This window comes from Hippopotamus amphibius, chromosome 1 (genome assembly GCF_030028045.1).
Source record: "Hippopotamus amphibius kiboko isolate mHipAmp2 chromosome 1, mHipAmp2.hap2, whole genome shotgun sequence".
In the NCBI taxonomy this organism is placed as follows: Eukaryota; Metazoa; Chordata; class Mammalia; order Artiodactyla; family Hippopotamidae; genus Hippopotamus; species Hippopotamus amphibius.
The window spans coordinates 120700260-120761207 of NC_080186.1; the positions used below are offsets into that span (position 1 = coordinate 120700260).

General features: G+C 38.4%; 2 protein-coding genes and 2 pseudogenes across 2 annotated transcripts; 3 read left to right on the plus strand and 1 right to left on the minus strand.

Moving 5' to 3' along the window:
• Window positions 1-6293: 6293 nt before the first annotated feature.
• On the minus strand, window positions 6294-8132 carry LOC130837756 (deoxycytidylate deaminase-like; annotated as a pseudogene).
• Window positions 8133-32196: 24064 nt separating this feature from the next.
• On the plus strand, window positions 32197-37220 carry CD1A (CD1a molecule). The gene is made up of 6 exons (XM_057746671.1): window positions 32197-32797; window positions 33105-33371; window positions 34530-34808; window positions 35014-35292; window positions 35624-35714; window positions 35889-37220. The coding sequence occupies exons 1-6, from the start codon at window positions 32737-32739 to the stop codon at window positions 35929-35931; spliced, it is 1020 nt and encodes a 339-aa protein (XP_057602654.1). The 5' UTR covers window positions 32197-32736; the 3' UTR covers window positions 35932-37220.
• Window positions 37221-45636: 8416 nt separating this feature from the next.
• On the plus strand, window positions 45637-46337 carry LOC130848872 (60S ribosomal protein L9-like). Its single transcript, XM_057727250.1, has one exon. The coding sequence runs from the start codon at window positions 45656-45658 to the stop codon at window positions 46232-46234; it is 579 nt and encodes a 192-aa protein (XP_057583233.1). The 5' UTR covers window positions 45637-45655; the 3' UTR covers window positions 46235-46337.
• A 1676-nt stretch (window positions 46338-48013) lies between these two features.
• LOC130837900 (60S ribosomal protein L19-like) lies at window positions 48014-50674 on the plus strand (annotated as a pseudogene).
• Window positions 50675-60948: the final 10274 nt, after the last annotated feature.

Genomic DNA, 60948 nt, shown 5'->3' on the forward strand with positions numbered 1-60948 from the left:
TTCCCTGTGCACTATGACCACCTTGGTCTTTCTGAACTCCTGACTCTGTATTTTCAGCTCAGAGAGACTGCCAGGCTCCATGTGTATTGTTTTCCCTGGGCTGCAGCTTAGAAGCTCTCTTCAAGCAGTGAACTGGGGAGGGGAATTGACTCACCTGTTTATTTACTCTCTCTCAGAGATCACTGCCCTGTACTGCCTGATGGTCAATATCCGAACATTGTTGTTTCATATAGACCGTCCACTTTTTTAGTTGTGTCAGGTCCGAAGGTAAATGTGGTTTTTGTTTTTCTATCTTGCCTGGAAGAGGAGTCCCACTTATGTGACCTTTGGAAGTCAAGAATAAATGAAGAGCTTTTCCTGCTATATTTATCTTCACTGGTAAACAGAGTTGTGGATGTATTCCAGTTTCCATTCTCCAGATCTTTGTGTTCATAGACAGTAGTTGTGGTTAGCAGCGATAGAATAATCTCTCTAACTCCAGCTTCCCTGGCTTACAGCCACTGTATTGAATGTGGCTTTGAATGCAACAGATTAAGGACCCCTCCCTCCTCTAATCACTGCTGTGACTCAGTTGTAAAGTGTCCTGTGTATTATTCATGTTTTATTTTTTTTTTAATTTTCTGTATTTTATGATGCTCTGACATCTTGAGGACCTTACCTGCCAGGGAGAGACTGCTCCTCCCAGGGATAGCTAATTCCCTGAGATAGCAAACAACTCTCCTGTGAGCAAGCCTTTCCTATGCAAACCAACCAATCCAAATCCCGTATTCCCCAACCACCTCCATTACTAATGCTCACATACTAAGCCAATAGTTCTACCCTTAACCACCACAGGACCAGGTACCAAACGACTGGAGACCACCCTTATAACTCATAGCCCACTGAAATTATTCACATTGCCCAATCCTAAACTGTTTACTTTGGCCTGCGTTGACTTCCCTGTGGAAAGCACGATAGAGGCTTATGCCCACGCTTTCCCCTTATTGCTTCTCTCTCCTGACTGCTCTTGGTACTATCCCATGTGGCCCTGCATGGCGGGTGTGCTCCCTTCTCTTGGGAATTGTAAATAATAAGCTCTTCTACCAAAGGCAATTGTCTCTGTGTCTGTCACATTACCATACCTGATTGAATGCAATCCTGGTTCAAGTTAAAACATCCTGGGAGTCATTTCTGCAATTCTCAGCCTAGACTGTTCTCTCTACCTTTCAACAATTTTCTAACATTCCATTGCTTGTAGTAAATCTCTTATTGCATAAAATACTCATGTTTTCTCATTCATCACTGACTTAATCATGCAGCTACACAAGGGGGACACTATAAGAAAAGTGTTCATGTTTTTCAAAACTATAACCTATAGTAATATTAAAAATCACATGCGGAAGACTAAACACGTGAAGGGAATGGTAGAATGGAAGGCATAAAAGAGCTCATTGTTAGAAAGTGTCAACTACAAATTGGCACTTGCCATCTGCCTCTGCAAAGATCAAATCACAGGTTGCTGCAGCTGCTGACCTTCAGCACCCTCTGAAAGGAGTTGAGGGTGGAAATCAGGAATGAGGCACTCTGTGTTCTGGAAAAAACTGGCAGAAAAGGACTTTTGATACTTAGATATTTTCAGGAAAAGGTTTTATGAGCCCAATTCTTGCATCTTCTCATATCTAGAAAAGCACTAAAATCTTTCATGGTGACATCTGCTCCTTGTCACTAGCAGTAAACTTCATGAGATTAGCAGCAAACTTCTGCAAAAACATGCTTGACTTCACATCCCCCCCGCCCTTACCAAAATCACACCTTCTCCCTGTACCTTTGGAGCAGTTTCTCCAAACTATCTGAGACACTGTCTCAGGTATCTGAAGCACTATCTCCTGGGCTATCATCCTCATTTTACCCCCGATAAAACTTAATTCACAGCTCTCATGCTGTGCACTTTTTTTAGTTGACAAAAGTCTGCCTGGTCACAGAATATTAAGAACAGTGCCGCCATGACATGAGCTTGGGTCCAAGGGCTTCAGCTAAGGTCATCCTTCATTTTCCAGGGTTAAAACAGGAGACCACTAATTGTCCACCCTGATGTCTTTTTAAGTGCTTTCTGGAGTAACAGAGCTTTCTAGTGTTCCACAGGACAGGGGATTGGGCCAGTTAAGTAGGTAAAACTGTTAAATCCTGAGAGTTTTTGATATTATAGAATCTATCATCACATGGATATTCAGGTAGATTCAGTTACTTCTATATGATACTCAAAAATTCTGGAAATATAGATACTACTGTAAATATTATGTGCTGACTGAGGAGGTTGTTGACAGCATAATGCCATTGGTAGCCAAAACGGCCCTGGACCATCTTTGGACTCAGGAAATGTGTGAGAAGGGTGGACCAGAGTCTTGACTGTCGAGTCAAAAATTAAAAAAAAAAAAAAAAAAAAAAAGCATTTCCAGTCATGAGAACAGTGTGCCCTGGACAGCTGCTCCTTCTGGTGGCAGCACAGCCTTTCAGCTGACATCATCATAGATGCCCTTATCAGCAAGTGCTCCTATCTTGGAGGTGGTGCATTTTGTGGCCATAGATATTAGTCTGCTCCTACTCTGAATAAAGTCATATAATTCTAGGCAGGGCTGCAGCATAAGCAAAGTTCCATGCAAGGTTGGGAGTGATTGAGATTATAGAATAGGCCAGAGGTTGTCAAAGTTTTTTTCTGTAGAGGGCTAGATAGTAAATATTTTACGCTTTGTGGGCTGTATTGTCTTAATTGCAATAACTCAACCCTGCGGTTGTGGCACAACAGCAGTCATAGACAACACAGAGATGAATGAGTGTGCCTGTGTCCCAATAAAACTTTATAAGTACTAAAATATGCATTTCATATAATTTTATATATTATGAAACTTATTGTTCTTTTGTTTTCTCCAACCATCTAAAAATGTAAAAATAATTTTCTTTAACACACTGGACATGTATTGGAAGTAGAGAATTATTTGTTTTAGGTGTGGTTGTGGCGTTGTGATACACTCCAAAATGACTATATTTGATGTATAAGGTGTATAAGATGGCTAGAGTTTTTTTTTTCATATTGCTACATAATTTACTTTTTAAAATTAATTAATTAATTAATTTTTAAGCTCTTTATTGGAATATAATTGCTTTACACTGTTGTGCCAGTTTTTGAGGTACACCAAAGTGAATCAGCTGTATTTATACATATATCCCCATATCCCCTCCCTCCCATGACTCCCTCCCACCCTCCCTATCCCAGCCCTCTACTTCATCACCCATCATCGAGTTGATCTCCCTGTGTTATGCAGCAGCTTCCCGCTAGCTGCCTATTTTACATTTGGTAGTGTATATATGTCAATGCTACTCTCTCACTTCATCCCAGCTTCCCCCTCCCCTCCCCCCAGTATCCTCAAGTCCATTCTCTACATCTGCATCTGGGCCCAATTAGGTTCATCATGCTATTCTGCCTACTTTTGTATATGTTCAAATTCTCCATAACAAAGCTTAAAAAATAAGGGAGCAGCAACATTCTGCCAAGTAACTTTAACTTTTTCCAGTTGCCATCTCCCAGGAGCAACATTTAACCCAAGAAAGGCTGGAAGGCTGTGGACACAGACCCTGGAGTGCCTTGCAGGCCAGCCACAGTCCTCCTACTTTGGTCTGGACGCCATTGTCCTGCACCTCGGGCTGGCCAAGGAGGATCGAATAGAGTCGCTGGGAGACTCTGCCAACCAAGGCGCCATCAGAATCACTCTTAGCCTACAGGCCATTCGAAAAGAGGTGGCAGGCTGGTATAAGACCACTGACTGTAGTTTGCTGACCCCTACAGCAAACTGAATAGATGGGAATAGGGTACCTGTCTATTTGGCGGTTGTAGTTCTCCAGTGCACAGATGATCCAAAGTATGAAGGAGTAAAGAACATTCCTCATTACATCTGTTTTTGGTAGAAATTCCTCAGGATTGACAATTACTCTGGGCTATAAGTGATGGAATGGTAGTCATAGATGGTGATGCAGATGGACTTGTGAGCCTCTCTTATCTTTTCTGACGGTAAATTTATGATTTGATCAGAATTCATATTTGTCTCATTTTTACCAAGAGAGAAAAATCAGTTAAATTAGTGGATTTAGAAATTTTTCAGAACATTATTGAAAAGATAAATCATACTTTATAGAAGAATATAATTGAAAAATAAAAACAATCTATTTAGGACACAAGTGCTAATGTTATAATGAAGACTATTTTTTAAAAATTTAATTAAGCTAGTTGACTTAAGTATCCTTAATCTTCTTTTAATGTTTGCTTTCTCTGTTTATGCTTCTTTGAAGTATGAAAATTCGAAGCTGCACCCAGCCTGTACTTCCTTCATGGTTCCACATATTCTTTATTTCATAGCTCAGACAGCCTAGAAATTCTAGATCCCATACACACAGCAGTTCTCACTCATGGCTTCTGAGATGCCTTACTATTCTTTTATTGTGGGTGTATCTATTTATCTGCTGGATCTCAGTTACAGAGGGTTGAATTAGCTCTACTCCTCAGCACATGGCATATTAGCATCTTTGTTCTGGGCAAGGACTTTTTTCTGTTTAACGTATTTATTACATTTACTCTCATTATCCAATTCCATTCCCAATTTTATACATAGGCAACTGTTTAAAGTGTTTCATGGGTAATTTTTGTTTATATATGTCCTTAAAAATTGTTTTGTGTGCATGCATTTTAAATTTTCACAAATGGCGTTTGATATATCTTTCACATCTATCTATCTATCTATCTATCTATCTATCTATCTATCTATCTAATCTATATCATCATCTTTCTATCTCTCACTCTTTCTTAACTTTTCTCCCCTAAACACTGTTTTAAGATTCATCTCTATTGCTATATGTACATCTAATTTGTTGTTTCTAATTGCTGCATAATAAGGTGTGTGTCTACAACATAGCATCTGTCACTTTTCCTATTGAGGGACTCAAGTTGTCTCTGATACCCCACAGTGGAGCTCCTCATACTTGTTCTTTTATGGACATAAACATATAACAGCACTTTAAAAAGGTAATAGTCTTTAGGATAAAGAAGCATTTTCTCGATAAAGATACTGAGCACATTTATTAAAAATTAAATGAGATTAAAGGCAAGGGGCAGAGCCAAGCCACCCCCCCCCAATTCAACGGTGATTAGGAACTGAGATCTGTGTCAGTGAAGGCGTGGCACCAGGAGGGCAAATGAGCTTCCGTCACCAATAGATCTGGAATAAGTCACCTCCAGGTGGGCCAGATCTCTCACATTTCACTTACTAGATAGGAATTGCTCTCCTCTTGCAGAGTAGACTAGGAAATGAGCGGTGCTGGCACGTGGAAGATCAGCGACATGTTTCCATATGCAGCAACAAGTGGGTATGCCCCATCCCTCCCACCCACACAACCTCAGCTGCCACCATGGCGGAACGTGGTCTTGGGGATGACAAGCAGGCTGTCTCCCTCAAGAACAACTCCTTATTCAGATAAACTCGCTGTAAGAGCTCCATGTGACCAACAACCAGAAATTGGGAGCCCTCAAAACAGGGGCCCACCCCCAGAGGGACAACACACCGCTACTTTGTGTGTAGCAGGAGAGCAGGAGCAGAGAAAGTATCCCTGGCTCAGCTGGTGCTCATCACCTGTCAGGACAGCTGTGTCATTTTATCTAGGTTTTTGGGTCAGTGGGTGTATATCCCTAAAACCTCTGAAGCAAATACTTCAGTGCTACTGTCATCAGAGCCCTATTTTTCCCCCCAAGGACACAATTTGGGCCAGATGTTCAAACCAGTGTGTCTGCTCATCCCCGTTAAGAACACAACAATTATTTATTTGTCCTTCCAATACACATAGCAGAGAAGAGCAGCTGCTGACATACAGCAAATTACAGATAGCTGATGCCCTTCTGCAGAACCGCTAGCATCTCAGAAAACCAGGATTCAAAAGGGGAAGTTACCCTCGTTCCATCCCTATGTGACAGACCATCTTCAGAATCCTTAGTTTTAAACCCTAAATCAATAGTTTAAACAGATGTAGACTTCATGTGACAGGAGAGACAGAAAGAATTGAGGCTTTATATTCTTCAGATGTCTGCATTTGCTGTACAGACTGTTAAAAAGGTATGTGTACGTATAAAAACAGTTGATTGAACCTGGTGTACCCCCCCAAAAAAAATAATAATAATAAAAAACAAACAAACAAACAAACAAAAAGTATGTGTAACTTCAAGAAGAAAGGCACGAGACACTTATAGCAGAGGGTAATCCCATTCTTCTGGAGATTTAATGAGATGTGGCTCCCAGAAGTTTCTGGCTCCACCTGCTGTTAATTGAATCAAAGTCAGTAAAAATCTTGCTGTACATTGGTGTGAATTTTCCAAATGTGAACCCAGCTGTATTAAATATGGGCTTCACAGCTGTTGTCTCCTCACTTTCATGGTATTTATGAGACATGGGAATAACTTCTTTATCCTGGCCAGGATGAGAAGCTTAGCACATTCATTACATGGGAGCAAGGCAATCCCTAGTACAGACTTTCACACCAGTCAAATTTTTGTTCGTGATGGCATTCATCTCGTCATGGCACATGCAAGGGTATTTGGTACCCAGCTTACTTTCCAAGGTAGCAGGTCATTGCTATTGTACCCAATCCCAACAATCTTGTTTTCTGTCTTTAGGATTCAGGCTCTGATTTGGGAATTCAGATCTTTACTTCTCCGTGCTGATGATAAGGCCACTGCCATGAAATACTCAGGCCATTCCAAATAGTCACCCCCTTTTTGCAGGAAACTTCACTGAAGCTGGGTTCTCATGGCTGGTCCCCTCCCCGCCTTCTGTCCAAGATCTGCAAGCCTTCAGGTTCCTATTGCCACAGCTAAAGCATGCCTAGGCCATTGGAAATATCTTAAATAAGCTATTTAGCTCACTGATTTTCAGTGTTTCTTTGTTCCAATGTAACCATTTTATAAAATTTATTTTTATTTATTTACTTATTGGCTGTGTTGGGTCTTTGTTGCTGTGCGTGGGCTTTCTCTGGTTGTGGCGAGTGGGGGCTACTCTTTTTTGTGGTCCGTGGGCTTCTCATTGTGGTGGCTTCTCTTGTTGTGGAGCAGGGGCTCTAGGCATGAGGGCTTCAGTAGCTGTGGCATGCGGGCTCAATAGTTGTGGCTTGCAGGCTGTAGAACACAGGCTCAGTAGTTGTGGCACATAGGCTTAGTTGCTCCATGGCCTGTGGGTTCTTCCTGGACCAGGGATTGAAACTGCATTGGCAGGTGGATTCTTAATCACTGTGCCACCAGGGAAGTCCCCAGTGTAAGCATTTTAAAGTCTACAGATTTCTAGTGAAATTCCTCTTTGCTCAAAAATTGATGAACTTTCAAGGGAGGTTTCAATACAATTCTCACAATTATTAGTAAGTACAGTAGCCAAAAAAAATCGGCAAAGATGCAAAAGATTTGAGGAACAAAATAAAAAATGTTTATCTAGTTGACCTATATAGAATCTGCATTCAAAAACTGGACAGTAAAACTGTACATCTCACAGGTTTTGATGAGTAATGTTTTCATTGTCATTCAACCTTAAGTTCTTTTAAACTTTTCAGCATAACTTCTCTTTTGAATTAATGAATTCCCTAGAAGTATGTTTTTAAACTAAGTGCAGGAAATTTAAACATCTACCTTTTTGTTATTAACTTTTAAGTTAGTGATATTATGATCAGAGAATGTGTCCATAACCTACCTGTTTTTTGAAATGTGTTGAGACTTTTTTTTACGGCTTAGAATATAGCCATTTATATATTTGATTCATGTATGCTCCAGAAGCCCACGTACTCCCCAAGTTTTAGATGTAGAATTTCATACAGGCCAGAATAAATTTTTTCAGCTTTGTTGAGCTATACTTGACAAATAAAATTATATTTAAAGTGTAAAACGTGACGATTTGACATTGTGAAAGGATTCCCACAACTGAGTTAATTAACACACCCATCACCTCACATATTTACCTTTTTTTGTGTGAGAACTCTTAAGTTCTACTCTCAGGAAATTTCAATAATATAGTATAATATTGTAAACTATATTCTGCCTTAGACCCTCAGATCTTATTTACCTTGTAACTCAACATTTTTACCCTTTTACCAACTTCTCCTCATCTCCCTCATCCCGTAGCTACTGGCAACCACTGTTTTTTATGCTCTGTTTCCATAAGCTTGACTTTTTTTTTAGTATTCCACATATAAGTGATACCATTCAGTATTTGTCTTGTTTTTGTTTTTATTTATTTATTTTTCCAGATCTTTATTGGAATACAGTTGCTTTACCCTGTTGTGCCAGTTTTCACTGTACAACAAAGCTGATCATCCCTCCCACCCTCCTAGCCCATCCTTCTAGGTCATTATCTTGTTTCTGTCTGGCTTATTTAGCATAATGCCCTCCATGTTCACCTAAGTTGTCACAAATGGGAAGATTTCCTTCTTTTTAAAGGCTGACTATTTTTCCATTATATATATTTTGTTATGATTTTGTCAAGTTAACAGATTGTTTTTGTTAAGTGGAGCACAGGGTGTCAGATGGTGAGGACAGGGTGTTGGATGGTGAGCTGAAGTTTAACAACAGACCAGGAGAGAAACTGAAATAGAGAAGTTTATTACTCATAGGTCCTGGAGGAGGTACATGGCAAGCCTAGAGGGACCACATGGGCAGGTAAAGGCAGGGTGCAGACAGACAGAATGTGGGGTGCATGCCTTTTTTAGGGTCTTTAGGTGGAGTGCTTTGGGGTTCCTGGGCTAAGGTTGGATTGGCCAATTAGGGCCAAAAGTGTGGGGTTCTGGTAAGCCCCACCAAGGTCTTATTGAGGGGCACACGAGAGGAAGGCACTGGAAAGCAAGCAAGGAGGACTGATGATCACAAGTGTTGCTGGGGGTCATATCAGGGGCTTAACATTCACTTGTGACTCTGTGGGCTGCAAATCAACGCATGAACTTCCATGGGTTTCAGGTTACTGCAGCCCCTTGGCCAAACAAAGTGGAGGCTAAGGCAGCAATACCATGGAGTAGCTTAGCTAAACTCCCCACAATATACCCCATTAAAAAAAATTCATTCATCTGTGGACAGACACTTAGGTTGTTTCCATACCTTCGCTATTATGAATAATGCTGCAATAAACATGGGTGTAAAGATGCTCTTCAAGATAGTGATTTTGTTTCCATTGGATACATATTCAGAAGTGGGATTGCTGGATCATATGGTAGTTCTATTTTTAAAATTTTCTTGAGGAAGCTCTGTACTGTTTTCCATTGTGGCTATACCAGTCTGCATTCCCACCAATAGTGTTTAAGTGTTCCCTTTCCTCCACATCCTTACCAGCATTTATTATCTCTTGCCTTTTTGATAATAGGGATCTAAACAGGTGTGAGGTGTTATCTCATTGAGGTTTGATTTGCATCTTCCTGATGATCAGTCATATTGAGCAATGTTTAATGTACCAGTTGACCATTTGTATGTCTTCTTTGCAAAATGTGTATTCAGGTTCTTTGCCTATTTTAAAATTATTATTATTTTTTGCTATTGAGTTGTACGAGTTCTTTGTGTATTTTGGGTGTTAAATCCTTATTAGATATGTAGTTTGCAAATATTTTCTCCCATTCTATAGGATGTATTTTCATTTTGTTGATGGTTTTATTTGCTGTTTAGCAGCTTTTTAGTTTGGTGTAGTCCCACTTGTTTATTTTTACTTTTATTGTCTTTGCTTTTGGTGCCAAATTAAAAAAAATCATTGCCAATACCAACGTCAAGGAGATTACCCCTATGTTTTATTCTGGGGGTTTTACAGTTTCAGGTCTTATGTCCAAGTCTTTAATTCATTTTGAGTTGATTTTTGTGTACAGTGTAATGCTTTTTATTTGTAGCAGATGACTGCATAAGTTTCCAAGAACATGGTACTGCTGTGCCTTTAATTAGAAATTTGGCATAACTCAAAATTATATCACTCAGTATTAAACTACTAAGGAGGATCAGGCAAGAAGCAACTATCCAAATAAAAAGGCTAAATTGGCCATTCTTTGAGATGCTACTTCTACATTTACCTGAACTATGTAAAGAGATGTGAAGAGGCCAATAGCTGTTAGTAGAATACAATATGGTACTTTTATCCAGTCTTTGATATGTGATCTTTTTTATGCACATTTGACACTGTTTGAACACCAGCCATTGTTTTCTTAATTTCTTTTTCCAAGAGTTCATTGTTAGTATTTGGAAATGCAACAGATTTTTTGTGTATTGATTTTGTATCCTTTGACTTTACTAAATTTATTAGTTCTGACAGTTTTTGTGTTGAGTTTTTAGGGTTTTCTGTATATAAGATCATGTCATCTGCAAATAGAGACAGTTTTATTTCTTCCTTTTTAATTTAGATGCCTTTTATTTTTTTCTTGCCTAATTGCTGTGGCCAGAACTTCTGGCACTATGCTGAATAAAAGTGGCAGTAGTGTATATCTTTGTCTTGCACCTAATTGTAGAGGAAAAGCTTTCAGATTTTCAACATTGAGTATGATATTAGCTGTGGGCTTGTCATATATAGCTATGTCATATGGTGAGGTATATTCCATCTATACCTAATTTATTGAGAGTTATTTTTACTTATCATAAAAGGATGTTGAATTTTGTCACATGCCTCCTCTGCATCTATTGAGATGATCATACAATTTTTAATCTTTATTTTGTTAATGTGGTGTATCACATTTACTGCTTTGTGTATGTTGAACCATTCTTGCATTCCAGGAGTAAATCCCACTTGATCATGCCTTAATATACTTTTCATGTACTATTGAATTTTGTTTGCTCTTTTTTTGTTGAGGATTTTTGTATCTATGTTCATAAGAGATATTGGCCTGCAGTTTTCTTTTCTTGTAGTGTCCTTGTCTGCCTTTTGTGTCAGGGTAATGCTGGCCTTGCAAAATGAGTTTGGAAGGTTTCCTCTTTAATTTTTGAGAAGAGTTGGAGAAAAATTAGTGTTAATTTTCTTATAAATCTTTGGTAGAATTTACCAGAGAAGCCATCTGGTCCTAGAGTTTTCTTTGTTGGGAGGTTCTTGATTATTGACTTGATCTCTTTAGTTGTTATTGTTCTGTTTAGATTTTCTATTTTTTTTTTTTTTATGTTTTAGTCTTGGTAGGTTGGATGTTTCTAGGAATTTATTTCGTCTAAGTTATCTAACTTGTTGGCATACAGTTGTTCATAGTAGTTTCTTATGATCATTAGCATTTCTGTGTTATCAGTTGAAATGTCTTCTCTTTCATTTCTTAATTTATTTATTTGAGCCTCCTGTCTTTTTCTCTTAGTCTATCTAATAATTTGCTAATTTTATTAACTTTTTCAAAAGACCATCTTTAAGTTTTATTGATCTCTTCCATTGTCTTTTTTTTTTTTTTTGCATTTAAGTTTTATTTATTTCCATTTAGGGTTTAAATCTTTCAAGAAAAAAACTCCTTTCTTCACATTGATGAGGAAAATTAAAAACAGAAGATCAAGTGTGCCATCTGAAGATTTTTAAAGCAGAAAAATCTTCAAAATACTGTACAACATCCATGAAAATCATCTCTGAACCAGATATAATGAAGGCTATAAAGAATGTGAACAAGCATTTATTAGATGTTATTAGGCTGAGTAGTTAGATGATAACAACATTCTCATGAAAACTGATTAGCTGCAAGTTTATCGATGCTGCTAGTGATGTTGAAATATGCATTTGGCTATTCAGCTTTCTGAAGGGCAAGGGTGAAGCTGACTGGTAATTTCAGTCTATGACTGAAGTTAAACAACTTTGCCTCTCCAAATTTGTGGGAAATAAGGGCTGCCTCAGATACAGCCATATCTCCAGAATTAATAATTAATGAGTCACATGAGGAGTATGTGTGCCTGCCATTCAGAGTGGCCTTGAACAATTCTGAAGACACAGAACTGTCAGTGGTTGCTTTATCCAGCTTAAGAATGTTAATTAAGAGTTAAGGTCACTTATAGGAGGGAACATAACCTGGCCCAGACATACAGAGGCAAAGACTCAACACACTTTGGAGCAGGTCGTCTTGTTTTACATTTTTGCCAGAAAGGAATTACCCAGGTAAAAAATCAGGGTCTTACACAATGTGATTGACCATATTCCAAACAAAAATAGATATGTTCTCAAGTCTTTTCCTTTAGCTAGTTCTAGTGGCTAGGAATCAGGTTATCAAAATTTAACCAGGCAATATGTTGGAGATCTTTACTTCTGTGTCTTTTGTTGTCTTTTTAGTCTCTTTTATATTTATTTCTGCTCTGATCTTTGCCATTGCCTTCCTCTATTAACTTTGGACTTAATATTTTCTTTTTTTCTAGTTCCATTACGTGTAAAGTTAGGTTATTTGAAATTTTTTTCCTTAATGTAGGCATTTATTGCTATAAACTTTACTCTTTTGCGGCATCCCATAAGTTTTGTTGTGTTGTGATTCCATTTTCATTTGTTTCAACATATTATTTGATTTCCCTTTTGATATCTTCTTTGACCCATTGGTGTTCAGAAACATGTTGTTTAATCTCCACATATTTAGGGATTTTCTATTTTTCTTCCTATAATTTATTTCTGGTTTCATACCATTGTGATCAAAAAAATACTTGACATTATTTCCATCATCTTAAATTTATTAAGACTTGTTTTGTGGCCTAATGTATGATCTATCCTGGGAATGTTTCACTTGTGCTTGAGAATGTGTATTCTGCTGTTATTGGATAGAATGTTTTGTATATGCCTATTAGGTTCATCTGTTCTAACAGGTAGTTTAAGTCCAATGTTTACTTACTAATTTTATGTCTGGTTAATCTATCCCATTGTTAAAAGTGGGGTATAAAATCTCCTACTACTATTGTATTGCTGTCTATTTTCCCTTCAGACCTGTTAATGTTTGTTTTAAATAATTTAAATGGTCCTTGGCTTTTTTATTTTTTTCATTTTCTATGTATTTTGTTTGCTTGTTTGCTTTTGAAGAAGTGGAGTTAGATATATATATATATATATATTTAATTAATTTATTTATTTGGGGGTACACCAAGTTCAATCATCTGTTTTTATACACATATCCCCGTATTCCCTCCCTTCCTTGACTCCCCCCCCGAGTGAGTTAGATATATCTTAACTTTTGTGAATTATAACCCCAGAGAATATGTCCCATCTTTGTTCTATTTTTACAGTAGGAGTGCCTAAGCTCATGGTAGAACAATGGAATTTTAGATCCCACATTGAGTTTTTTAAAATAAATTTATTTATTTATTTATTTATTTTATTGGCCATGTTGGGTCTTTCTTTGCTGTGTGCAGGCTTTCTTTAGTTCTGGTGAGTGGGGGCTACTCTTCGTTGTGGTGTGCGGGGTCCTCATTGCCATGGCATCTCTCATTGTGGAGCATGGGCTCTAAAGCACAGGCTCAAAAGTTGTGGCACCTGGGCTTAGTTGCTCCGCAGCATATGGGATCTTCCAGGAGCAGGGATTGAATCCGTGTCCCCTGCATTGGCAGGCAGATTCTTAACCACTGTGCCACCTAGGAAGCCCCCACATTGAGTTTTCATTTTTTTTAAATTTTATTTTTTTATTTTTATTTTTTGGGGTACACCAAGTTCAATCATCTGTTTTTATACACATATCCCCATATTCCCTCCCTTCCTTGACTCCCCCTCACCTTGAGTCCCCCCCACCCTCCCCGCCCCAGTCCTCTAAGGCATCTTTCATCCTCAAGTTGGACTCCCTTTGTTATACAACAACTTCCCACTGACTATCTATTTTACAGTTGGTAGTATATATATGTCTGTGCTACTCTCTCACTTCATCTCAGCTTCCCCTTCACCCCCTGCCCCTTCCCAAACCTTGAGTTCTCCAGTCCATTCTCTGCACCTGCATCCTTGTTCTTGTCACTGAGTTCATCAGTACCATTTTTAGATTCCGTATATGTGAGTTAGCATACAATATTTGTCTTTTTCTTTCTGACTTACTTCACTCTGTATGACAGACTGTAGGTCTATCCACCTCATTACATATAGCTCCATCTCATCCCTTTTTATAACTGAGTAATATTCCATTGTATATATATGCCACATCTTCTTTATCCATTCATTTGTTGATGGGCATTTTGGTTGCTTCCATGTCCTGGCTATTGGAAATAGTGCTGCAATAAACATTATGGTACAAGTTTCTTTTGGGATTATGGTTTTCTTTGGGTATATGCCCAGAAGTGGGATGACTGGATCATATGGTAGTTCTATTTGTAGTTTTTGAAGGAACCTCCAAATTGTTTTCCATAGTGGCTGTACCAACTTACATTCCCACCAACAGTGCAGGAGACTTCCCTTTTCTCCACACCCTCTTCAACATTTGTTGTTTCCAGATTTTGTGATGATGGCCATTCTGATGGGTGTGAGGTGATACCTCATTGTGGCTTTGACTTGCATTTCTCTGATGATGAGTGATGTCGAGCATCTTTTCATGTGTTTGTTGGCCATCTGTATGTCTTCTTTGGAGAAATGTCTATTTAGGTCTTCCACCCATTTGTGGATTGGGTTATTTGCATTTTTGGTATTAAGCTTCATGAGCTGCTTGTATATTTTGGAGGTTAATCCTTTGTCCATTGTTTCATAGGCAACTATTTTTCCCATTCTGAGGGTTGTCTTCTCATCTTGTTTATGGTTTCTTTCGCTGTGCAAAAGCTTTTAAGTTTCATGAGGTCCCATTTGTTTATTCTTGATTTTATTTCCATGATTCTAGGAGCTGGGTCCAAAAGGATCTTGCTTTGATGGATGTCATAGAGTGTTCTGCCTATGTTTTCCTCTAGGAGTTTTACAGTGTCTGGCCTTACATGTAGGTCTTTAATCCATTTGGAGTTTATTTTTGTGTATGGTGTTAGGAAGTGTTCTAATTTCATTCTTTTACATGTAGCTGTCCAATTTTCCCAGCACCACTTATTGAAGAGGCTGTCTTTTTTCCGTTGTATATTCGTGCCTCCTTTGTCAAAGATAAGGTGCCCATATGTGTTTGGGCTTACTTCTGAGTTCTCTATTCTATTCCATTGACCCACACTGAGTTTTAACATAACTACATCTTTTTCTTCTTTCCTTTCCTTTTGCCCAGCCAGAGATAATTATGGGAAGAAACATCAGTTATAGACAAAATAAAGAAACTATAATTTTCTTTGCAGTTTGGCTACAGTCTAAACACAATAAGCAATTTTCTGGCTAGGATATGAAAGGACATAGAAAATCTTTGTTCCCATGGTAACACCAAAAAATTTGGATATTATAAAACTTATACTTATGAATACTTATACTTATGAATATACGTATGAAACTATTGCAGAGAGATGGATGTAAGAAAATCCCATATTGACTGATTTTCAGAGAGAGGAACTCTTTATACACAACTATCAAGAAAGGGCAGTTTCTGGAGGCAACATTGGAGAAGAAAGCCTGCCAAGCCTGAGATAGATGAAAGATTAACAATGGTGAGAACAGGTTGGAGAGACTGGAGTCTAGAAGACTCTCAAATACAGTAATAGTTACTTGGGCTAACAATTCTCCCTGGCTTACCTGTCCTGTTTTGCTGAGTAAAGGGCAGTGATTATGGACCTAGTCCAGAGACTACATGAGACTAGAGGATATACTCTAGTATGGTGCCTAGAAAAAAGGGCTCTTCTACCATGGGTTCAAAAGATGAAGCTGAGGTCCCACCAGGCCCCAGGATTAAACATTGATAAGATCAAAGAAATTAGACTTGGACAGGAACAGCTGTGTCACTGGGAGGAAGGCTAACCAGAGATGAAGTCAATATTAAAAATTGCTGTCGAGGGAGGGAGGAAATATGGGGATATGTGTATAAAAACAGATGATTGAACTTGGTGTACCCCTCAAAAAATAATAAATAAATAAATAAAATTTAAAAAAAATTGCTGCCTTAGGCCAAGATTAAATTGATACATGGTGATATCTGAATAATTAAGTCTTCACTTTAGTAGCCATATATTGAAAAGAGATTGTACATTCTTGGAAATAAATATAAAGCAAAAGAGTTGTATAATTAAACTCTACTGCTATTTATAAACAATGTCCAATATATCATAAAGCATTGTGAGATATGTGATGAACATGGGACACATAAATACAAACCAAAGAAACAAAGATACTGGAATTAGCAGAAAAGGAGCTTAAAACTAGTATTACAAATGTATTTGGTGTGTGGCACTGGTTTGGGCTAGCTCTGTCCTTCAAGTAAAGATCACTGCTCCTCTTAGATTAGCTGACTCTGTATGACACTTCCTCCCAGGCTCCAGTAGCAACTCCCTCTCCTTGGTCGTTAATGCATTTTGGTAGAAATAATGATTACAAAAAAAAAACCAAAAAACAAAAAACAAACACTCAGAGAGACAAAAACTTTACAAGTAAATTTTAACATTTGACTTGCCAATATGCCAAAATGACTTTACCATATATAATTTTTTCATATGAAAAGGAATTGATCCTAATGAGTATACTTCTAATAAAAACATAATTAAAATTGGGAAACAATAATTTATTTAATTGTGGTTTTAGAATCATGAAATTAAATTGGCTTAATGGAATTTACTTGGTATACTTTCTCATAGATTTCTAAAAATATTCTTTCTTTTTTTAAAGAACTTTTATTGAGATATAATTGGTATACAATAAACTTCATATATTTAAAGTGTACAATTTGATATTTTTTCTTATTAGTAATGTATATATGGTAATCCCAATCTCCCAATTCATCCCACCCCCACTCCCTCCCTACCTCCCTCGCTTTCCCCCCTTGGTGTCCACATGTTTGTTCTTTACTTCTGTGTCTCTATTTCTGCCTTGCAAACTGGTTGATCTCATAGATAATTTAATTTGAAGATTTAAGTAGAGGAACTCCCCAAAGCTGGAGGAAATAGGATTTTTAGACTACAAATGCAACATAGAGATCTCATTTAAGGCTGACTGTAACTATGGGAAAAAATATGGAGGCAGTAGCCCAGAGTCAGATAAAATCCTCCACTTGCAGCAAAGTCTTATTAGAAAGCTCCCACATTAATGTAGTTTACTTACAAGGTACGAAATTGAATTTGCTTGCTCTTCTTAAAGTGGTGGGTTAAGATAAGTGTCCCAACAGATGAACAGCTGCTACTGCAGGTGACTGTCCGCATCAGGCACTGAATTTTTGCCTCAGAATTGGGTAAAGCTGAGCTACATAGAATTTTCAGGGAATTTTACTTTAGACATCTTAAAAGCTGTAACTTGATGCTTGTGAATGTCTATACTTCACCACTAGATGTCACCGGGAGATAAACAGTCACTGACCAGACTGTAGCTTACTGGAAGTTTTCCTAAGAAAAAAATAATCAATTTTGTGAATATATTTTTTTGTTTGCTCATAAAAACCTGATAGCATCAGACACCTCTCGTGTCCTGCGTCACATCTTCTCAGCCCATTATTATTTCCCCAGCCGTTGCTAAGGCAACTGGTGAGAGAACCTAACTCCATCCGCACTGAATATCTTCTGCATTTTTGCACTAAGGCTGTTCTCAGGATGTGGTTGGGACACCTGTGAGCAGCTGCTTGTCATGTTTGGATGCTCAAAGCTGCAAATGTGAGGGAATTAACACTCCTCAGGGCAAACCTAGACTCTTAGAAGACAGGGGTCATGGATGTGTGCTCCCCTCATCTCCCTCAGACTGATAACACTGAGCCACAATCTGTGGGATTCATCAGAGGGTTCCAGTGGGATCAGATCCTAGTTTTCCATAGTGGTGACCACTCTGACAAGACACCATTGTACTGGCTTTGTCTTCTTTCCTGTTTTACCCCGTGTCCCACTCCTAATGCCTGGTATCATGTCCCTAAATAAAGTCTTACCTATAAACCTCCCTTTGTCATTGCAGTATATATATTTTTAAGCTCTTTATTGGAATATAATTTTTTAAAGCTCTTTATTGGAATATAATTGCTTTACACTCTTGTACCAGCTTTTGAGGTACACCAAAATGAATCAGCTGTATTTATACATATATCCCCATATCCCCTCCCTCCCGCGACTCCCTCCCACCCTCCCTGTCCTGGCCCTCTAAGGCATCACCCATCATCGAGTTGATCTCCCTTTGTTATACAGAAGCTTTCCACTAGCTATCTATTTTACATTTGGTAGTGTATCTATGTCTATGCTACTCTCTCACTTCATCCCGGCTTCTCCTTCGCACCCCCCCAACCCCGTGTCCTCCATTCCATTCTCCATTGCAGTATACTTTGACTTTCTCTCCTTTCCTATTTTAGATCTGCTTTCCTGAAGGAATGTAAGCACAACACAATGCCCTGATAAAGAATATTTCCAACCCCCAGAAATCTCCCTCATGGTTCCACTTCCCAGTTAACATCTTTTAAAGACGACAAATACTCTGATCTCTATGCCCAGAGTTTAGTTTTGATTCTGTTTTTGGACTTCATGTTACTAGAATTATACAGTAAAGCCTATTTTGTGTCTGCCTTCTCTCACTCAATGTTATTTTTGTGAGATTTATTCATATTGTGACATGCAGCAGTAATTTATTATTTTTCATTTCTGTGTAGTATTTCATTGCGTGAATATATCAAAATCTATTAATTCCACTGTGGATAGACACTTATTTTGAAAATTTTATTCATTTATTTGTGTTTTTGACTGCATTGGGTCTTCGTTGCTACACAGGCTTTCTCTAGTTGTGGAGAGTGGGGGCTGCTCTTCATTGCATAGGTGGGCTTCTCATTGTGGTGGTTTCTCTTGTTGCAGAGCACGGTCTTTAGGGCACAAGGGCTTCAGTAGCTGTAGCCCTCCGGCTCTAGAGCACAGGCTCAGTAGTTGTGGTGCATGGGCTTAGCTGCTTGGTGGCATGTGGGATCTTCCTGGACCAGGGATCAAACTCATGCCCTCTGCATTAGCAGGCATATTCTTAACCACTGTGCCACCATGAAGTCCCTAGATATTTAAATTATTTCCAGGTTATAGCTGTGTTGGACAACACTGTTTTGAACATTTTGTACATTTTTTTTTGTGAACATAAACTCATTTCTCTTGAGAATATACATGTAAATGAAATCCTGAGTCACAGGTTATGCACACTTTTTACATTTAATAAATACTGACAAACAGGTTTTCACGGTGTTTATACCAATCTACCTTCCATCTTGTCCACATCCTAACTCATATTTGATATATTAACCCTTTTAATTTTAACCTTTCTGGTGGGGTGTAGAGCGTCTAATTGTTATTTTGGTTCAATGTTTACTTGTTGACTAATGGTACACAATGTATTTTCATTTGCCTTTGAGCCATTTTATATACTCTCTTGTGAAGTACTAGTTTAAGGTTTTAGCTGTGTGTGTGTGTATTTGTGTGTGTGTGTGCACGCGTGTGTGGTGTGTGATAGGGAGGAGATTCAATCTTTTTCTTTTTGAAGTTCTTTATAATTTCTGTATACTAATCCTTTGTTGGATATGCATTGTGAATATTTTCTACCAGTCTTGGTTTACTTTTCACTCTCTTAAATTTGAATTTTTTTCGAGTTTTTTTTTTTTTTAATTTATTTTTGGCTTCATTGGGTCTTTGTTGCTGCGAGTGGGCTTTCTCTGGTTGTGGTGAGTGGGGGCTACTCTTCATCATAGTGCACAGGCTTCTCAGTGTGGTTGCTTCTCTTGTTTCAGAACACAGGCTCTAGGTGTGTGGGCTTCAGTAGTTGCAGCACGTGAGCTTAGTAGTTGTGGCCCGTGGGCTTAGTTGCTCTGAGGCATGTGGGATCTTCCCTGCCAGGGATCAAACCTGTGTCCCCTGCATTGGCATGTAGATTCTTAACCACTGTGCCACCAGGGAAATCCTTAAAGTACTATTTTGATGAAAAGTATCTTTTGTTAATGGGATACAGTTTATTGACATTTTTCTTTATGTTTATTTTATTCTATTCCTATAAATTATTTACCCCTACACAATGTCATGAGATATTCTCCTTAATCTATGGTTCTCAAACTTGAGTGGGCATCAGAATAATCTGGAAGGCTTTTTAAAGCGCATATTGTTGGGACCCACCTCCAGAGTTTCTAATTCTTTCAGTCAGGGAAGAGGCCAAGATTTGCATTTCTTATAACATTTAGATGCTGCTGATTCTTCTGGTCTGAGGATCCCACTTTGCAAACCACTGTACTATTTTATCTTTGAGAAGCTTAACTTTTTAAATTTTTGCATTTATATCTACAATATACCTGGATTTAATTTTTGTCTGTGGTGGGAATTGGGGTAAAATTATATCTTTTCATTGCTAGTTAATTGATTAATAACACTGATATGCAGTGCCAATTGTGTTGTAATTTAAATGTCCATATGTATACACATGGATCTGTTTCTGGACTCCTTATTCTGATCCTATCTTCTATAAGTCTATCCTTGTGCCAATGCAGTGTAGTAATCTTATTTACTCCAGGTATATAATAAATCTTGTAACCACTAGAGTGACTCTTCCTACTTTTCTTCTTTAAGTGCCTCTTGTGAAAGGAGAATAAAAATATAATGTTGATCTTGGGCTTAATAAAGAAAAGTTAGACTTATTTCTACATTTAAAAAACATAGATGTCTATTTAAATGTAAATATTGATGCAACAATTATTAATAAGAAAACAATTGAGAATTATAGACGTTTTGGAAGTTGGAGGTTACTTTCATAAGGCATAGCACCAGTCTCTGAAGTCTAGACATCTAAAAGACACCTCTGTTAAAAAAACACATTTGAAAGTCATTAAGACTTTGAAAAGTGAAAGAGGTAAAGTAAAGAAGATTTTGAAAGTGAATATATTCAGCGTTATGGGCTGACTTGTGTCTCTCTAAAATTCCTATGTTGAAGCCCTAAAGCCCAGCATCTCAGAATGCAGCTGTACTTGGAGAGAGGGCCTTTAAAAAGGTAACTAGGGCTTCCTAGGTGGCGCAGTGGTTAAGAATCCACCTGCCAATGCAGAGGTCATGGGTTCGATCCCAGCTTCAGGAAGATCCCACATGCCGCAGAGCAACTAAGCCCATGTGCCAAAAAATAAATAAATAAATAAAAAATAAAATAAAAAGGTAACTAAATTAAGATGAGGCTGTCAGAGTGGCCCCTAATCTAATCTGAATGGTAGCCTTATAAGAAGAGGAAATTCATATGCGCAAAGGTGAATGGACTTAGATTCTGTCATACAAAGTGAAGTAAATCAGAAAGAGAAAAACAAATACCATATGCTAATGCATATATATGGAAGCTAGAAAAATGGTACTGATGAACCTAGTGGCAGGGCAGGAATAGAGATGCAGATGTAGAGAACAGACTTAAGGACACAGGGTGGGGGAAGGGTAAGCTGGGACATAGTGAGAGAGTAGCATTGCCATATATACACTATCAAATGTAAAATATGATAGCTAGTGGGAAGCTGCTACAGAGCACAGGGAGATCAGCTCGATGATTTGTGAAGACCTAAAGGGGTAGGATAGGGAGGTTGGGGGGGAGGCTCAAGAGGGAGGGGATATGGGGATATATGTATAGATATAGCTGATTCACTGTGTTGTACAGTAGAAACTAACGCAATACTGTAAAGCAATTATTCTCCAATAAAGATGAAAAAATTTTTAAAAAAAAGAGTCAAAAGGGATGTGTGTGCACAGAGAAAAGATGGTGTGAGGACATTAATGTGAGAAGATGACCATCTACATGCCAAAGAGAGAAACCTGGGGAGAAACCAAACCTGTTGACATCTTGACCTTGGACTTTTGGCTTCTAGAACAATGAGAAATAAATTTTTGTGGTTTGAGTCACCCAAGCTGTGGTAATTGTTATGGCAACACTAGCGAACTAATACATCCATTGTTGGCAAAGTTTTCTCCCAGATTAGTCATTAAGAAAGGTAGCAAAGTAAAGAAGCATATAACAACCATAGCAGGATAATAATTAAACGTCTAGGTAGCATTTTCCAAACATGTTAGGGAAAATCCAAGTCTTCTTAAAATAGTTTTTGTAGAAGATGCTCTTAAGGAGAACTCTTGAGTAAACATATAGCAAAGAATGGCTTTACCTACTTTCTGTTTGATTATAAGGCTCCTTACAAAATGAACTGGGAAAAAAGGATATTAAATGTAATTGGTACAAGAAGAGGCACCTAATAGATGTGTTGACCATTATCCTTCTTATGTAGTGATTGCTGAAACAGTTAAGAACCATTAAGCTGTATGGCTAAGAAAATGTTCTTTGACTGTCCAAGAGTCTCATCAGCTTCTTGTTGAGGAGTTAAAGTTGACATCTGACACACAAAGTGTTACACTGGTGCTCATTATGTAGGTTCAGATTCAACTTTCTTGATATCTTCATCAATTTCTGAATTAAAAACCACTTGAAATATTCTCATGGATATATAGTCTTACTGTCTCAGTCCTACATGATTACTGCAGCCAACATCTGGGGCTCTGAGTGAGCAAGGCCATGTGAGCAGTGCAAATATAGATAAAAGGGGTTTAATGAGGCTCATTCCATCCCTGTACTTTCTCTCACACATAATAGAATTATCACTCTCTACATTTGTAGTTGGTTTACATGTTTCTTTCTCTAGAGTGTGAGCTTCTATCTTCTACTCTTTCTCATCTTAGTGTTCAGCATGTCCCTCAGTGTTTATCAAGTATTGATTAAATTATTAAGAAAAAAACTGATCTAAGAGAAAGGAACTTTGCTTTAAATTGATTTATATTCTGTTACCTAAATCTCTGAGCTGCTTTCTTCACTATAAAAAATTAAGATTATTTTTCAAATCATTAATTTGCTTTGGAGATTTTCCCCCTCCAATCTAAAGATTAATGCCTTTTATTAATTCTGGAAAATTCCCAGCCATTACTTCAAATATTTCCTCTTCTCATTATTTGTTTCATCTCCTAATGAAATTCCTATTGAGCTTATATTGGATTTCATGTTAGCCTTCATATCTCTTAACTTCTTTTTTTCATATTCAATAGTCTTTAGTTATGTATTGCATTGTAGGAAATTTTTCAGATATCTCAATCTAGAAATATTTTAAAATTGCTTTCTCTTTTTGTTGCTTAATCCATGCATTGAATTTTTAATTACAATGTTTAAAATATTTATTTCTAGAGGCTTAATGTGCCTGGTAGTTTTTGATAATGTCTCCTTCTCTTCTGATATTATTCCTTTTATATCTTTAAGTTTTCAAAATAGAATCTCCTCTACATGTGATTTCTTGAGGAATCTAGCCTATTATTTGTTTGTTTACCTACTTTCCTTCATGATGGATTATTCCTTTCTGTGTTCTCTAATTTTGGATTGTGGCCTCATATGGGGAAAGGCTTTATGTGTGGGAATCCTTTGCAGCTTGTGTTGAAGGTGCTTCTCTAGAGATCAACTTTTCTTTAAATTTCACCAAGTGTCACAGAGATATTACAAACTTGAACTCACCTTTTATTTTAATTTGTTGGATTGAGGATTCCAGGGTCTCACTAGTAGAATATTTTTGAGCTCCTATCTCAGACTTGTGACAGTAATTCTCAGAAAGAGAAGGAAAAAAACAAGCCAATATTCAGTAAATACACAGGGAAACCCTCTTCCCTATACAGTTAGGTGCAAATCTTTTCACTGAGATGAGAGTACAGCAGGAAACTCAGTTGCAAATTTCACTTTGTTTGCCTGGTCTCAAGGCGTTGTTTCCTGATCCAAGTAACCACAATGACCAAACGCTATGGAACCCACATGGTATCTTGTTGTGCCCAAGACTCATTTCCTGTTTGCATCTCTGGGTTTCCATTTTTTCTATTTTTTGGTTCCCTTATTTCATTGTGAATGCAGTTATGCAGTCAAAAAAGAATTAAAAGGCATTTTTTTTATCTTGCATTTCTGGGTCTTTTCAAGTTATGCTGTGTGCCATCTTGCCAGAAATAAAACCCATAACTGTGTTTTATGTATTTATACACAGGAATCCAAGAATGATGTGATAAAACAAGGCTTTAGATTTGGAAGTGAGAGGCAGAAAGGAAGGACTGAGGTTAGATTGAAAGGGTAGGGACCATGAGAAGATGGAGAGGAGATCCTGGGAACTGAGATAAAGGCTTAGTGGAGAATGACTGGGAAGACAGGGAAGAGTGAGAAAGAAGGAGGGGGAAGCAGAGTGGGGAAAGAGGAGGATACACAGATGGGAAGGAGAAGCAGCTCAGTAAGGCACAAAAATGTTACAGCCAAAATTCATATTAGGAAATACTCAGTTCTTTCCACTTGGTCATTTTACAGGTAAGGCCCATAATAGCATCACTTGGCTAAAGTCCATGACACCAAACCTGGATTCAATATCCAACTTAATTGCAGTTTCAGCCTTCACCAGAAATGTAATCTTAATCAAACATTTTGGAATTTTCTGATCAGCACCAATGAGGTAATCTTCCAGGCAGGCCCTCTCCATCCTCCAGAGGAAGAAGAGGCAATCTGTATGCTAAAAATCTTGCCATTCCTTTTCCCATGAAAAGAAGATGTTCTGGCCTAAAATAATCCTTTCTTTCCTTTTTTTTTTTTTTTTTTATTTTTTATTTTATTTTATTTTATTTTTTTGGGGGGTACACCAGGTTCAATCAACTGTTTTTATACACATATCCCCATATTCCCTCCCTTCCTTGACGCCCCCCCCTCGATTCCCCCCCACCCTCCCTGCCCCAGTCCTCTAAGGCATCTTCCATCCTCGAGTTGGACTCCCTTTGTTATACAACAACTTCCCACTGACTATTTTACAGTTGGTAGTATATATATGTCTGTACTACTCTCCCGCTTCTTCTCAGTTTCCCCTTCACCCCCCGCCCCCTCCCATACCTCGAGTTCTCCAGTCCATTCCCTGTATCTGCTTCCCTGTTCTTGTCACTGAGTTCATCAGTACCATTTTTAGATTCCGTATATGTGAGTTAGCATACAATATTTGTCTTTCTCTTTCTGACTTACTTCACTCTGTATGACAGATTGTAGTTCTATCCACCTCATTACATATAGCTCCATCTCATCCCTTTTTATAGCTGAGTAATATTCCATTGTATATATATGCCACATCTTCTGTATCCATTCATTTGTTGATGGGCATTTAGGTTGCTTCCATGTCCTGGCTATTGTAAAGAGTGCTGCAATAAACATTATGGTACAAGTTTCTTTTGGGATTATGGTTTTCTTTGGGTATATGCCCAGGAGTGGGATTACTGGATCATATGGTAGTTCTATTTGTAGTTTTTTAAGGAACCTCCAAATTGTTTTCCATAGTGGCTGTACCAACTTACAGTCCCACCAACAGTGCAGGAGAGTTCCCTTTTCTCCACACCCTCTCCAACATTTGTTGTTTCCAGACTTTGTGATGATGGCCATTCTGATTGGTGTGAGGTGATACCTCATTGTGGCTTTGACTTGCATTTCTCGGATGATGAGTGATGTTGAGCATCTTTTCATGTGTTTGTTGGCCATCTGTATGTCTTCTTTGGAGAAATGTCTATTTAGGTCTTCTGCCCATTTGTGGATTGGGTTATTTGCTTTTTTGGTATGAAGCTGAAGGAGCTGCTTGTATATTTTGGAGGTTAATCCTTTGTCCGTTGTTTCATAGGCAATTATTTTTTCCCATTCTGAGGGTTGCCTTTTAGTCTTGTTTATGGTTTCTTTTGCTGTGCAAAAGCTTTTAAGTTTCATGAGGTCCCATTCGTTTATTCTTGATTTTATTTCCATGATTCTAGGAGGTGGGTCAAAAAGGATGTTGCTTTGATGTATGTCAAAGAGTGTTCTGCCTATGTTTTCCTCTAGGAGTTTGATAGTGTCTGGCCTTATATGTAGGTCTTTAATCCATTTGGAGTTTATTTTTGTGTATGGTGTTAGGAAGTGTTCTAATTTCATTCTTTTACATGTTGCTGTCCAATTTTCCCAGCACCACTTATTGAAGAGGCTGTCTTTTTTCCATTGTATACTCGTGCCTCCTTTGTCAAAGATAAGGTGCCCATATGTGTTTGGGCTTACTTCTGAGTTCTCTATTCTGTTCCATTGATCTTCCTTTCTATTTTTGTGCCAGTACCATACTGTCTTGATCACTATGGCCTTGTAGTATAGTTTGAAGTCAGGAAGCCTGATTCCACCAACTCCATTTTTCCTTCTCAAGATTGCTTTGGCTATTCGGGGTCTTTTGCGTTTCCATACAAATCGTAAGATTTCTTGCTCTAGTTCTGTGAAAAATGCCATTGGTAATCTGATCGGGATTGCATTAAATCTGTAAATTGCTTTGGGTAGTACAGTCATTTTCACGATGTTGATTCTTCCAATCCAGGAACATGGTATATCCCTCCATCTGTTTATGTCATCTTTGATTTCTTTCATCAATGTCTTAAAGTTTTCTGCATACAGATCTTTTGCCTCCTTAGGCAGGTTTATTCCTAGGTATTTTCTTCTTTTGGTTGCAATGGTGAATGGGAGAGTTTCCTTAATTTCTCTTTCTGCTCTTCCGTTGTTAGTGTATAGGAATGCAAGAGATTTCTGTGCATTAATTTTGTATCCTGCTACTTTACTAAACTCATCAATGAGTGCTAGCAGTTTTCTGGTAGAGTCTTTAGGGTTTTCTATATATAGTATCATGTCATCTGCAAAGAGTGATAATTTTCCTTCTTCTTTTCCAATTTGGATTCCTTTAATTTCTTTTTCTTCTCTGATTGCTGTGGCTAACACTTCCAAAACTATGTTGAATAACAGTGGTGAGAGTGGACACCCTTGTCTTGTTCCTGTTCTTAGAGGGAATTCTTCCAGTTTTTCTCCATTGAGAACAATGTTGGCTTTTGGTTTTGCATATATGGCTTTTATGATGTTGAGGTAATTTCCTTCTATGCCCATTTTCTGGAGAGCTTTTATCATAAATGGATGTTGAACTTTGTCAAAAGCTTTTTCTGCATCTATTGAGATGATCATATGGTTTTTATCCTTCAATTTGTTGATATGATGTATCACGTTGATTGATTTGCATATATTGAAGAATCCTTGCATCCCAGGGATAAACCCCACTTGATCGTGGTGTATGATTTTTTTAATGTGCTGTTGCAGTCTGTTAGCTAGTATTTTGTTGAGGATTTTTGCATCTATATTCATCAGTGATATTGGTCTGTAGTTTTCTTTTTTTGTGACATCTTTGCCTGGTTTTGGTATCAGGGTGATGGTAGCCTCATAGAATGAGTTTGGGAGTGCTCCGCCTTCTGCAATATTTTGGAAGAGTTTGAGAAGGATAGGTGTTAACTCTTCTCGAAATGTTTGATAGAATTCGCCTGTGAATCCATCTGGTCCTGGGCTTTTGTGTGTTGGGAGATTTTTAATCACTGCCTCAATTTCTGTACTTGTGATTGGTCTGTTCATGGTTTCTATTTCTTCCTGGTTCAGTCTTGGAAGATTGTATTTTTCTAAGAATGTATCCATTTCTTCCAGGTTATCCAATTGATTGGCATATAGTTGCTTGTAGTAGTCTCTCATGATGTTTTGTATTTCTGAGGTGTCCGTTGTGACTTCTCCTTTTTCATTTCTAATTCTGTTGATTTGCATCTTCTCCCTTTTTTTCTTGATGAGTCTGGCTAATGGTTTATCAATTTTGTTAATCTTCTCAAAGAACCAGCTTTTAGTTTTATTTATTTTTCTTATGGTTTCTTTCCTTTCTTTTTCATTTATTTCTGCTCTGATCTTTACGATTTCTTTCCTTCTGCTCACTTTGGGGTTTCTTTCTTCTTCTTTCTCTAGTTGTTTGAGGTGTAAGGTTAGGTTGTTTATTCGATCATTTTCTTGTTTCTTAAGGTAGGACTGTATTGCTATAAACTTCCCTCTTAGAACTGCTTTTGCTGCGTCCCATAGGTTTTGGGTTGTTGTGTTTTCGTTGTCATTTGTTTCTAGATACTTTTTGATTTCCTCTTTGATTTCTGTAGTGATTCCTTGGTTGTTTAATAGTGAATTGTTTAGCCTCCATGTGTTTGTATTTTTTGCAGTTTTTTTCCTGTAATTGATATCTAGTCTCATGGCGTTGTGGTCTGAGAAGATGCTTGATATGATTTCAATTTTCTTGAATTTGCTGAGGTTTGATTTGTGACCCAAGATGTGACCTATCCTGGAAAATGTTCCGTGTGCACTTGAGAAGAACGTGTAGTCTGTCGTTTTTGGATGGAATGTCCTATAAATATCAATTAAGTTGAGATGGTCTAATGTGTCATTTAAAGCTTGTGTGTCTTTATTTATTTTCTGTTTGGATGATCTGTCCATTGATGTAAGTGGGGTGTTCAAGTCTCCCACTATAATTGTGTTACTGTCGATGTCCCCTTTTATAGCTGTTAGCATTTGCCTTATGTATTGAGGTGCTCCCATATTGGGGGCATAGATATTTACCATTGTGATATGTTCTTCTTGGATGGATCCCTTGATCATTATGTAGTGTCCTTCCTTGTCTCTTTTAATAGTCTTTACTTTCAAGTCTAATTTGTCTGATATGAGTATTGCTACTCCAGCTTTCTTTTGACTTCCATTTGCATGGAATATCTTTTTCCATCCCTTCACTTTCAGTCTATATGTATCCCTTGGTTTGAAGTGGGTTTCTTGTAGGCAGCATATAGAAGGGTCTTGTTTTTGTATCCATTCAGCCAGTCTGTGTCTTTTGGTTGGAGCATTTAATCCATTTACATTTAAAGTGATTATTGACATGTGTGTTCCAATGACCATTTTCTGAATTGTTTTGGGTTTGTATTTGTAGGTGTTTTCCTTTTCTTGTGTTTCCTACTTAGAGAAGTTCCTTTAGCACTTGTTGTCAGGCTGGTTTGGTGGTGCTGAATTCTCTTAACTTTTGCTTGTCTGGGAAGCTTTTGATTTCTCCCTCAAATCTGAATGAGATTCTTGCTGGGTAAAGTATTCTTGGCTGTAGGTTTCTCTCTTTCAGGACTTTCAGTATATCCTGCCATTCCCTTCTGGCCTGCAGAGTTTCTGTAGAAAGGTCAGCTGTTATCCTGATGGGTTTTCCCTTATATGTTGTTTGTTGCTTTTCTCTTGCTGCTTTTAATATTTTTTCTTTGTGTTGAATTGTCGTTAGTTTGATTAATATGTGCCTTGGTGTATTTCTCCTTGGGTTTATTCTGTATGGGACTCTCTGTGCTTCTTGGACTTGGTTCATTATTTCCTTTCCCATGTTGGGGAAGTTTTCCACTAGAACCTCTTCAAATATTTTCACAGACGCTTTCTTGTTTTCTTCTTCTTCTGGGATGCCTATAATTCGAATGTTGGTACGTTTAAGGTTATCACTGAGGTCTCTGAGGCTGTCTTCTAGTCTTTTTATTTTTTTATCTTTTTCCTGCTCTGTGGCGTTTATTTCTTCCATTCTATCTTCCAACTCACTTATTCGTTCTTCTGCCTCAGTCATTCTGCTGGTTAGAGCATCTAGAGTATTTTTAATTTCAGTTATTTTGTTATCCATTGCTGTTTGTTTTTCTGAGTTCTTATGAACTGTTTCTTGTACTTTCTCTAATTTGTTATCGAGATTTTGTATCATTTTTACTATCATTACTCTAAATTCTTTTTCAGGCAGTTTTCCTATTTCCTCCTCATTTATTTGGTCTTGTGGGTTTTTTTCCTGCTCCTTTGCCTGCATGGTGTTTCTTTGTTTCCTCATGGTTGTCCAAGCTTTTGGGGTTGCTTGTCCTGGTGATAGAGGTGTTTATAGAAGACTGTCCAAGCCTCAGACTAATGTCCAAGTATTGGATTAGACGAATATTCAGTCTAGGAAACACATACATGTATAAGACACACAATTATTGAATCCGTTAGGACATAAGGCTCTAGAAAGACCTGACAGAACCCCAGTGTGCTATCAGATATTCAGAGAGAAACCCAGTAGAAATTGACAACTGAAACAGAACAAATCAGAGACAAAAGCAAAAGCAAACAAACAACAAATAACACCCTACACATACAAACATCAATCCAGGGAGATTTTGTAAGCTAGGATCAAATATAGAAATGAGCTGGAGTACCACCAGAGAGAATGGAGATTCTCAGAATGTAATTAGACAACTGTACTAAGAACTAAGATAAAGACAAAAGCCTAATATTAGTACCAAGGCAGTGCATCATCTGGAGAATAGAGCAAGGAGTCTGAGCAGACCGATAGTGTTGCTTATAAGTATGTTAAGATAAAATACACTTAAAATGGCTGGAAGAAAGGGGAACAGAAGAGCGTAATGTGGTTGGAAATATGCAAAGAAAAAGAAAGGAATAGAAGTGTATAAAAGAAAGGGATGAAAGGAAAGTATGAAAGATATTTTGTCCGTACTACCAAAAACTTAGCGAGATATAGAAGTATTTTAAAAGGCAAAAAAGAAAAAAAAGAGTAAAAAATATCCTTATAAAATTATGTTGTAAAACTTGTAGATCCCTTAGGGCTAAGATCGTATTTAATAAATCAAAAAAAAAAAAAAATCCAGAGCTGATCCCCGAATGGACCAGTTCAATAGGTATTGATACTACTATTTCTGTTTCCTTAGCGTCTCAGCTGTAAGTGTCCTTTTCCTTGCCTTGGGTTTTTTTTTTTTTGCGTTATTCTGTGACCAGCAGAGGTTCCTTTATTGTTCATCTGTAAGCCTCGGTGTGTGGGGAGGGAGAGGGTGCAATAGTGGCTCCTTCTCCTGGGAGGGAGTGAGCAGTGGCGCACTGTTGCTTCAGTCAGGCTTGGAGGTGCCTTTTGCAGAGGGCGCTGGTGGCTCAGGCGTACACAGAAAGTCTTAGAGTTGGGCCTCTCTCGGGGTTTTTTCTTTTTGATGCTGGTTTTTTTTTTTTTTTTTTTTCTCTCGGCAGCCTCCCTGCTGCTGGCGTTGCAAGGAGTTTTAATCTAGCTCCGCCCGAGCGCCTGAGGGTGCCTGTTATCCCTGAGCGCCTTCTGTGGCCCCGCAGGGCGTCTCTCCGCTGCCTGTTGCAGAGGCGCAGAAAGAGAGAGAGAGGCTATGCGCGCGGCTCCTCCCCCCCGCCCTGGAGCCTGCAGCCTCCAGCCGCCATCATGGCTGGGCAGCTCTCAGGGATCGGCACTCCTCTCCGCGGACCTCCTCCCTCCTGTCCTCTCGGTCCGTCACCCTACCGGCAACAATGTTTCTCCCCCTGAACCAGCTCTCCGGTTCCCACGCTCCCGCTCCTGGACCCTCCGTTCAGCCGCGGATCGATGTCTTGGTCCGGGAATGCTGAGCTGCGCTGCGGACCCTCCGTATGTTTCTCACTCCCTCCCGTCTGCCACAGCTCCGCCGCTTCACCCTCTTTGAGCCCTCGTAGATGCCTCCCTACCGGCTATGTCAGGTTCTCCGCAGCCCTTTCTGGTGTCCGAGGCCGTCTGCTGGTGTTCAGCTGGTTCTCTGTGGGAATGACTGTGTCCTTCCGTGCATTCCCAATGCATCTGTGGAGAGGGATGCACTCCACGTCTCTCTACTTCGCGGCCATCTTTTTTTCTCTCCTTTCTTTCCTTTTGATAAATAGCTCCCCTGCCCCACCCTTCTTCCTATCGAAACCTTCCATTTTGTACTGCTCTTCTGAGTGCCCTTCTAGCTGCTAGGTGGGATGCTGACCAATTCATGAATCATTGGATAAAGCCAATGAGATCTGCACATTTACTCAGTTCAATGTTTTTTAAAAACAGCCTCTAGCTCTAACATCACAAGGCAACCTCTGAAGTCAAGATCCTGTGGGTAAACAAAACACTTAAGGGTCACCATTTTGGAAAACATCGTTTCAAGCAGGCTTTTTTTTTGTCCAGCGTTTATACATTATAATGTCTCAGCACACCAAGATTTACAATTTTCATTTTAAGTGTCTTTTTTCCCAAGGAAATTAAAAGGCCCTGGAATAAAGTGATCGCGCTGTCAACCACTGTATGTTCACAAGTGTAACAGATGCTTAGGTTCAGGCAGGTGCTAAGTGGCTGTTTGGTGAGTGAATATATATATCAATGCAAGTCGAACGGGGGAGGGTTTTCTTTATATGTTTCAATGTTTCTGTGGTCTCTGTGGTGACTACTGGCTATTCCCTAAGAATAATGAAAAATATGTGGCAATTTATACTGTTTCTTAGGAAAATCATAGGGGATTCTGAAAAAGCTAATAAAGGAACCAATGAGAAGTCAGAGACGTGAATGAGGTGGGGTGAGGGTGAGAAAGAGGAAGAGAATATTTGAGAAAGTATTCAAAAGGGCAAGAGAAGGACAGAGAGACAGAACAGAGCAGGGACATAAGAATATTAGGTAGGTTGCTGGGAAGGCATTTAGTTTCATGCATTTACTGTATGAATGAGAAAAAAAGGCCTTACAGGTATATTGACTTTTCAACACCCCATAAGACCTGTTCCATAGCAGTTAAATTAGGGAAAGTTGAAAAGGTTAGAAGCTGGTGACAAGAAGAAAAGCTGGAAGTCAGAGAGGAGAGTCAGAACTGGAAGGGAAATAAGCATCTGAGTAGGTGGTGCAGGGTTTAGCGAAGGAGCAGATTTTCTTTCCTTTAGATGGTGACTGAAGGGAAGGTTTGTCTGTTGATAGGAGAAGGAAGTCAGAACAGAGGTGTTGTGGGGTAAGTTTGTTTAGAACAGAAATCAAAGACCAACTTTTCTGAGAGAAAGAACATCTGCAAATGAGATGCTATTTCTGCAACTTCCACTGCTCCTGGCTCTCCTCCCAGGTGGTAACAGTGTGGATGGTAAGAACTCTGGCAACTGCCCAGTGGCTGAAAGAAGGGGTGTGTGTGTGTATGTGTGTGTGTGTGTGTGTGTGTGTGTATGTGTGTGTGTATGGGGTGGTTTCCCCAACCTGGAGATTGGGTGTCGGCCCAGTTCCATTCTGAGTATCTCTGACTCCAGGTCCCTATGCTCTTTTGGGCCATGCAAATGTCTGCTGAGATTCTTGCCTTTCCTCCAAATTCTGAGTTCCCCTCTTTGGCACCTTGGTTTCTCCTGTCTCTCTCCTTCCCAGCGCCCCTTCTCACTCTCTTTGTTCTTTTCCCACAGGCTTCCAGGAGCCAATCTCCTTCCAAATCATGTGGAGCTTTCTGTTTTACAACCGTTCCTGGGTACAAAATGCGGGCTCAGGCTGGTTAGGTGAGTTGCAGACTCATGGCTGGGACAGCAGCTCTGACACAATCATTTACCGGTGGCCTTGGTCCAAGGGCAACCTCAGCAATGAGCAGCTGATGGAACTGCAAAATTTTTTTCGCATGAACTTAATTGCATTTGTTCAAGGACATCATGACCATGCCAGTCAATGGCAGCTTGAATGTAAGTTTAGCTCCCTCAGTGGGGATTGGGGCTATGGTGGGAGGTGTGTGTGTGTGTCTCAATGAGTTTCTTATTCCTCTAATAAACAACCTGCACTCCTTTCTGAACCTTACCTCTCCCCAGCATAGAACTGCAATTATATACTTTTGAGCAGGAATATAATCCAGGCCCTGATTCCTCAAAAGGTTCTGCTGCTTACAGACTCCTCTCTCATTGATTGCAGCCTTATGCTTTATTATCTTCCATCAGTGATCACTTGTAACAGCCCCTTTCCCTGGCCTCTGACCAGATACCCTCAGCTTCCTCATTCTTTGATTGACTCCTTAAAGTGTGATTTTCTCCCCCACTCAATCTCTTCAGCAAACTCTGTCTATATACTCAAAGCAACCTATTGCATTCCATTCATTCTTGATTATTATAACCCCACTGTCTCACATTAAGTCCTTCCTGATTCTCTTGCCCACAACATTTATGTTGCCCTCTCCAAACACTTTGTCCTCTTCCTTATGTCATTCATTTCTTCCTTTATCTCCACTTACCACTAATTCCCCTTTCTTTGAACCTCTGATCAAATCAATCTTGCTTCATTTCCTCAAATCTTCTAAACTTCTCTCTTTTGCTTCCATCATCTTTTTTTTTCAAGCTCTTTATTGGAAAATAATTGCTTTACACTTGTACCAGCTTTTGAGGTACACCAAAGTGAATCAGCTGTATTTATACATATATCCCCATATCCCCTCCCTTCCGTGACTCCCTCTCGCTCTCCCTGCCCTGGCCTTCTAAGGCATCACCCATCATCTAACTGATCTGCCTTTGTTCCATCATCTTTTGATTCATTTTATCATTTTTTTTTGGCTTGAAAGAACACAAATTTATTTCTGCACATTTATGGAGATCAAAAGTCAAGGTATTGACAGGGCTGCATCCTTTTTGGATGGAGGCTATAGGGGAGAATGCATTTTCTTGCTTTTTCTAGCTTCTAGGCAAAATGAGGTAAAAAAGTAATTCAATTCATTCTTTTTTTTTTCTTCATATCCTTATTGGAGTATAACTGTTTTACAGTGTTATGCCGGTTTCCACTGTACAACAAAGTGAATCAGCTGTATTTATACATATATCCTTTTTATGCCTCTTTAATTTACAACCCCTCTTCCCCAGATCCCTTTGAGGTGCAGGTAGCAGGAGGCTGTGAGCTGCATGTTGGGGAAGCCTCAGTAGGTTTTATACAGGTTGCTTATCAAGGATCAGAGTCGCTGAGTTTCCAGAACAATTCATGGGTGCCCGCTCCAGAGGGTGGAAGGAGGGCTCAGCAGGTCAGCAGCCTACTCAATTACTACGAAGTCGCCAGGGAAGAAACATGCAATATGCTCAGTGACACCTGCCCATGTTTCCTCTTGGGTCTTCTTGATGCAGGGAAGGCAGATCTCCAGCGACAAGGTCAGTCCTGCACCCTTCCTCCATGAATCTTCTGTTCTAAAATCACACCTTCTTATCTTCCTAAGAAGCAGCCAAGAGGGAGAGGGGATAATGGGTGACAGATTCCTAGAGGTGGGAAAAGTGTGTCCATCTAAACTGATGTGAAGATCTGAACCTCTGAGTCTGCATTCGATTCCTCATCTGAAATCTTTCCTGTCCTCTGCAGTAAGACCAGAAGCCTGGCTGTCTCCTGGCCCTGATCCTGGCCCTGGCCGTCTGATGCTGGGTTGTCACGTCTCTGGATTCTACCCAAAGCCTATTTGGGTGGTGTGGATGCGGGGTGAGCAGGAGCAACAGGGCGCTCAGAGAAGTGATGTCTTGCCTAATGCTGATGGGACATGGTATCTTCGGAGTTCCTTGGATGTGGAAGCCAGTGAGGCATCGGGCCTGAGTTGCCGGGTGAGACACAGCAGTCTAGGAGGCCAGGACATCATCCTCTACTGGGGTGAGGAAGAACTGGGGCCCAGCTGGGAATGGGAGTAGGTGGTCCTCAAGCAGAGCAGGAGAGCCAGATGAAAAATTTGGGATTCTGGGGACTCTAGACCCAAAACATGTAGAAATAAAAATAAGAACTATGGGAGTTGGAAAAAGAGAGCACTGCAGATGTAGGAAGATGTTGCAGGTAGATGGAGTCATCTCTGAGGAGGGATGAGAGAAGAAATAGGGAGGAAGGAGACTGGTGAGGCAGATACTCAGATAACAAAGGAAGAACAGGGCAATGCAGTGAAACAGGGGGTGGGTTTGAAACGACACCCCGTGTGCACCCCCACCCACAGATCCTCAGAGCTCCGTGGGCTGGATTGTCTTGGCAGTGATCGTGCCCTTGGTGCTCCTGATAGCTCTTGCGTTTTGGCTTAGGAAGCGCTGGTGAGTTCTTTGTGTCCATCTTTCCTGTCCCTTGCCCCAGTCCCCACTTGTCTGCTTAACTTTTTTCTCTGTCTCTCTCCTCAGTTCTCCCCCTCCCAGCCCCCTTCCCTCTTACCCCTCATTTCTCACCTCCACCCCATGTAGTGTAGTAACTTCCATCTCTGTTCTCATCAGGACACACTGTGAACTTCTAAGTGGTCTTATCCCTTTGGAATGAAATCCCAGCAGCCCAGGAGCTCAGGACACATCCACACAGAACTCGGTGGTGATGGCCTTTCCGCTTTCCTTGTACACCTGTTTTGGTTGTTGTTTATTTCTGCTTAATGATCAATGTCAATATAAGATAAATGTAATTTTACAGGATTTGTTGTTCTAACCTGGGTTATGGGTCTTTAAAATTCAAAATTTAAATTCTGAATGGAATGAAGTCCTAGGGACCTTCGTGTATTCAAGTGTGAATGGGTCATCAGGCTTACTTCATATGTCACTCCCTCCAGAGGGCCTTCCCTGATTCACGAGTGGAAGCTGTCTCTGCCTCGTCTGAACTCCCATCACAATTTGACTGGACTTTGCTAAATCTCCTCCTCACTTCAGACCCTTTGTGGCCACTATTTAGTTCTCTTTTCCCCTTCTAATTTTTAAGCTTCTTGAGAGGAAAGTCCATGTGTTTTTTACTGTAGGTATCCCTGGCAAAATATCTTACTTTCATGTAATATGTTCTCAGTAAAAATCTGTGTTAAGTTTATGCCAATTTTATAGCCTTTTAAAAATTCTGTTTTTTACCTGCCATCTTTGGAGTAGTCGAGACATCTGATGCTTTTCTGATTAAGTCTTCTCACTTGGCCAAGAAACTTCATACTTTCCTAGTTCCTTAGTGATTTCGCTGAGCCCCTGGGGAGAAACACAGTTTTACCTCTGACCATTCTTGTTATTTAACTCCAGAGACTTATTGTGGGTGAAAGTGTTGCTTCACGTATTCTAAACAGAAAGAGGAAGGCAGAATGTAGACCCTTATTATTCAGGGTGGTTCATGGACGAGGAGCTGAGCTAGTTAGAAATATAGAATCTTGCACCTTACCTTAGACTTCCTGAGTCGTAATCTGCATTTTAGCCAAATCAGCAGGGGGTTCATAGGTGCATTGAAATTTGAGAAGCACTAATGTGGGTGACACCTGAGAGGAAGTGGGGGAGAAAAGAAGATGGTCAAGAAAAGAGGACAAGAGTGTTGATCCTGAGGACTGAAGTGAGAGCAAGGCAAGGGGATTACATAGAACACATTCTTGCTATTCACAGATGTTGTTAAAGTCACTGGAAACAGTGATTTAGTGAAAACTGAGAAATTGCTGCTGGAGAAAGACGGGGTTAGGTTCCAGTGAGCTTCTGGTCATAACATTTTTGTCAACTAATGAATACATAGCCTTGTTTTATGTGTTTCTGTTTAAAGATACTATATATATGTAAAATTTCCAAACAGTGTTTTAAATTATATGCATTATTTCTTTATAATAAAACACCAGCGAAGAAGCGTTTAACCTTTTCTTGCTCCTGGGTAATAAGATCATACATTTCTTGGCTTTCAGCTGTGCTGTCCACTATATATTTTTTTTTTGAATTTTTTTTTATTTTTTTTATTTTTTTTGGGGTACATCAGGTTCAATCATCTGTTTTTATACACATATCCCCGTATTCCCTCCCTTCCCTGACTCCCCGCCCTCGAGTCCCCCCCACCCTCCCCGCCCCAGTCCTCTAAGGCATCTTCCATCCTCGAGTTGGACTCCCTTTATTATACAACAACTTCCCACTGACTATTTTACAGTTGGTACTATATATATGTCTGTGCTACTCTCTTGCTTCGTCTCAGTTTCCCCTTCACCCCCCGCCCCCTCCCATACCTCGAGTGTCCACTATATTTTTAAAAACCAACCAACAAGGAAAAACCAGTTATCATCTCATGAATCCACAAATCTAGCTCCTTCCCCATCTTTTCCATATCTTGATCATAGCATTATAGATGGTACTTTTGCACTTTCTGGAGTGACTCCACATACAGATCAGTGAATTTCTCCTCTTTTTTTCCTGGATTTACTGCACTGTTGATTCATTCACACTGAACTCATGGCCCACCACCCTACAACTCACATCTGAACAAAGCTCATCTACACATGTGTTTTCTCCACAAGGCATGTCCCAGCCTCCTTGTGCTTAGGAACACCAGACAACACTTTAGTACTTTGCTTTAGGACCATTTTAAACAGCAACATCACCAACAAAGAACACACACAAAAAATGTGGCACTAAACAGACTGTGAAAAGGACACGTTTACAGTTTGAGAACTGAAACAAGAAGGCAGAGCGTCATCTTGTGCAACCTCATCTGGGAATTCATGAGGTGGGTGGTATTTTGTTCCACTCTGTACATGTCCATGAATGACTGTGAAAGCATTGTGAGTATTGATGTGATGGTTACAGGTATATTTTAGCAGGTAGGCCAATTAGCACATGCAGAATTGGAGAATAGTGAAAATCAATTCTTTATGACTAATGACCCCAAATAGCAATGTGAGTTGAGATATCCATGCCTAGATTTCAATTATTTTAGGATTCCTTAATTAATCAACAAATAATTCTTAAGCATTTACAATGTAGCAGGGACATATTGAGTATAAAGTAGTGGGGAGAGAAAGATTACCACTGTCTTCTGAGCTGGAAAATTTTTTCCTTGCTAATTTGATTCTATAGTTTACTGTTTTCATTGTTGTTTCTGTCTTAGTTTCTTAGTACAGTAACTTATTTGGGCTGAACTTGTGGAATGGGACTTAGCTCTAAATTGGTTAGGGGGCTGAGAGAAGAGGCCCAAGGCGAGGAGAACATCTGGAAGGATAAAGTGCAGGTGGTTGTTTTTGAAAAACAAAGTTATGATGGGAGAGGGGGCAAAGGTGGAAGATATGGGGGGAGGGAAGGCAAACAATGGGGCTGCTGCAATCTTCCTACCTGCACCACACTGGCTATTGTTTCTCTAGGTTCTGATCCACCTTGTCACTCTTGCACAGCTGCTGTGTGGTGTTTGGCTGGTTGACTCCACCCTCATCTGTAGACATGGGCTCTGATCAGCCTAAGGCAATCCTGAGCAAGCATCCTTGTCAAGGTGCTAAAGGATGGACAGGTAACCTATAGCTTAAGTCAATCATCATATAGATCCTACACATCCTTGCTCAGGTTCAGGGTGAAGCACTTGCTCTTATGTGGCACAGTTTATAAGAAGCCTGATTCTTGAGTTGCTGGTAGGGGAAAGAGATGTTCTCTCTGGTCCTGGATGTTATGGTGTGGGATATAAAGCTGGCAACAGCTACAGCTGTTTTTCCAGAGCAAGAGAAGCAAGCCTGAGGTTGAGATCATACATGCAATAAAGCAGACACATTGTATCATTGAAATTTGCTAAAACGGTAGATCTGAAATATTCTCACCACAAAAAGGAAAAAAAGAAAAGAAAGTGCTAATTCCATGAGGTGATGAATAATTATTTAGCTTGATTGTGTTGCTCATTTGCCAGTGTATATGTAAACAAAGTATCTCCTTGAAAAAGAAAAACGGAGCTGGAGGAATCAGGCTCACTGACTTCAGACTAGACTACAAAGCTACAGTGATCAAGATAGTATGGTACAGGCACAAAAACAGAAATATCAGTGGAACAGGATAGAAAGCCCAGAGATAAACCCATGGACCTATGGTCACCTAATCTATGACAAAAGGGGCAAGAATATACAATGGAGGAAAGACAACCTCTTCAATAAGTGGTGCTGGGAAAACTGGACACCTACATGTAAAAGAATGAAATTAGAACACTCCCTAACACCCTACACAAAAGTAAACTCAAAGTAGATTAAAGACCTAAATGTAAGACAAGATGCTATAAAATTCTTAGAGGAAAACATAGGAAGAACATCCTTTGACATAAACCACAGCAAGATCTTTTTTGACCCACCTCCTAGAGTAATGAAAATAAAAACAAAAATAAATGGGATTTAATTAAACTTAAAAGTTTTTGCACAGCAAAGGAAACCATAAACACAATGAAAAGGCAACCCTCAAATGGGAGAAAACACTTGCAAGCAAATCAACAGACAAAGGATTAATTGCCAAAATATACAAAGAACTCATGCAGCTCAATATCAGAAAAACAAACAACCCAATCTAAAAATGGGCAGAAGACCTAAATAGTTATTTCTCCAAAGATGACATACAGATGGCCAAGAGGCACATAGAAAGATGCTCAACATCACTAATTATTAGAGAAATGCAGATCAAAACTACATTGAGGTATCACCTCACACTGGTCAGGATGGCCATAATCAAAAAATCTGGAAACAACAAATGCTGGAGAGGGTGCAGAGAAAAGGGAACCCTCATGCACTGTTGGTGGGAATGTAAATTGATACACTCACTATGGAGAACAGTATGAAGGTTCCTTGAAAAACTAAAAATAGAACTAGCATATGACCCAGCAATCCCACTACTGGGCATATACCCAGAGAAAACCATAATTCAAAAAGAAACATGTACCACAATGTTCATTGCAGCACTATATACAATAGCCAGGACATGGAAGCAACCTAAATGTCCATCAGCAGATGACTGGATAAAGAAGATGTGGCACATATATACAATGGAATATTACTCAGCCATAAAAAGTAACAAAATTGAGTTATTCATAGTGAGGTGGATGGACCTAGAATCTGTCATACAGAGTGAAATAAGCCAGAAAAAGAAAAACAAATACCACATGCTAACACATATATATGGAATTTAAAAACAAACAAACAAAAACAAAATGGTACTGATGAACCTAGGGGCAGTTCAAGAATAAAGATGCAGATGTAGAGAATGGTCTTGAGGACACGTGTGGGCAGTGGGAAGTTGGGACGAAGTGAGAGAGTAGCATAGACATATATACACTACCAAATGTAAAAAAGATGGCTAGTGGGAAGCTGCTGCATAGAGCAGGGAGATCAACTCGATGCTTGGTGATGACCTAGAGGGGTGGGATAGGGAGGAGAGGAGGGAGGCTCAAGAGGGAGGAGAAACAGGGATGTATGTGTAAATACAGATGATTCACTTTGTTGTACAGTGGAAACTGCACAACATTGTAAAACAATTATACTCCAATACAGATCTGGGGGAAAACAACAAAAACAACAAAAAGATACGTGTACCACAATGTTCATCAAAGCACTATTTACAATAGCCAGGACATGGAAGCAACCTAAATGTCCATCGACAGATGAATGGATAAAGAAGATGTGGTACATTTACACAATGGAATATTACTTAGCCATAAATAGAAGCAAAACTGGGTTATTTGTAGAGATGTGGGTGGACCTAAAGTCTGTCATACAGAGTGAAGTAAGGCAGAAAGAGAAAAACAAATATCGTATATTGATGCATATATGTGGAATCTAGAAAAATGGTACAGATGAACCTATTGGCAGGGCAAGAATAGAGACACAGATGTAAAGAATGGATGTGTGGACACGGGGAGGGGGAGGTGGGATGAATTGGGAGATTGGGATTGATATATATACACTACCATGTTAAAACAGATAGCTAGTGGGAACCTGTTAAATAGCACAGGGATCTCAGCTCGGTGCTGTGTGGTGACCTAGATGGGTGGGATGGGGGGTGGGATGGGGGGGTGGGAGGGAGGTCCAAGGGGGTGGGTATATATGTATACATATAGCTGATTCACTTCATTGTACAGCAGAAACTAACACAACATTGTAAAGCAACAATACCACTATACCCCAATTAAAAAAATACACTTAATAAATAAAATACATTTAATAAATAAAATTTTCATGTGTCAATTATACTTCATTAGAACAGAAAACAACATCACCAACAACAAAACCTTTAAAAAAAAAGAAGGCAGAGACAACTAACCACAGAAGAGTCCAGATTACCCTGTAGCTAAAGCCTGAGTGACCCTGGGCTTCCCAGTTATGTCATTCAATAAAATCCCTGTATTTTTTCAGCCCAGCCAGTTAGATTTTTCTCTCATTTGTGACTGAAAGCATCCTCTCTGATGTACATGGACTGCAGGGGACTCTTGGCTAATTTTTATTCTTACTTGAAACATTTCTCTTCACTTCCTTCTTCTTTTCCTCTATTCTTTAAAACTGGATTCTTGACCTTTTGCTTTTTTCTTAAATGTGTTTTCACCTTGTTAAACTCTTACACTGTCATTAACTATGGCATCTGGATCAACCCCTCTCCTGGACTCTTCTCATATATTTCTAACAAACCATTGATTAGGAATCAAAGTGCTGGTCCTGCTGCTGTGTAAGTGAGTGACTTTAGGAAAGCACCCCAATCCTCATTGTTTTCTTTAGTTATATGGAGACAAAAATACACATTCTCAGAGTTTTCATAGGGATGAGAGGACAATCTACCACCAGCACTGAATAAACCATGAAATGCCGTGGTTATAACAGTTAGTCAAAATCCAAAATATTTTCCCTGGATTTACTCCTGACACAGTAAGTTTGTTGTTCACTATTTCATCAATTCATTAACTCATCACATAATTAACTTTTACTATTTTTGTGTTAAACGTATTCACTGAGAGTGGTTCTAAAATGTGTGAGAAGCAGCTGGGTCTCTAGGTATTTAAAATACATTGAATAATCTTTTCCTCCAAGCTTATATTTTTCATGTCTATATTTAATCACCCAGAGTCAAACTTCAGAAATCTTTTTAGACTTTCTTTCCCAGCTTTTCTGTTTACCAAGTTATTCTCTATAAAATCTCTGAAAATTATTTCTCCCTTGGACTTCCCTGGCCATCCAGTGGTTAAGACAACAGGCTTTCATTGCAGGAGCCACAGGTTTGACCCCTGGTCTAGGAACTAAGATCCCGCATGTCATGGCCAAAAAAAAAAAAAAAAAAGATTAAAAAAAAAAATTCCCTCTTTGCCCTGTAAGTGGGCTATATCAACTTCAGCATAAGATAAATATAGAGCCTTCCTCTCTTCTGTTGTACATTCCTGTGGATTTCCTAACAAACACTGTCTCAGCCACAGTGGGCAGGAAGTGAGGGGATAGAAGTTTCCACTATGGAGAATCTCCTCAAGGAAGGGTCAAGAGCCTAATGTAAAATGGGAGGCGGGTTTGTAATTACACTGAGAAGACCAGGGCAGTGATGACAAAGTGGCTCCATCTGCAAAAACATGTAAAATGCTGGATTATGGTGATCCACCCATCTAGGTTCCATCTCCTCATTCCTTGATGTAAAAGTAACTTGATTAAGTTGAAAGATGAGATATTTAAAGTGTGAAATTGTGTTGAATAGTAAAAGTGTATGTTAGTTAGTATTTTATTAATTAGAGTTTAATTTTGTTCTAAACTTTTTAATGGCATGTATAAGATTCTTTTTTTTTTTTTGTCTGTATGGGGTCTTTGTTTCTGCACAAGGGCTTTCTCTAGTTTCGGTGAGCGGGGGCTAACTCTTTGTTGTGGTGCACGGGCTTCTTATTGTGGTGGCTTTTCTTGTTGTGGAGCGATGACTCTAGGTGTGTGGGCTTCTGTAATTGCAGCATGCTGGCTCAGTAGTTGTGGCTCGCAGGCGCTAGAGTGCAGGCTCAGTAGTTGTGGCACATGGGCTTAGCTGCTCCAGGCATGTGTGATCTTCTCCAAGGGATCGAGCTCGTGTCCCCTGCATCAGCAGGTGGATTCTTAACCACTGTGCCACCAGGGAAGTCCCAGATTCTTTTTCTTTAAGGAAAATCCAGATATATGACCAGATGGCTATAGTTAGCTTTGTAAATGAGAGAAGATTGAACACATCATTGCATCATCACATTTATAAATATTTACGCTTATTATTAATAGTCATTTGATTATGTATTCTTTAGTTACTGATCATTTTATTGATCATCTTATTTGTGATGATCTTAAAAAAATCCTTTTCATATTCACACATGAGGGAAAGTTTAACTGACCAAGTCCACAGTAAGCTGCAAGTTTATAGGAAATATCTCAGTGCTGCCAAAGAAGATGAAATAGAACTTGTGAGTACAGAGATGTACAATTCTAGGAAACACAGGAAAGAGAATTTCTTCTTAAAAGATCCCTGGCCATAGCTACACACAAAACTATGCTTCATCTTAGGCAGGGGTAACAGAATAGGAGGGAGTTTAGCAAGAATGAAGGAAAAACCAGTCTATATTATGTATCCAGGAGATTAGTGTTAGCCGTTCTTTCTTTGAAATCCATTTTCTGTGTGACTTTGATTTGGGACCTAGAAACCTTCATTGATGAATCTGATAATTGTTGTGGTCTACACGTCTCAGAAGTGATTTATTTATGCTTTGTTCAGTTTTCTGTGGTCATTTGTAAATTCAGCACCTCGGTGTTTAAGATGGAATTTAGACACGGACTATCTGCACTGACACCATTCTACTTTCTGCTTTTCTGGATTTTTAAACAGTGGCCACTAAGGACAAGGCTTTGCAATCTTATTGCCATGCATTGTTTGTACAGAGGTGGGCACACATCCTCTTTTGCTACATGAAAAATAAAAAGTTCAGGTAGAAATTCATACATGATTCTAAAGTGACACATACAGGGGAATTTAGATTTAAAACTATTTATTTGTAAATAAGACAGACTAAAAACATATGAGCTAAGATTTTAATTGAGGAAGCTAGAAAAATAACAGCACAAGAAATAAAAATGTAACTGTAGAAATTTAATTTAAAAGTAATAAAAGTGAAAAAAAAAGCAAACCAAAAAATTGATAAAGGTGACTAACAACACTTAAGGAAGACTCCTGGAGAAAATTAATAAAAATATTAAAATGTCTCTCAGAACTACTGAAAAGGGTAATAAATTTTAGAAAAGCAGACAAATTACAGAGTAATATAGAAGTTAAAAATAAGAAAATGCTGTATATAGTTTATATTGACACACTTGTTATAGGTAAAATTTTATTTAAAAATCCTAGAAGAGGGAGAAAATCCGAACAAACAAGTAACTGTTAAGAAAAATAAACAAGTAGTCAAATTTCTTACTAGTTGTGCAGGTCCTAGATCCAGACTACAGGGAACGGCAGGTAATCGTGCTTCACACACATTGTTCTAGGTAGAGAAAAGGAAGGAAAATTATCCCAACTAATTTTAGGAGCCACTCACTATTTTCATTACACCCAAGCCAGCAACAATTTTTTCCAGAAAACGAAACAAAACAAATATTAAAATACTAGCTATTAGCTAATCTGATTTATGTATATTTACTCAGAAATTATCTATGTATAGACTCAAATACAATAGTTGCAAACAGAAACCAGCACCATGTAAAGTAAGATTTATCCAGAGAAATCGAGGTTTGTTTACCAATAAAAATCACTTGATAGAATCCCTTACTTTAACAGATTAAGGAAATAAAACCATAAAATTATCTCCAGAGTATAGGAAAAGCATTTTATATATTTAAATGTCCATTCTGATAAAACATTAGCGACTCAGAACAAAAGGAAACTTCCACTGTATGGTCAAATGTAGCTATCCACAGCCTACATGAGATAAATTTAATTGTGATTATTTAAAAGCATTCCAGTGAAAATCAAATACAAGTTGTCTGCCTACTATAATCTTCACCATTCAGTAGAATACTAAGAGTCCCAGTTAATGCAGTAAGGCAAGAAAAGTGAGGGATTAAAAGAGAAATAAAAGAAAAAATATTATTTGAAGATCATGTGATATAGAAGAAAATAAAAAAATAAGTAAAATATTTGGGACTAAAAAGAGAGCTCAGGAATTATCTAGATAAAAATTAACATAAATAAAATCTGAAAGGATTTCAAGAGAATAGGTATTCTTCCAGATGATATGATTTCTACCTATAAAACTAATAGAATAAAAAGTGCTCTTTGCCGCATCTACTGCGAGAATGAAGACCATTCTCAGCAATCAGACTGTCGACATTCCAGAAAATGTCGACATTACTCTGAAGGGACGTACAGTTATCGTGAAGGGCCCCAGAGGCACCCTGCGGAGGGATTTCAATCACATCAATGTAGAACTCAGTCTCCTTGGAAAGAAAAAGAAGAGGCTCCGGGTTGACAAATGGTGGGGGAACAGAAAGGAACTGGCGACTGTTCGCACTATCTGTAGTCATGTACAGAACATGATCAAGGGTGTTACACTGGGCTTCCGTTACAAGATGAGGTCTGTGTATGCTCACTTCCCCATCAACGTTGTTATTCAGGAGAATGGTTCCCTTGTTGAAATCCGAAATTTTTTGGGTGAAAAATACATCCGCAGGGTTCTGATGAGGCCAGGCGTTGCCTGTTCAGTTTCTCAAGCCCAGAAAGATGAGTTGATTCTTGAAGGAAACGACATTGAACTTGTGTCAAATTCAGCTGCTTTAATTCAGCAAGCCACAACAGTGAAAAACAAGGATATCAGAAAATTTTTGGATGGTATCTATGTTTCTGAAAAAGGAACTGTTCAGCAGGCTGATGAATAGGCTATGAGTGATCCAGCTACAGAAACCGCAAGAGGCCAGACTCAGTGAGGATATTTTAAAAATGAATAAACGCCCCTTTGACTTGGAAAAAAAAAAAAAAAAAGTGAACCATTAGAGCTAACATGAAAGTTTAGCAAGGAATGTGGACACAAAAATATTAAAAAATCAACTTTTAAAAAAATATAAGTAACAAACAAGTAAAATAAGATACTATTTATAATAGCATCAAAAACTATAGAATAGCTAAAAATTAGCAAAAGAGAGAATACACAAATATTCTTCAGAGCCATTTTAAAAACTATTAAGATCATGAAGTATTTCTGATTAATAGGATTTGTATGGAAGAAGTTATTACAAGAAATTACAATTATCTTTAAATTATTCTATAACGTCAGTAAATTCCTAGTCAAAATTCTAGCTGGAATTTTCTAGGCACTTAGTAAACCTATTTTTTTATTTTGTATGCAAGAATAAATGACTACATAGATCTAAATCATTTTTGAAAGAGAAGAGTAAATGTTTATTCACAGTGGAATAAAGTCCTAAATGCAAAAGGCAATACTAGAAAGTTAGTAGCTTATAACATGGCAGAATATTGTTATGATCTGTTAGTGCAGAGAATTATTAATTAAGTTAAATTTCCAGGGACTTCCCTGGTGGCGCAGTGGTTAAGAATCCGCCTGCCAATGCAGGAGACACGGATTCAATCCCTGGTCTGGGACGATCCCACATGCCGCGGAGCAACTAAGCCCGTGTGCCACAACTATTGAGCCTGCACTCTAGAGCCCGTGAGCTGCAACTACTGAAGCCTGTGTGCCTAGAGCCCATGCTCTGCAACAAGATAAGCCACGACAATGAGAAGCCCGAGCCCCACAATGAAGAGCAGCCCCCGCTCGCTGCAACTAGAGAAAACCCGTGTGCAGCAACACAGCAAATAAATAAATAAATAAAACCAGTAGGTCTGGTTTCACCCTCCTTAAAAAGAAAAAAAAGAAAAAGAAACATAGTACTTTTTGTTGAAATTAAAGTTGCACTTAAACTCATTGATAGTTATAGGAGTGCAAATTAAGACAAGATCTAATTTTATACCACTAAAAAGCTGCAGCAGCCTAGTGTTTGCACGGTTGTGAAATAGATGGAAATCCCCATGCACTGATGGTGATGGTAATTTTGGAGAGTTTGCGGTAGTAACTTGCCTAATAATGTACGTATTGACTCTGCAATCCCACTTCTGAATATGTGTAATGGAAAATGTCTATCCAGCTCCAAGAGAGGATATATGTAGAGATGTTTATCACAGAGTTTTTATGGTAGTGAGGTGTTGGAAGCATGCTAGATGTTCATCTCTATGGCAATACCTAAGTAAAATACGGTAGATGCACTCTATGGGATTTTATGTAGCAGGTATCGATAGAAGCAACACACGTGACAGAGTAACGGGGAAGGTCTTTTAAAGAGTGCTGAATGAAATAATATTAATAGAGGAAGCATTAGGATAATACTATTTGTGGAAGTTAAAGTTGTATACATCAAACAATACCACGTTTTGTAAGAACACCTAGCAGGATAACATATGTATATATGAGAATGTGGGCAAGAGAAGGATATGGGGATAGAGAAATCAAATATTTCACAGAGGAAGTCTTCTTGAGCAAATGATGTCCACGAGCCGTAATGGAGGAGAATGATTAACTCATCAATCTGCACTTAAGATTCCAAAGGCAAAACATAGCACAACAAAATAAAAATTGGAAAATGCGTAATGAGTGAAACGGGATGATGGGTTGCACCATGAGTAGTTCCTTCTCAGGAAAAAACGTAAGAAAATGTAATATCATGTGCAATACTTGTTTGTCTAGGAACAGAATCAAAGTATCTGCAACATCAAAACACTGGTTGAAAACGTGAGATTTTGTAATCATCAAAGACTGCAGGTTGGGATAAGTTTCTATATTTTACCGCTGAATGGCAGTAGAGATTAAAACAGGTTCAGCATCCTCATTATTATTCAAAAATTAGAAGTGTTAAGTCCCCCAAATCGTCAAGCAGCTTAGAAACCCATGCTTAAATTCACAACTTGTTATCTCTAAAACTAATTGAAAACCACTTACAAAAACTTGCACGTAATATTAAAGACATATCAATGAAAATATAAGAATTGAATCTGAGGGAATATATGGCGTGTAAGTAAGACGAAGGCAAGAATGGAGTAAATTAAAAAAGCAAGTGCCATGAGACCATATATGCAGGCTATATGTGGGGTCATTGATTATTAGGGGACTATGAAATGGTTCAGACAGGATCAATTACACATTCACAGTGTCTAGAAGAAGCAGACAAACAAGCTGTTAAGGAAAAGTATGAGGTCCTGAGGTCACAAGGAAATTTCTCCCATCAGTTCTTATAGAGAAGAAACTATTTGGTGCAATGAAAAGTGTTCTCAAGGAGTATTCTTTCAGTAAACTTTATGAGGTTCACAGGCCTATTTGTTTTATGTCTCTTAAAGTAAGGTGATCATGCAAGCCTAAAACAAAAAATAGGGAAAGTAACCATACACAACATGCAGGATCTGGTCCACCCGGGCAGCTCTCTGATGTTCTGGCAAACTCAATCGCAGATCTTATACAATCTACAGGAATAAGTAGACTCTAAGTCTCCCATAATATTGTTTATGTTGAACTAACGAGTCGTTTTTTTTTTTTTAGCAGCAGAGACTTTCAGGTTATGTACTCTAACGTACACCACATGTATGACAGTTTTATATTATCTGTTAAATGCAGAGCAGTAACTTTAATAATCAGTGGAGCTGTAGATGGAATTTGCCATTTTAAATTTCTTGTGACTTTTGGAAATCTAGTCAGGGACTATTGTTTGACTCTTAGGTTTGTTCCCAAGAGGCTGATAATATCGTAGTGAGGACCCAGATTCTTCCTGAGGTATGATTTGGTTCTGCTCTAATACAGAGGCAATTATTGACCTACCTACAACTCTGCCCATCTTCAATACACAACCAGTTCCATGTCAGGGAGAATGCCAGATGCAGCTTTAGAAGGGAAATATTCAAAATGAGTATGATCTCTAATTTGCATGTGAAGTGTCTTAAGGGAAATACTCATGGTCTTTGAACAATGTTATTTCCAGGTGACCTATTCAAGTTACCAACTGTATATTTATGTGCCTAAATAGATGAATTACCAAATGCAGTTATATAGCACAGACCACTGGTTGTCTCCCAGAGTCTATTTTGCACTTCCTCTAGAAAAACTTACACAATTATTAGCTGGGCAGAATAGAACTTCATCTCTTGGGGACCCTTTTAGCTGGTTGTGGTTATGTGACTGAGGTCTGATCAATGCAGCATACAGCTTCTGCAAAGCGGATCTGAAGCAGTGTGTGCTGAGTGTGCTTGGTTTATTCCTTTTTCCTTACTGTCAGCTAAAATGTGAAATTGATGGAAAGACCTCTTGCAACCAACTCAGAGAACAGGATGACCTTTGGAATGAGGACCAAGCACGGTAAAGACCAAAAGAAAACAAAAAAAGCAAAGACAAGCCCCCCCCCCCCCAAAAAAAGAGGAAACTGGAGCCAAGTCCCTGATACAATGAGATATCATACAACCCTGAACTGCCTACTTCCAGTCTTTTCACAAGAGAGAGAAATACAGCTACATGTTCTTAAAGATATTGTTCGCTTGAATTTTCTGTCCCTTGCAGCCACATTTGATCCTAACTAATCCATGAATATCAATGGATAACTTTGGCTTTCCTTTTGCCACTGTGGCCACAGCCATGAGTATGCTCAGGCTTTCAGTGTCTTTCGCTGTGGCAGAAAGAAGGTGTGGCTGGACGTTGTTGAGATGAATGAAATCTTCAATGCCAACTCCCCTCAGATCTCTGGAAGCTGATCAAAGATGGGCTGATCATCCGGAAGCCTGTGATTGTCCATTCCCGGGCTGGAAGCTGGAAAAACACCTTGGCCTACTGGAAGGGCAGGTGTATAGGCATAGGTAAGTGAAAGGGTATGGCCAAAGCTTGAATGCCTGAGAGGGTAACCTAGATGAGGGGGATGAGAAGCATAAGAATTCCACATAGGTTGCTTAAAAGATACAGCGAATCTAAGATTGACCATTGCCTGTACCTGAAAGTGAAGGGTAATGTGTTCAAAAACAAGTGGGTTCTCATGGAACATATCCACAAGCTAAAGTCAGATAAAGCTTGCAAGAAGCTTCAGGCCAACCAGGCTGAGGCCCGCAGGTCTAAGACCAGGGAAGCACGATAGTGTGGTGAAGAGGGGCTCCAGACCGAGAAGGAGGAAATCATCAAGGCTCTGTCCAAGGAGGAAGACACCAAGAAAGAGGTGCTCCCCCTCTTGCTTGTACGTAGTGCCCTCAGCAATTACATAGATCACTCATTGAATAAAACAGGCCTTTGTATGCCTTAAAAAAAAAAAGGCTGATAGTTTTGGTTTCTTTATTTTTTGTGAAGGATAAATCAAAATTTTCACAACATCCATGTTATCTGTATCTAATCTTATTTTTATCTGTGTATTTTCTAAGGCAAAGGGGAAAATGCAACCAGGCATTCCAAAATTTATATGAAAAGAAACATTGTTAGAAACCAGAGTGAACTTCTGGGGAAATGGTAGAGAGAAATATTTCATAGTCATCTCACTGAGATAAATCCAAAATAGAAAAAGGAACTTTCTCTGTATTGAACCTAGAGAACAGCCGTAACTTCAAACAAAACCAGCTGAAGTCTATAACTTATAAACAAGGATGAAATAAATTTTAGCATACATTTTCACTCATTTTAAATAAAATGGAAGGTCTAACTAAGGATGTCCATAGTTGAGGATAAAAAGTTTAATTCAGAAAAGAATTAATAAAGGCTACTGGGACCTTTGTTAGAAGATAAGTATGAAAGGAAAAATTGTTATGGAAAGGGAGAACAAATCAATGTGTGAGAAACCTTTGGCTTTAGGAATTAGGGAATGACCACAAGAGCCTTTCACCTCATTAGTGTGCAGTGGCCCATACATATGGTTCAACATGGAGCTCTTTTTTTTTTTTAATTTTTAATTAAAAAAAATTTTTTTTGGTTATAGTTGATTTACAATGTTGTGTTAGTTTCAGGTGTACAGCAAAATGAATCAGTTATACATGTACATATATCTACTCTTTTTTAGATTCTTTTGCCACCTATGTCAAAGTACTGAGTAGAGTTCCCTGTGCTATACAGTAGGTCCTTATAAGCTATCTATTTTATAAATAGTAGTGTGTATATGTCAATCTCAATCTCCCAGTTTATCCCTCCCTCCTTCCCCCTGGGGACCATAAGTTTGTTTCCTACATCTGTGACTCTATTTCCATCCCATAAATAAGTTCATTTGTACCCTTTTTTTAGATTCCACACATAAGTGATATCATGTGATATTTGTCTCTCTTTGTCTGATTTATTTCACTTAGTATGACAATCTCATCCATGTTGCTGGAAATGGCATTGTTTCATTCCTTTTTATGGCTGAGTAATATTTCATTTTATATATATGTATCACATCTTCATCCATTCCCAACGTGGAGCTTCTTGTATGCTGTGTGGTTGCCTTTTCATTGTTGTGGCCTGGACACGCTATTGTAGGACTCTTGCTTCTAGTGTGCATTTGAGGGTTTACTACAGCAGGTTGCTGCTACTGAGGATGGCTTTGTCCAAGTCAAGTGGCTATTTTTTTTTTACAGATGAGTGTCATAGGTCAACTTCTAAGGAAACACACTCAGCTGGACACCTGCATGCAGAAGGTTTCCTGGGGGTGCTCTCAGGAACAGCAGGACTGAGGAGAGGGGGAGGTTTAACTGTGATGCAATTTCAGTAGAGGATTTAATCAAACTCACAGAGAGTCCTGGAGCTAGGATAACCCTTCAGAGGCTTCCTAAACTAGGTAATGGGACATACTGTTTACTCACACGTTTGGTATGTGCTCTTCTCAGGGAAGGGATATCCGCTTGGGCAAAGCAACTCTCCCACTGAAGGCAGTGCCTGGAGAGGGACGTGTCTGTGAGCCGTCAGCAGCCAACACTTCCTCAGGCTGAGGGAGCACTCATGTTTGTCCTGAAGGGGGTACACTGGTGGCTCCACAGCATCTACTAGAGCAAGAGTGCATTTCTATGGAAGTAGAGATTTACTCACCAAGCCTTAAATAAACACACAGGCCTCACAAACAAAGTCAGTGTTGCAAACACAGGCCACAGAGCAAATCGTAGGAAATGCGCATGAGATTCTATAAGCAATGACCTTCAAATAGGCTGTCTCAGGAGGAGTGGCTGAGGCAAAGAATCTGTTAAAGGAACCAGGGACTCTTAGATTTGGATTATTTTAAAACATTAGACAGCAAAACAATTAGTGCCAGTTTTTGCCTTGGTTTTCAGTCTAGACTAGAGGTGTAGCTTAGATAAGATGCCCCAAATTTGGTTCCTTTCCTATATTATTTTCAACTGGCTTCAGGGTCAAGAAGACCTGTGAAGAAATTCACCCGAATTCACATGTTTTATACACATGCTCAGGGGTCACTTCCCACTATAGCGTCTCAACGTTCCTGTACCAGCTTTGTTGTTGCCTAGATTTCTGAGACACAAATTGAGGCTCCACACATGAAAAGGTGGTAGGTTTTATTAATGAACAATTTAAAGAGAAACTAGAGGCCTCCTGCTTCTAGAAATGGGGGATGATCTAATTTGAACCAACTCTCTTATCAAGGATAAGTAGAAAAAGCAAGAAAATATAAAATAAAATCTGCCTCAAGACATTGAAGAACCAACAAAGGAGGAATACATTACTGGGTCAGTATCTAGGAGAAGACAGAAATTCACAGAATGAGCCCTGTAGTTAGAGCTGCTTTTCCATTAAGAGCATCTGCTGATTCCATGAGAGGCAGATAAAAACACTGAGAAGCTCAGCAAAGCTTTCAGCAGACTTGCAAATCTTCAAAGATACCATTGGAGCCTGAACTTTAGGTTTGATCTTAAAGGGCTGCATCTGAAGTAAGTGTGAAGCAGAAGGACAGTAACTTTTTTTTTTTTAATTTTATTTTTTTGGGGGTACATCAAGTTCAATCATCTGTTTTTACACACACATCCCCGTATTCCCTCCCTCCCTCAACTACCCCCCCCTCGAGTCCCCACCACCCTCCCCGCCCCAGTCCTCTAAGGCATCTTCCATCCTCTAGTCGGACTCCCTTTGTTATACAACAACTTCCCACTGGCTACCTATTTTACAGTTGGTAGTATATATATGTCTGTGCTACTCTCTCGCTTCCTCTCAGCTTCCCCTTCACCCCCTGCCCCCTCCCAAACCTTGAGTTCTCCAATCCATTCTCTGTATCTGCATCCTTGTTCTTGTCACTGAGTTCATCAGTACCATTTTTAGATTCCGTATATGTGAGTTAGCATACAATATTTGTCTTTCTCTTTCTGACTTACTTCACTCTGTATGACAGATTGTAGTTCTATCCACCTCATGACATATAGCTCCATCTCATTCCTTTTTATAGCTGAGTAATATTCCATTGTATATATATGCCACATCTTCTGTATCCATTCATTTGTTGATGGGCATTTAGGTTGCTTCCATGTCCTGGCTATTGTAAAGAGTGCTGCAATAAACATTATGGTACAAGTTTCTTTTGGGATTATGGTTTTCTTTGGGTATATGCCCAGAAGTGGGATTACTGGATCATATGGTAGTTCTATTTGTAGTTTTTGAAGGAACCTCCAAATTGTTTTCCATAGTGGCTGTACCAACTTACATTCCCACCAACAGTGCAGGAGACTTCCCTTTTCTTCACACCCTCTCCAACATTTGTTGTTTCCAGATTTTGTGATGATGGCCATTCTGATGGGTGTGAGGTGATACCTCATTGTGGCTTTGACTTGCATTTCTCGGATGATGAGTGATGTTGAGCAACTTTTCATGTGTTTGTTGGCCATCTGTATGTCTTCTTTGGAGAAATGTCTATTTAGGTCTTCCGCCCATTTGTGGATTGGGTTATTTGCTTTTTTGGTATGAAGCTTCATGAGCTGCTTGTATATTTTGGAGGTTAATCCTTTGTCCGTTGTTTCATAGGCAATTATTTTTTCCCATTCTGAGGGTTGCCTTTTAGTTTTGTTTATGGTTTCTTTCACTGTGCAAAAGCTTTTAAGTTTCATGAGGTCCCATTTGTTTATTCTTGATTTTATTTCCATGATTCTAGGAGCTGGGTCCAAAAGGACCTTGCTTTGATGGATGTCATAGAGTGTTCTGCCTATGTTTTCCTCTAGGAGTTTTATAGTGTCTGGCCTTATATGTAGGTCTTTAATCCATTTGGAGTTTATTTTTGTGGATGGTGTTAGGAAGTGTTCTAATTTCATTCTTTTACATGTAGCTGTCCAATTTTCCCAGCACCACTTATTGAAGAGGCTGTCTTTTTTCTATTGTATATTCGAGCCTCCTTTGTCAAAGATAAGGTGCCCATATGTGTTTGGGCTTACTTCTGAGTTCTCTATTCTATTCCATTGATCTTCCTTTCTATTTTTGTGCCAGTACCATACTGTCTTGATCACTATGGCCTTGTAGTATAGTTTGAAGTCAGGAAGCCTGATTCCACCAACTCCATTTTTCCTTCTCAAGTTTGCTTTGGCTATTCGGGGTCTTTTGCGTTTCCATACAAATCGTAAGATTTCTTGCTCTAGTTCTGTGAAAAATGCCATTGGTAATTTGATCGAGATTGCATTGAATCTGTAAATTGCTTTGGGTAGTACAGTCATTTTCACGATGTTGATTCTTCCAATCCAGGAACATGGTATGTCCCTGCATCTGTTTGTGTTGTCTTTGATTTCTTTCATCAATGTCTTAAAGTTTTCTGCATACAGATCTTTTGCCTCCTTAGGCAGGTTTATTCCTAGGTATTTTATTCTTTTGGTTGCAATGGTGAATGGGAGAGTTTCCTTAATTTCTCTTTCTGCTCTTCCGTTGTTAGTGTATAGGAATGCAAGAGATGTCTGTGCATTAATTTTGTATCCTGCTACTTTACTGAACTCATCAATTAGTGCTAGCAGTTTTCTGGTAGAGTCTTTAGGGTTTTCTATATATAATATCATGTCATCTGCAAAGAGTGACAATTTTCCTTCTTCTTTTCCAATTTGGATTCCTTTTATTTCTTTTTCTTCTCTGATTGCTGTGGCTAAAACTTCCAAAACTATGTTGAATAATAATGGTGAGAGTGGACACCCTTGTCTTGTTCCTGTTCTTAGAGGGAATTATTCCAGTTTTTCCCCATTGAGAACGATGTTGGCTTTTGGTTTCTCATATATGGCTTTTATTATGTTGAGGTAATTTCCTTCTATGCCCATTTTCTGGAGAGCTTTTATCATAAATGGATGTTGAACTTTGTCAAAAGCTTTTTCTGCATCTATTGAGATGATCATATGGTTTTTCTCCTTCAATTTGTTGATATGAAGTATCACGTTGATTGATTTGCGTATATTGAAGAATCCTTGCATCCCAGGGATAAACCCCACTTGATCATGGTGTATGATTTTTTTAATGTGTTGTTGGAGTCTGTTAGCTAGTATTTTGTTGAGGATTTTTGCATCTATATTCATCAGTGATATTGGTCTGTAGTTTTCTTTTTTTGTGACATCTTTGCCTGGTTTTGGTATCAGGGTGATGGTAGCCTCGTAGAATGAGTTTGGGCGTGTTCCGCCTTCTGCAATATTTTGGAAGAGTTTGAGAAGGATAGGTGTTAACTCTTCTCGAAATGTTTGATAGAATTCGCCTGTGAACCCATCTGATCCTGGGCTTTTGTGTGTTGCGAGATTTTTAATCACTGCCTCAATTTCCGTACTTGTGATTGGTCTGTTCATGGTTTCTATTTCTTCCTGGTTCAGTCTTGGAAGATTGTATTTTTCTAAGAAGTTACCCATTTCTTCCAGGTTATCCAATTTATTGGCATATAGTTGCTTGTAGTAGTCTCTCATGATGTTTTGTATTTCTGAGGTGTCCGTTGTGACTTCTCCTTTTTCATTTCTAATTCTGTTGATTTGCGTCTTCTCCCTTTTTTTCTTGATGAGTCTGGCTAATGGTTTATCAATTTTGTTAATCTTCTCAAAGAACCAGCTTTTAGTTTTATTAATTTTTGCTATTGCTTCCTTCCTTTCTTTTTCATTTATTTCTGCTCTGATCTTTATGATTTCTTTCCTCCCTACCGGTTATGTCGGGATCCTTGAGGTCCTTTCTGGTGTCTGAGGCTGTCTGCTGGTGTTCAGCTGGTTCTGTGTGGGAATTATTGTGTCCTTCAGTGCATTCCCAATGCATCTGTGGAGAGTGGTGCATTCCACGTCCCTCTACTTCGCCGCCATCTTTTTCACCTCTTTCTTATCTGTTCTATTTATAAAAGCTTATATCTGCTAAACCCAACCTCCCACTCCATCCCTGCCCCAACTCCCTCCCTCTTGGCAACCACCAGTCTGTCCTCTATGACCATGATTCTGTTTCACAGATAGATTCATTTGTGTCATATTTGAGATTCCACATATAAGTGATATCATATGGTATTTGTCTTTCTCTTTCTGACTTACTTCACTTAGTATGATAATCTCTAGTTTCATCCATGTTGATGCAAATGCCATTATTTCATTCTTTTTTATGGCTGAGAAGTATTCCATTGTATACATGTATCACAGAAGATATGAGGTTTTGAAAGATCTATCGCACACAATTTTTTCAATTGGTGAAAAAAAAAGATTCTGTTTTGTAAAAACTTCATATGTATTATTTTATTTTCATTTTTGAATTTATACTGAAAATTCTGTAGTGATGAAAACATTATCTAATGAAGGAGAAGGATGAGTAGAAGATCAGCAGAATTATCAAATGTTAATAGCAAAAGGAAGTGAAAACTCCTTAACAATGTTTGAATACATAATATGTATTCAAAAATGAAATACGATTAATTAGGCAACTATGAGTGGTGTGAGACCATGACTATTTGAAAATATTGACGTGCTGTAAATGAACACATGTCACGCATGATCTGATGTTTGCAGGGCAAAATCAAGCATTCAGAGTACCATCCAAGATAATGGGTTAGTATTCTCTTCATTTGGCAAATACTACAGAAATTTTGCCAACATTATGACAGAACATTTATGCAGAAGACAAATATTGACAACTAATAATATAGCAACACATTATTTAGGGGATGAAATATGCATGGTAGATATGATGAATCAAGTACTTTTAAATAAGGTAAGGGACGCTAAAAAATTTCCACTAGGATTTGGTGATAATAGCCTCAGATATGAGCCAGGAAAAACATAATTATTAGATTTGTGTGCTTCTGAATGTGTATATTTCTACATAAAACATTTTTTGTGTGTTGAATAATTTTCTTAGTACATGAAATAACTGGAAAGGAATTATATAAATTACTCATAGACAGTTACAAAAGCTGAATATAGAGGAAAATGATTTGAAAGGTCAGGTGTATGATAGTGCTACCGTGTGTGGAAAATATAATCAACATGCATCTTAAAATCCTTGAAAAAAATTAATGGCATTGTACATACTTTGTGCACATTTTAAAAATTTTTGTAGAAAATATATAGTAAAACCCTATCTTTATATAGTTTTAAAAATATACAAGAATGGTACTATTACTTTTCAGTTTCCAACAAAACATTGGAGTGTATTGAAAATATAAATAAATATGAAATTAAAACAATTGTCAAATATAAGATGAAGAAGTGCTAATGCCATCATGGGATTAGGAATTCAATTTGTGGTAATCTTCAATCCTTCTTTAGAAAATTCAAAGATATGAATAAAATTATGGGTTCTAGAAAAAAGCCAAATATATACTTCCAAAAATATCAAGTTGGTGGACTTAGTACTAGTTTAGCATGCTATATCAGTAAAATTAATATTATCAGCAGAATGATATTAGAATCGCAATCCAAGGGACATAATTTTTTCCAAGCTTCAAAGGATTAAGACATTCTTTAAAGGAAAATGAAGTGATTTGTCAATAAGAAGATATTATGGATGTTAACAAATTATAATTTTAAAATTTTGACTCCAAATCTTACAATATAAAGTCAGTCTTCACTTTGCATGGTAATGTGGGACTCTTAAAAAATGATCTGGCAAAGTGAAACCAAACAAAAAACCTAAATGATTGATGGGAAAATTATGATCATTCTATCACCTTTAAATTTTTTTTTTGCCAAATCATTGAAAACCCTCTTACTTTTGGTGATAAATACACAGTTGACCCTTGAACAATGTGGGGGTTGCGGTCATAAAATCTGTGTATAGCTGTACAGCTGGCCCTCTGTGTCTGTGGTTCCCTATCTGTGGATTCAACCAACTGTGGATTGTGTAGTACTGTAGTACATATTTATTGAAAAATATATATATAAAAATGGACTCATGTAGTTTGAACCCATGTTGTTCAGGGGTCAACTGTATAGGGATATTGAAAAAAATAGTAACACTAGTATTAATTTAGCACATTGTCACTAAAAACAATAGAAATGTCCAGAATTTAAATGTTTTATTTTCTTGTAAATATTTACCAAGAGCAGTTTGAACTGTGCTTACTTTATTCTCCTCGTATAACTTATAGATATGGAGTATCTTTTCTATGCCTTGGTGAATTTTTATAATTCTTTCTAAGATTGGGTCAGCTTCCAATTTACACTTTGAGTTTTTGATACATTGAGATTTCTTTAAATGTGAAGGTTTCTGTAGGTATCACTCCATCTGGGACACCTTCATCTTTTTCATCACAATTATTTTCCTCATTTAGGTTGATAAGTTTGCCTTCACGAAGTTTCTCTTAGGTTCATATCTATAATTTCTCAACCAGAGGCAGTATCAACATTCCCCAGCTCCGCTCTTTCTTCTGTGACTTCATTTACCTTCAATTCAAATCTCACTTCCAACATTTTCATTTTTATCTTTATTGGCCGATTCTCTCCTATTATTCTTCATTTAAATTTCATATGGATTTATTATTGGACTACAAAGAGATAAGGCAAGTACAGTTGACTCTGGAACAACGTTGGGTTTGGGGGGATGGGTAACTCTTCATGCAATTGAAAATCCACATGTAACTTTACAATTGGCCCTTCAAACCCACAGTTCTGCATGTGCAGATCCAACCAACCTCTGATTGTGTAGTACTGTAGACAGTATTCACTGAAAAAAACATTCACATATAAGTGGACTCATGCAGTTCAAACCATATTGTTCGAGGGTCAAATGTACACACTTTGCTGTCTATGCATGGAACAGAATTAACAGTCACTGACAAACTTTGAAAGAAGTGCTGTGATTGGTCACTGATGTCATTGGTTACTGACTGCCCATTTATTATTTCCATAGTCATTCATGGAACGAAGAGCTACTAGTAAAATTTGTGCTTCGTTCAATTACTAATGTTTAATATACTGTGGCAACTGAAATTTGAGCCATGTTGTTGGGGGATTGGCATTATTTAAATAAAACCAAGTAACTGAAATTTGGGTATATTGAATTTGTGCAAAGCATGGGCTGCTTATATTAGAAAAAAAAAGATTGTATTGGTTGTGGATCCCTAGAATTCAGTCTTGTGTTTGCTTCTGCCAAGTGACCAGCTTGAAACCACTTTTTTTTTTTAGTTGTAAGATACTTAGTACTTAAAATACACAACAGAAATGACAATAAATTTATCATTTTAAAAAGCTGACAAACAAGGATATATTGTAAACACAGGGGAATGTAGCCAATATTTTATAATAACTATAAATGGAGTATAACCTATAAGTATTGTGAATCACTATATTGTACGTCTGTAACATATAAAATTGATATCAACTATACTTCAGTTAAAAAAAAAGCTGACAAAATACCAGAAGGAACACATCATCCAGAGAAATAAGATAATTTTAAAATTATTTTATTTATAGAACATGGAAAGATAATACAGTCTGTCATCTAGCATAAGTTGATCAGAGTCTTTTCTTTTTTATTGATTGTTTAGAAAAAAATTTTGTGCATTCTATGTGTTTGGGCAAATATATAGTGGTATATATCCATGGTTATCATATTGTATAGAGTACTTCCACCATCCTAAAAATCCTCTGTGCCCTGCCTATTCATGCCTCCTCTCCTGGAACCATTTTTAAAATATTAATTTCTTGGATTGGGCATTCCAAATTAAGTAGAAGGTTTTCAGTGCCAAACTCATGTGAGGCAAACCTGTGATTAAGAAATTTCATAAGAATAATTTAAAAAATTCCTAGACAGAGCATAAGGCAACGATAAGGTTCCTTGTTATTTCCCTGTTCAGTTGGATGGATTTTTTTCCTCCTGGTCTAGTTTCACTGAGAGTATAGTAGAAAGTCTCATGATAACTTGCCTTTTTTTTTTCTTGGGTGATCTCAAGATATTACCTAATCACTCATGTGGCTACTGTAGACAAAAGCCTTGGGAACCAACCCTTGACAATATCCTGGGAAGCTTCCATTTCCCACTCTTGTTTTCAATGTCTTATTTGATTTGCTTCTTGAAGACTTTCTTATCATCTTGTGAGGTCAGCATATGCATGTATAAATAATTTATGAAACTATAGCTTACCCAGTATATCTCTGTTTTGTGGTAGTTTTTTCTTGTTCATTTCTTGGCTTCTATTTTGCAAAAAAA

Excerpts from the sequence above, each read along its gene's own strand:
- LOC130848872 (XM_057727250.1), top strand. The coding sequence starts at position 45,656 with ATGAAGACCATTCTCAGCAATCAGACTGTCGACATTCCAGAAAATGTC.
- CD1A (XM_057746671.1), top strand. The coding sequence starts at position 32,737 with ATGCTATTTCTGCAACTTCCACTGCTCCTGGCTCTCCTCCCAGGTGGT. Across the intron at positions 33,372-34,529 it reads CAGTCAATGGCAGCTTGAAT|ATCCCTTTGAGGTGCAGGTA; the intron begins GTAAGTTTAGCT and ends CCTCTTCCCCAG. Across the intron at positions 35,293-35,623 it reads GGACATCATCCTCTACTGGG|ATCCTCAGAGCTCCGTGGGC; the intron begins GTGAGGAAGAAC and ends CCCCACCCACAG.